This window comes from Aulonocara sp. 'chitande type north' Nkhata Bay, linkage group LG20 (genome assembly GCF_057382095.1).
Source record: "Aulonocara sp. 'chitande type north' Nkhata Bay isolate Kocher_YH1m ecotype deep benthic linkage group LG20, A_spYH_male_GT1.1, whole genome shotgun sequence".
In the NCBI taxonomy this organism is placed as follows: domain Eukaryota; kingdom Metazoa; phylum Chordata; class Actinopteri; order Cichliformes; family Cichlidae; genus Aulonocara; species Aulonocara sp. 'chitande type north' Nkhata Bay.
The window spans coordinates 36,920,589-36,990,266 of record NC_141363.1 but is presented as its reverse complement, the minus strand read 5'-3'; the positions used below and the strand labels follow the sequence as shown (position 1 = coordinate 36,990,266).

Here is a 69,678-nt window from a genome sequence, read left to right as displayed (position 1 = left end):
GCTTTTGGCCCACTTTGCACCAGAAAGAGGAAACCAGCGGCTGAACAACAGCAGCACGTTTAAGCTTGATCAGCTGTTGTTAGAATGTATTTAATATTACTTTCTACTCCAGGATCTTTTTCTACGTAGCTGACGCTGGTAACTGTGCAGGGGCGGATCTAGCAAAGTTTAGCCAGGGGGGCCGATAGGGCATTAACAGGGAAAAGGGGGCACAAAGACATACTTTTCTTTCTTATTCTCATTTAAAATGTCTAGCTTTTAATAAATAATTATCTGACACCCAAAGTTTTAATTTGATGCAAAATGAATAGAAGTCCATTACTGTATATAGTAACTATTAAGTCTAATATATATACCCTAGTAAGCTATAGTACTTTTTCCTTTGGGAAGGTACCATCTGTGCAGTCTGCAATTTTGTTGAAGAAAGATGTTGAATCTATTTAATATTTCTTGAAAAATAATTGATTTCTGTGCATTTTTTTCACACTGCATCAAATTAAGGTTGATTACGTCGATTAAGCATCATGAGGTGGAGCGTGAGGGGTGGTTCCCTATTTTTTATTTATTTATTTTTGTTGTTGCTGGGAGTTGGAACCCTATTAGTTAGGTTGCTTAATATTTATGCTAAGTACTCTTTAAAATACCAGAATAGGGAGGATGGTGTAGGTTTAAGTTTATTAGATTGATTAGTATTGCTGAACTATGAAACATTTTTTTTGCATACAGGTATAACAGAATAGCTTTAGTGTAGTTGTTGTTTTAAACTTGAGTATGAACTTATACAAAATGCAGCAAGATATTTAAAAAACAGTTTTGTTGATTAAAAAACACTATATCGGATTCATATCGGTATCGGCAGATACCCAAATTTATGATATCGGTATCGGTATCGGACATAAAAAAGTGGTATCGTGCCATCTCTACTTTACAGTAAAGCCATCTTGTGTCTGCTGTACTCAACGACACACACTGGAGGAGTGTCAACAGTTTCAGCGGAAGAAGCACAGAGACAAAATGCTTTTTCTAAAGGAGAAAGGGCTGTGTTTTGGTTGCTTAGGTGCTGGGCACATAAGCAAGGACTGTGCTAAGCGTTTGATATGTAGAACGTGTGGTAAAGGTCATCCCACTGTCCTCCATATTGATAACGATGGTGTAAGCCCTGAATGCTATGGAGAGCCCTCCTCTTCAAAGAATGTAAAAACTTGTGGTCATACAGGGGCCGGAAGAGAAAGCGGTTTGCTTTCCATTCTGCCAGTTCAAATAAAGTCTGTTAAAGGTAGTCATGTCATACAGACATATGCTTTTTTAGATCCTGGCAGTTCAGCTAGCTTCTGTTCAGAGCACCTCATGCAAAAGCTAAATCTTGTGGGCAAAAGAACTCACTTCCTGTTACAAACGATGGGTCAAGAAAAGGTCGTCTCTGCCCACTCACTTACTGGTCTTGAAGTTTCTGGTTTAGGCAGCAATGCCTTCTATGAACTTCCAGAAATCCTAACACAGGAAAGGATGCCTGTCACCACGGATAACTTTGTAAAGGAAGAAGATCTGATCAGGTGGCCATATCTGTCAAAGGTTCAAATTCCCCACATAATGGCTAATGTGGACCTGCTGATTGGATGCAACGCTCCCAAGTTATTGGAACCATGGGAGGTCATTCATAGCCAGGGGAATGGCCCATATGCTATAAGAACAGCATTGGGCTGGGTCATAAATGGGCCCATGGAAGATGGTAAAAGCAACTTGGACAGCGAGCACCCACCAACAGTTGTAAATAGGATATCTGTTTGTAAGCTGGAGGAGATGCTGAAAAGTCAATATAACTATGACTTTAATGAAAGGGTTACAGAGGAAAAGGGTTTGTCAAGGGAGGACCTTAAGTTCATGAAGATCATGGAAAAATCTGCAACAATGGAAGACGGACACTACTGTTTGAAGTTACCTTTTAAAAAGGATAACATAAAGATGCCAAACAATTTCTCCATAGTTAAACAAAGATTGCAAAGTCTACAACGAAAACTTCTCAACAATGAACAGTTGCATAAAGAATATAAAAACTTTATGGACGAGATGATAAGTAATGGATATGCAGAGCAAATACCTTCACAGCAGCTGTCTTGCGAAAATGGAAAGAAGTGGTACATTCCTCATCACGCAGTTTACCATCCCAGAAAACGATCCATAAGAATTGTATTTGACTGTGGGGCATCATTCCAGGGGACATCATTAAACAAGCAGCTCTTACAAGGTCCTAATCTCACAAGCACATTGCTTGGGGTTTTGCTTAGATTTCGACAGGATCCAGTCGCATTTATGGGTGACATAAAGGCAATGTTTTATCAAGTTAAAGTTGCCAAAGAAGACAGAGACTTTCTGCGTTTTTTATGGTGGCCAGATGGAGATCTGACCAAGGACATAATTGAGTTTCGCATGACTGTTCATCTGTTCGGTGCAGTATCTTCCCCTAGCTGCGCCAGTTTCGCTTTGAGAAAAACAGCTGAGGACAATAAGACTGAATTCCTAGACAAGGTATGTGAAATGCTGAAAGAGAACTTCTATGTGGACGACTGTTTAAAGAGTGTGGCCTCCACCTCAGATGCTGTCGATTTGGTCAAAGATCTTTCAGCACAGTCAAAGGGGAGGATTTACACTGACCAAGTGGGTCAGTAACAATCGCACCCTGTTGCAAAGTATCTCTGAGGAGCAAAGGGCTAAAGACTTGAAAGAATAAAATCTTGACAGAGACAAACTTCCGGTAGAAAGAGCTCTGGGCTTGCAGTGGTGCGTGGAAACTGATACATTCAACTTCACAATGGATATCCCTCAAAAATCCTGTACTAGGCGTGGAATGTTATCAATATCAAGTTCCATTTACGATCCATTGGGATTTCTTGCACCAGTCCTGCTGCCTGCCAAAGGAATGCAGCAGGAGCTTTGCAAAAGGAAACTGGGATGGGATGAACCAATACCCCAAACCATGTTGCAAAAGTGGAAAGGTTGGCTCAGTGATTTGCAAATGCTTTCCCATTTCAAGGTTAAAAGGTGTATACAACCAAGAGAGTTTGGACCTCTCTCACATGCACAGCTACACCATTTTTCAGATGCTGGTGAATCTTGATATGGAACCGTGTCATATCTGCGCATGCAAGATAATAGGAAATCCATCCACGTCGCGTTCTTGATGGGCAAGGCAAGAGTAACACCTCTAAAACCTGTCACTATTCCACGTCTGGAACTAACAGCTGCTGTAGTTGCCGTCCGAGTGGATCTCATGTTAAGGGCTCAGTTGAGAATGAAACTCGAGCAATCTATATTTTGGACAGATAGTACATCTGTATTAAAATATATAATGAATGAGGATAAATGATTCCTTACCTTTGTGGCAAACAGAGTCTCATTCATTACAACTGCAACTAAACAATCACAATGGAGATATGTAAGCTCGAAGAAAAACCCAGCAGATGATGCTACAAGAGGGCTCAAGGCTGGGAACGTTGTTCATAGCAGCCGCTGGATCGAAGGACCAAGCTTTCTGCAGAAGCCGGAAAGTGATTGGCCAACCAATTTAATGGAATGCTCCTTAGAACCAGAGGACCCTGAAGTCAAAGGTGAGGCCACAGTAAATGTTACTCAGGTAAAAGACTTGCTAGATGCTACATGTCAATTGATGGTGTACTTCTCAGACTGGAGAAGGCTCAAGGTTGCTGTTGCTTGGTTCCTTAGACTGAAGGAAATCCTTCGTTCAATGAGAAATAAGAAAAAAAGACCGCAACCTTACTCAGATAACCCAATTTGTAAAGGTACTACAAAGGAGAAAGTAAAGAAAACGCAACTGTACAGACTATCTTCAAAGGATCTTCTGGAAGCTGAGCTTGCCATTATTAGATTTTGCCAGCAACAACGATTTGGAGAGGAGGTTGCTACGTTGTCAAGTGGGAAAGGTTCTGTGAGCAGGCACAGCTCAATTTATAGATTAGATCCTTATCTTGACGATAAAGGCCTCTTAAGAGTTGGGGGACGACTGACAAAGGGCTCCTTACCAGAAGAAATAAAGCATCCCTTTGTTCTTGCAAAGGATCAACATGTAGCAAGTCTCATCCTAAAGCACATTCATCAACAGCTTGGTCATAGCGGTCGTAACCACACCTTATCCACACTAAGGAGAAGATACTGGATCACAAAGGCCAACTCAGCTGTAAGGAAGGTTATCGCAGAATGTAATTTTTGCAGGAAATATCATGGAAAAGCCTTGGAGCAAAAGATGGCAGATTTACTCAAGGAAAGAATCTTGCCAGATAACCCACCATTCACCAATGTCGGGGTTGATTACTTCGGACCTATTGAAGTGAAAAGAGGACGAGGTACAGCTAAACGCTATGGAGTCATTTTCACCTGTTTAGCCAGCCGAGCAGTGCACTTGGAAGTGGCTAGCTCTCTAAACACAGATGCCTGCATTAATGCTTTGCGTCGTTTTGTGAGTCGAAGAGGTCAAGTCGCTCACATCCAATCGGACAATGGAACCAACTTTGTCGGAGCAGACAGAGAGTTAAGGGAGGCTCTTGAATCGCTGAAACATACCCAAATAGCGGATGCTTTGCGACACATTGGAATAAGATGGAGTTTTAATCCGCCTGGAGCATCACATCATGGTGGAATTTGGGAACGGATAATTCGTATGATCAGAAAGATTCTGAGATCCGTTCTTCAGCAACAACAGTTGGACGACGATGGCTTAAATACGGTTCTATGTGAAATTGAAGCAATTTTAAATGACAGACCCATCACAAAGCTTTCTGATGATCCAAAAGACCTAGAGCCACTTACACCAAATCACATCCTCCTGATGAAAGGAAAACCATCTTTACCACCCGGACTATTTGACCCTCAGGATATGTATCTGAAGAGAAGATGGAAACAGGCTCAGTACATCTCAGACCTTTTTTGGAAACGATGGATACGCGAATACCTGCCTTTGTTACAGGAGAGACAAAAATGGAACCAAAAGAAGAAGAATCTAAAACCTGGAGATATAGTCATTATAATGGATTCTTCTGCACCGCGTGGTTCCTGGCCACTTGGAAGAGTTCTGGAAGCCATTTGTGACAAAAAAGGACTTGTGCGATCTGCACGTTTAAAAACAAAGACTAATATTCTGGAAAGACCTGTAACCAAACTTTGCTTGTTACATGAGACTGTAATCTAAAAGTGTGTTACTTATGTTTATTTATGTGAATGTATAGGTCTAAAGTAGACTGTATTAGTGGCTCCTTATTTTCTTTGTGATTAGAATTGCCATGTCTGATAGCCATTTCAATTAGGGGCCAGGGTGTAGGAGCCATTCTTGGGTTAATACCTTATGTGGTCACTAGAGGTTACCTTTTTCTGTTTTGATTATGTAATGTAAAGGTATTTAAGGTAGACGCACGTAATCGGCGTCAGGTGTGTCATTGAGAAGGCAAACAGTTTGTGACCGTTGCGCTGTTATGCTATGTCGATACGGAATAAAGACCAAAAATGACAAGATACATACTGCTGGATTTATTGGACTGTGAACATTCATGCATACCAGTGACATCGCGTCACCCCCGTTAACGACCACCTCAGTGGCTTCAAGCGTAGGCTTAGCCTCTACACCAAGGAAACTTAAAAACTCCTGAAGACGCCTGGAGACGGAAGAAGCCCCCCCACTCGGAGAAGGAACACCGCTGCGCCTTTTTCTTTTATCAAATCAAATCAAATCACTTTTATTGTCACATCACATGTGCAGGTACATTGGTACAGTACATGTGAGTGAAATTCTTGTGTGCGAGCTTCACAAGCAACAGAGTTGTGCAAATACAATAACGTAAACAAAGCAAAATACAAGGATGGCTAATCTGAAACTAATAAATATATGTACAATATATAATAGTATATGCATTTCTGGATGTGTATACTAAATGTTTTTCTGTGTGTGTGTGTGTGTGTGTATACACATTTTTACAAATTAAATAGAGTAAAAATAAAATAAAATATATAAAAATATACAGAGTTGAGACATGTGCAAAACAGTGGCATTACTGTACAGTGTGTAGTGCATAATGTTGAAGTTCCAGTAGTGAAGCTGAGGTGTCTATGACGTGTTTTAACTTCCCGTTCAGTGTTCTCGTTTCTAAACACTACTTTACCCAGAGTTTGTACAAGGCTTCATTCTCACCCCCGAACAGTTAATAAGGTGATAACGAGCAAAAGAAGTTGATAGAAAAGTTAACATCATTTTATCCGTGAGTAAAAATCAGTGTGTTTGGACTCGCTGGCTGATATTTTAGGGAATCGAGCTCATTCGTTCCCTTGGAGAGAGCTCAGTGTGGTATCATTCATCAGTTCGAGCAGCCAGTTTGGTTCTAAAGAACATGCAGCTGACTGAATGAGGCGTTTCATGATATTTAACCCACCGACAGCATAAAACAGAGTCGTTAGCTGATGAGCAGACTCTGGATTTTCTGTTGTTTGAGACTCGGTCATAGCAGCGTTTCATGTTAAAGTAAAACATGTTAGACTGGACTGACCTTGACCTTTGAGAGGTCAAACTGAAGGAAGCCTTTGTGTTTTACCTTCATTTTTCTGTTTATGAACAAAGACACGAGTCTGCAGAACATATCGTCGATCAGGCCTCTGTTCCCTAGATTTAGACACATTTCACACCCCTTCAGTGAGTCTTGATCATTTCAGCTGTGTTCTGAAATGAGAAACTGAACCCTTGAACACATCAGGGAACTGTTCACAGAGGTCCCAGAGACCTCTATAGGGCCAGAAGTCTTTTACAGACGCAGGGGTCGCCCCCTGGTGGCCTGTAAATGGAGTACAGTTTTTTTGTTTTGTTGCTTCACTTTTCCAACCTGGCAGCTGTGTCAATGTTCTGATGTCTGTGGTCCTTTTTGGCAGTGACGTCATTCCCGAGTTTGTGCATTCCAGCAGGAAAGTCAGAAAAGCAAAGTAAGATGGGATTTATTTTAGCTGCAGCACGTTCATTGATAGAATGTGGTAAGTGCTTAGCATGTGGCTTATATCATGAGTCACAAATACAGGTGAGTGACAGAGCAGATTATGTTTATGTTCTCTGTCACCATCTTGGATTGTTGAGGCTGCCTGCTCTGACTTTCCAAGAAGGAAATACTAGTTGAGGGGGAGTTCCAGATGAAAATTACTACTGGGAGCTCAGGAATTCTGACTTCCAACTCAATCTGGAATGCACCGTAAGCCAAGGGCCAACAAGACAACAGCAGATATTTTGACGTCGCCCCCTGGTGACAGGACAAGGTTACAGCACCATTGTACAACCACACCGCTGCCTTCAGTGACCTTGCTTTTTAGGTGTAACCACTTTTCTGTATCTCTGTTGACACTTAATCGCAAAAAAAAAATGTTGTTTGAAGTCAAAATACAAAGAAATTGTGAGCAGTAATCGGCAAAAATAGTCTGATAATTATGGGGCGCCGTTTGTAAACTGAAACATGCTGAAATTAACGGCAACATTTTTCCACATTTAGCTCAAAACCTTACAAAAACATGTTTTTTCAAGTAATTTTTTACAACATTTAGTAAAATATTTGTAACTTTTCATCAAATGTTAAATATTAAATCTAAATGTTAAATATTAAATCTAAATATTATATTTAAATCTAAATGTTAAATGTTAAACCTAAATGTTTAGGCTAATATGCAAATTTATTGTACGAATCAACGGAAATACCAAAATAAAAGCTTCCCGAAAACCTCCGGTGCAAAATTGTGTCTGTTCTCACCCCTCATTTCTCCCCGCCATGTGCTGCTTCACTTCTTGCCTACGAGCATGTCCAGCGATTTTGCTGGACATGCTTGAGGATTTTGTTTAAGTGTGGTAATGAGATGATGATTCTTTTTTCTGTATAGCTGAACAGGCTCTTGAGATCCTACATGTGCTGCCATCACTGTTCCCATCCACCTCTGCTCCTCCAAAGAGGGCACGGGATGCGAGTGAGGCTCTGGTGCATGTCCTTGAGGTGAGTTGTGTAAAATGTAGTAGTTGTTTTTTGTTTTTGTTCTTTTTGGGACAACAGTATTAAAAAATGCTTCTGATGAGTGCCAAAGTATTTTATATTCACATATTATATGTTCTAAGCCTTCAAAAGGCACCTAAAACACATTTTTGGAATGAGGGTTCTCACAGGTTAGATCTCTGTGACCAGTAAATACAAACATGGATGCATTACGTGGTAGCACATTTTTATCACCTCAATGATACCTAATTAAATGTAGCCTTGGTTTTCTGTTTTTCAGGAAGGCTAGACAGATGTGAACAGTAATTCCATCGAGAATAATTAAAAGTAGCAATTTCAGATGTGTTTTCTCAGAACCTCAACTTTTGTTGTAATTTAGCTTTAGTTATGTGTTTGAAACAAAAGTGCATCATCCTTACAAAAGTATGTCTGTGTTATGTGTTAAAGGACCAAGAAGACCCTAATACCTATCTGATGAAACGTCCTCTCTCCTGCCCAGTCCTGATTGTGAGTCCATCCAACTGCATCCTAGCGGTAGGAGATGTGCCAATAACCACATTTCCAAAAGACTTGGTTACCGAGGGTGCTTTATACCTTATGGCCTACTATTACACCCTTCACCTTACATACCCAAAGTGTGTAGCCACTCTGCTTTCCGTCATACAGACGGAGGTTCTCTTGGACAAAATCCATGAGAGAGATCTCACATCATCTTACAAGAAGAGCATGGCTGAGTGGACTGCTTTTATTGGCCAGTAAAGCCAATATGGTCAGATGGACTATAGGAAAGGACTTCCTCTCTCCTTCCACGGCTACTACAGTCCATGTTGGTTGTGATTGATTTTTGTTTGTAATTTGGCCAGGTTAGCCCAGTGTTATAATTAAGGGTGCACAATAATATTGGCTAACATGCCGACATTTTGTGTTTGGTTTGTGCAGTGCAGAGACAGCCTCGCTTTTAGTTAATTTTAAGATTTTTTTTTTTTTTAATCTTGAGTTTAGACAGAAGACTATTCAGAAAATAGGCTCTACTGTGAAAGAGTAAATTGACTAAGCTGAGACTGACTAGTTTGGTATAAAAGTAAGAATTGCTTTATTGGGTATTGGCTAGTACAACTGTAAAATATTGGATACATCCTTACTCAAACCTATAGACTGTTACCAGACAGAACCGCAGCTGAAATAACAAGGGAGAGTGAAAACTTCCCTTTATTCTTATGGTGTTTACCTAGCAAGAGTTGAAAAGTCCGACATGCGGCTTATTGTGATCTGGTCACCCTGTGTGCATGTCTGGTATGGCTGCTCAGCAGCCATACATTACAGGGAATGAAAAAATCTTTTCAATTTGTTATTGTTGCAATTGCATTCTCTTAATAAAACCCAGTATCTACAGTGCAGGCTCTCCTACTGAAAGTTTTTGAGATACATACATAAAATGTCCAGTTCACCAGCAGTTTAATGCTCTAAAGATTTATTTCAGTCCTTCATGTTCGAGACTCAGATGTTGACACATGGCAGTACTGCACTTTAAAGATTTTACGTGGACTCTGCTGACTCCATTGCTAATTTCAGAACATCTTCAAGTGGCAGGAAGTCACGAGGAAAGGTGTACTCAGTCAGGTTGGAAAGTCCGGACATCACACAGCAGCTCAAGTCTGTGCGGAAAATATCCATGTCGCACGCCTCATACCACTCATTGGTTAAAGCGGTGTAGTACTCGACGTCCGAAGTGGTGGTGAAGCCATTGAAACCCCCGACGACAAAGAGGCGATCATCAATTACCTCAATGCCAAAGTTGCTGCGGGGGGTCAGCATAGAGAACACGAGGTTCCACGTGTTGGTATGCGGGTTGTAAGCCTCAGCGGTGCGCAGATAGTTGTTTCCATCGAAGCCACCAACCTAAAAGTAAATACGTGGCTCAAATGATTGAATGTAAGTGTAACCAGCTTCACCGTACCCCTGTAAGAAAATGCACCTGCTATATGTCTTTAGCTGCTTTTGCACAGATACTCCAGAAAGTGACGGAAGAATTAAGTTGCAATATTGTCCAAAGTTGCCCTTAATATGTAGCAGATACAAGGAAATTGTTTACCTTAGGTGTGATCTGACTACTGGAAATACTCTGATTGGTTTAGGGTTTTACCTGGATAAAGCGAACAGCTACCTGACATATTCTCATGCTGTTATATGGAGTTTACACATAAAAGTTGTTTAAAAAAGGCCCATTAACGTCCCAGTATTTGCATTTTCACAGGCCCGCATTTGTTGGGAATGTCTAGAAAAGATCAGGGTGCAGTGGTGTGTGAAAATGACTTCTGAATTAAAAGGAGAAAGTAAAATAAAGTAGAAGCCAGCTGTTGTGGAAGTCTGTATGAGACCTTTTTTCACTCAAGCCTCAACTACAGCTATTAAAGTGCTGTTGTCTATTACACCACGCTATTATCAACAAAGATGAATAGCCCTCGACAAAAAGTATTTGTGTTTTCAGTATAAATGTCTTCACAGCTCTTTTGCCTTTAGTCCAAAAAGGAACATTGAGTTCCAGTCCTTTCTTCCTATAACAGATTAAAGTAGCCCTGACAGGCTATAAGTGCCTATAAGCCTGATCAAAGACCCTGAGGTCAGCACCAGGGTAAGGTCACTGCATTCTGCTGATGATAACTTTTCCTTTTTTTGAATAGAGACTTAGTCTGAATAGAAAATAAATACTAAACGGTAGCTAGCTAAATAAAGAAGTGTGTCTCAGAAGGTGAGACTAAAATCTTTGCTTTTTACCAAAGGGTGCAGCTGCAAAACAACTAAATAAGTGGTTTTAAGGCAAATAGCAAGATAAATTTACAGCTAAAAGGCCTACCGTCCCCAGAGGATGAGTTCTAATCACTTGGCTTATTCCCTCATTTTTCTAAAGGTATTGCAGGATAAGTTTGAAATTGTCTCTAACATATGTCCTCTATGGAACGATGAGGATGACAATGTTGGTTTTGAATAAGTATTTCTGTTGTACTGAGTGAAATGTGAAATCATCAAAGACACAACATTTTGGGAATGAGGCACATGGAAAAAAAAAAAGAGAGGCAGAAACATCACTAATCAGTTAAATTAATACATAGAATGAGTAAGAATGCCTTCTCTGAACCTGTGGTCAGGATAGGAATCTGATCATTGATAAATACAAAACAAAGTTAGCCAAATTCTGTGTCAGCCAAATCTGTGTTAAGCCTTGCTGATCAAAGCACATTACAGATTTGATTTGTATGTTACGTGAGTGTCAGCACTACTTTGTGGTCTTACTGCAAAGACATGATCCGCATATGCAATGACACCTATCCCGCTGCGGCGGCTGTTCATGGGACTGATCATCGTCCACTGGTTGCTCTCTGGGTTGTAATATTCAGCTGTCTGCAGACACTCGTTGCCATTGAGTCCACCACAAATGTAAATCTGAAAACAAAAAAGGGACATTAAAAATTTTTACATTTCTTAGATTTCAGTTGGAAACAATGTTACCTGTAAGTGAAATGTTTCCACATCATTTGTGAAGTAAGACCGATACTCAGTACCCAAGTGTCCAACTGAAAAATATGACAATTAACAAATGTGTGTGTTTTACAATTTTTTTAATATCTGTTATATTTTAGTTGACAAGTCAACTCAAATAAAGTACTGTACATAAATGCAAAGATGCACTTGTGATCAGTTAGAAACAAAATAGATATATATTAGTATATTTTTCAACTTTTTAAACTATACTTTTAAATTTGAAAACATGAACATAGAAACCAGTTTGTGACCTATCTTGCACCTCGCTTCACTGTAAAAATGTGTATTCCCTGACTGGTTGGCAAGTGGTTGCTGGAGGTTGATGGCTGTCACTACTGTGAAATTGTAACCAGGAAGGTTTTGCACCACAAGCCTCCTTGTGTTTCCTTTGGTCGTAAGCAGACTGTTGAGGTTTGCATGGAGTACTCTGACTTACTGCAAATACTCAAACTATTTGCTGTAGAAATCTGTAGAGTCTTTCATACAACCACTGCCTAACCAGCTGAGGAGTACACATTTTCCCCTAGCAACTGGTTGTTACCAAAGGTTGCTGACAGGTCTCTAGGCCTGTGTGCCTTAGACCCTACTCTATTTCTCTGCTACTGTTTTACTTCACCCACCCGGTTGTTAAGTGTTGTGCAGCTGGCGTGGCTCCTCTGTTCGTGCATCGGTGCAATAAGACTCCACTGGTTGATTTCAGGTTGATAGCGCTCTGCACTGCTGAGTCGTACATGCCCGTCGTGGCCTCCCAGGGCATAGATGAACCCGTTCAACACAGTCACGCTCACATAGCAGCGGCGGGAGTGCATGGGCGCCACCTCATTCCAGGCGTGAGTGGTCAGGTCAAACCTACGGACGCTGTTGAAATGCTCCACCCCGTCGAAGCCACCAACGGAGTACACATACCCGTTGAGGAAGGCGGCTCCATGATAAGCACGAGGACACTCGAGGTTGTTCGTTACGTTGACCCAGCGGTTAGCCCGGCAATCGTAGGCCTCGATGCCGTTAGTTGGCTCACCACCACTCCACCCCCCAATGGCCAGCAGGATGGAATGAGGCAGGCGGGGACGAGCAAGAGGGTGATACAAGGCAGACATGAAGGGTCTGCTTCCTAGATCATGTATGTCTAAGATGGCATTACTTATCATGGACAGGCACTCAGAATTGGCCTCCACCAGCTCACTAGACAGCACATTGTCCTTTAGGTAGTCTGACGTCATCAATCCCAGTCGGACCTATAGAGAGATGACAGAAGAGAATGTGACTATGAATTTCAACTACATCAGTTTTAGTAAACTCAAGCTTCTTTAGGATAATGCTCCTAATGTTGTTTAATTTTCTTATTGCTAGCAAGAGAGCGACCAAAGTCAGACACCATTAGCCTTTTCGTCAACAGGGACAGTTTTTAGTCATAGCCCTAGCAACTATACTTAATAAATATAATTTATTCTATAGTATGTGTGTAGATATCTGATACGGTTTTAATGCTCTTGAAGAGAATTTCTTAAATGTGGTTTGGCTACACCTGAAAAGAGCAACATCTCAAGATATTAAAGCATCCTTATACCCAGATGGATCGACTCAATCTATGACTTAAATGCTGAAGATTTAAGTCCAAACTAAATGTAGTAATGAAAGTTTATAGACCTTGGACAACAGAGCGGTGAGGTGTTGTTTCCGTTGTACAGGTACATGGCTAATCCACTTTGTAAGCGCTTCATACACAGTGGTCTCCCACACATTGAGGTCCTCTCTATCAAGGATGTCAGCAAGTTCCTCCACAGTTAGGTGCAGGAACTCCTCCTCAAGAACAACCTGCTCAAAGTTACTGATGATGTAGTGGTAGGCCTTGGTGCGTAGTTCGGGTGATAAGCATACTTTTGTGAACTGCCAAATGCCAACGCAGTTCTCTGGGCACAGTTGCTCCCCGAGGAAGTCAGAGCAGAGTTTCACAATGTCCATTGCATGGAATTGATCAGCTGCCATGAGAAGTTCCACTACATTTTCCCCCGTTATGGAAACTGAGCCGGTGTATGCAAAGTTAATGATGAGTGCCATCATCTCAGAAGACAAGCCAGGTATGTTGAAGACCTGTTTGTCTGGGTCGCTGCAGTGGGTGAAAAGAGCCCTGAGGGTAGAGATGGAGACAGAGTAGAGAATATTAAAAGGTGTGGAGGCAACAAGATAATAAACTATGTCATGCACAAGTACTCCAAGTAACTCCAAAACAGAGTTTGTACATGTTTAGTGCACTTGATTGTTGAGTTTTCAATGTCTTTATTACATTGGCAGCATGTTTATGAAGCTATTGCCAAACACAATGCAGTCCCACACCATGACAGAGCCTCCACCGTGCTTTAAAGTTAACTCTAAACACTCACTGTTGTACCTCTATGACAAATATTGAAATCAACTCCATAGGGCCAGTTTACCCTGATATTTAGTCTAGTTATTGCATAATTTGGCATACCTCAGTCTGTTTCCTTTCCTTATGGAAGTTCCAGTGCATGTTGCTTAATTACAGTCTCTGTTTCCCTTCCACAACCATTTCTTTTCTTTTTTTTTCTTAACATTTATTTATTGGTTTTAACAGGTTTTACATGAACCATGAAACCATTTCTGATGAGGATGAGGAAACCATTCCTCTGAAAATGATCGGGTACAAGCACTGGACTAAAAAGGGTGAAAAATGTCCAAACCAAACCTTTATAAGTCTTCAAAAAAACACAGAACTATTGCTCAAGTGGACTTTTAAAAAATCATCTGTTTCAAAGCAAAATATAAAAAAATGAGAGGCAACTCAAAACTTTTGCTCAGCGTATAACTGTATAACACAGTTCAACCTTTTTAGTATCAGGAAGTCTGGTGTGTCTTACTGTCTCAATAACAGTGGGGAAGATATTAATGTAACTTAATAAAACACTTCAATTAGACTTCACACAATCACCAAGTGATTCACAGTGCTTTTTAAATGGCACATTTACTGAAGTGGAATCTGGAGCTCTGTGAAGGTAATGATGAAATCTGCAAATGTTTGCATTATGTTTTGGGTGTATCTGTCAGTTGACCGTGACAAAGTCTTTCTATCAGAAAAGTTTTATGATTCAACCTGTTCCTTTTGGTTGGCACTGTTTCACCAACTAAGACCATGAATTACATTTTTCACAGGTATAAATCAGTCAACTGTCCTTCACATTATCAGGTAAGCAACTCACCTGAAGTACGGCGTACAGTTACATAGGATGATCCTGTGGACCGGAAATTCAACATCCTCCACTTTGATGATTGCATCACAAAATTGTCCCTCCAAACAGAGTTCATTATTTACTGAGCTCGACTTGTATGGCAGCTGGCCTTCTTCACTCATCTTGAGTTTTGTGACTGCTTTTCTTAGTTTTTTTGTCTGCAGTTTGTCTTGAAGTGTTCAAAATCAAACCTAACTGTGGAATTTGGGGAATGGAGCCCATGACATCATCATGACTTGGCAACTGTTGCCATGAATTGTTTTGAAATGTATATTTACATTGTTTTAATGAACCTTTCATTACATAAAAAAAAAGCTTTGTTTTGATTTGATTTGGATTTAAGAAATTGCATATGAGCCTCACAGATAGCATACAGCATTTTGTATGTTTGCCTCACAGAGGTCACCTAGTAAAATAAGCACTTCAAAACACTCTTACGAATGGACTACAATATCATATTTAGCTCATATTTAACCTTAATAGGCCATTTTGTTTAATAAAATCACTTTGTAATATCCAAACACAGATATTACAAAGTGTGATTCATGGCTAAGCTGTTTTCTTGGGTTGTATTAGACTTTTATCTAGTTGGAAAAATGGGCTCCTGCACTTTACTGATGTACAATAGTAGTAAGAAAGAAAGAAACAAAACACATATATACACTGTATGTATAGTACAAGACTGTTATAATGACGGTGCTTGACAGTATTACCTCAGACAGGTGCAAGCAGTCACCTGTCTGAGCACAGACTGCAGATCTGTTGTTGAGCAATTTCTTTCCATTCATAGATAAATGCAGCATCCAGCTGCAATGGGTTCTGGTTGCCTCTAATGAACATGCCAGCCCAAAATTACCCAGGCATATTCAGTGGGAGAGACATCAACACTAAATGCTGGCCAAGGAAGTGTCTGGATATGCTAGTGATCTCTGGCAATGTGGAGGCGACACGCAAACTGCCACAGGCCAGGTTGTTGTACAGGTTAGAGAACTTCATCTCGATAGCTCTGTCAAGTCACTTCCACCAAGAAAAGTCAGATGGTCATGCAAGGGATCACGCGGGATCATGCGTCATGCATGCTCAGCCTGGCATCAGGATGCTTCAGTCAGTTGCAGCAGGGTGGCAGTGATGACAGTATAAGGCATAGGTGTCAAACTCTGGCCCGCGGGCCAAATTTGGCCCGCAGCCTAATTACATTTGGCCCGCGAAGCCATACCAAATTATTATTAGAGCTGGCCTACTGGTATTATACAACTAATATACATATTGTTTAGTATTAAACTTTGCTTGTTCCATATTCAGTTTTTCAGCAAAACTTGTTTGAGTCCATAAGAAGAGATTCATTCTTAAATCTGGAGGAAGATTTTTTTTTTCAATAAATATTAATGTTAGCCCGCGACCTTGTTCCAGTTTTGAATTTTGGCCCACTGTGTATTTGAGTTTGACACCCCTGGTATAAGGCATACACCAGAGAAGTCATTCCTTTGTCACTATCAGTGGCTTCATCCACCTGCAGAGGAAAGCAGCTACCATGCACCTTATCATTAAGCACTCGATAGGCAACTTTACAGGGGTAGAGCACAGACGCAGTTTTAGCAGAGACACTGTTGAGCACGACGGTTTAGAAGTGTGTGTCTGAAAAAGCCCTCTGACTTGTCTTTGTGCTCTGGATGTTTGGCGTCTTAGCTTGTTAAGCTTTAAACTGTCACAAACTTGCACTTTAAGACAGACACGCTGCGGCCTCTCCTCATCACCCACCGCTGCGCAGGTATGCTTCATCTTATCTTCTTTGGTTTGGAAACTGTAAGAAACTCCATTCCGGGTTTCTCTGAGGCGTGGGCTTTCATCATCAGAGTTCATCCTCCTATAACAATTAAAATATTCTCAAGCATGATCAACGGTTAATTACGGCACCGGCCGGAGTACCGGGAGCAGTTTGGAAGAACAAAAAGACGCGGAGACTGTTCTAAATTGTCATCCCAAACTAACTCAAAGTTTATTCTTTGTGCAGCAGTTTTTACAGGCAGAAGGGTTTGTGTGTCAACAAGTTTCAAGTTACAACCATATAAGGAAGTTCCCCCTAGCTCTGAAAGGGGCCTTCTATAATCTCAACATACCTTTGAAAGGTCCGTTAAACACTAGACAGTTAGAATCCTTTAGTGATATAAGTTTGCACATGGTAGAATACTGCATGTAGTTATTTGCATTAGGAAATGTTTAACCATGTATACCCAGAGGCACATAATCAATTGTGTGTGATCCTTAGCAGGCTGCAAGCCTGGTGTGCACTCCAGGAATGCACCCCCACGTCCTGGGAGCATGAGAGCTTGCACCCCGTCCTATTGTTCCACGGCAGGATCAAGCAGCTATGCCTGTTCCAGTTTAAGTGCCTTCTTTACATATAGATGAACTGTTGGATTTTCCAGACCAGCAGGCCAAGGGAAGTCGCCCATGGGGTCACAGCAAGAGGAGATGAGGTTCAAACAAAGGGCATTGCAGAAACAGGGTCCTTTGTATAACATCATCAAAAACAATATCCTGTAAATGCTACCATGGTATCAAAATATCACAACAGAAACATATTTGGTGATGCTTCATCATCTGCTTTGTGTTTGTGTGCGAGCCCCGTCAAAAGCCTGTGCATTATGCTGGCAGCGTCCAAGATGCAGCTTCTGGTTTTTTTTCTGCATTAACATCTCGGGTTGCATTTCATTTTCTTAGTACTTATTTTAATATCTTTAGTTTTTTGTATTTCGGTCTTACTGTAATTTACCTGCTGTGGGCTCAGAGTTATTTTCCCTGATTTTATTTCATATAAACGTGTTTTTCAATCAAACGGTGAGGACTTACCTTCTTCCTTCAACTTCAGAATAGTTGCATGAAGTATACAGGGCAGGAGGTGACGGGCCAGGTCTGCAGGTTTCTGCATCGCCATGTAGTGCAGAACCTAAAGACAAACCCCCAAAAAGTTTAGTCTTCCTGGCTTCTGTTTTCTTTTTGCTCTTTCAGATCAACAGAATATTTTTGCACAGCCAACAGGCTGCCTCTGAAGAAGACTCCAGATAAACGGTGACCTTTCTCTATGATGGTTATTCACAGAGGGACCGGTCATACCCAGATCTTTAAATCTGTCATAAGACTATCAGTGAGCATTATTTTTAACTTTCTCTTTTTGGATAAACAATGTCTTTAAAAGACAGGCAACATTTTCAGTGATGGTGCAAACTGGAGCTCCGAGCTCTGCTTTCATATGTGCAGGAAGAACATGCAAACGCTTGGCAGGGACCTGCCCGGGTCCAAATCCAGGACCCTCTTTGGGTGAGGAAACAACTAACCCCAGTTACTGTTTGTCCCTTTCCCATAAAGCCGACCGGATCATTAATAGAAGCTGGTTTAAAGTTGTTCTTCATTTAACACCATCACACCACAGAGAGCTGCTGTGTGTCAGTTAAACATCGTGTGTGACAGCATCAGATCCTTTTTCATCAACATGTGAAAATGCTTCAACATGTCTGTGAGCACAGATCTGTGTTAAACTGACTTCTCCAACATACATGAGCCAAAACGGTCCCATGGCAGAAGCTGATCCTGAAAATCAGCAGAAACATTCATGAAAACACTTTGTGATCCACTTAGTAAACACGTTTGGCTTAAAAACACGCATGCGGCAAAACGAACGACCTGCTTCAGACCTTCTCGGCCTCCTTGGTGTCATCAAAAAGTATTTTTTTGCGTCGTGCAGGTGTGACCCTGGCAGTCTCCCAAGCCTCCACCCACATGTTGCCTGGGATCTTCATCCTGGGACTGAGTGTCCCCGTCACCATCGTGTTGCCCTTCTCATCGACCACTTCCTCTTCTACGTAATCCCGAGGTGAATACCAGCGCACAAAATCCTCCAGGACACAGCCGGGGTTGACTGCCTGTGGACAGAGACACAAACTCGTACTTTAAATGAAGTAATGTGTAAATATATTCACTGACACCTCATGCTGGCACTGACGACTGTAACAGGGCCCACTCACGACACCACTGCATTCATGGACCCAAGCACACCAGGTTGTCACTGAACATAAAATGTAATTTAGGCATCAAAACGATTTCCTTCTGTTCAGGACTGGAAGTAAATACGTGTGATCTGGCAACAAAAATGTTTTACTTTTTTGTGTAAGAGTAAATCTGAAAATCTATGAATAACAAATCAATTGTATTTTAGTTTTAAAACCAGTTCAGACTGAATAAAGAGCTCGTCCACACTGGATCAGAAACATAGAGACATGGTGGGAATAACCAACACTGTAGATTCAGGGCAGCTGCAGCATGACTTACACTGTGTGCTGGTCATTATCACTGCATTACTGCCTCAGGTCTGCAGGTCTCTGCAAAGACAAGGTTCAAATAACCTCTGAAGATGATTTATAAAACTGCAATGAGCTGTTTGAAAACTGATGACCACGTGATCGTCTGGTGATCAGAGGTTTCTGCACTCACGTAGCTTCTCCCAGCATGACTGCATCCATCATGCCACACGTGTCAGTGACAGAGTCACAGCTTTCCACAGCGTAGGCTGATCAACAGTCCTCTTATTTCACACTAGTTTACTTGTAATAGCCTACATGACATTTTTTATTAATTCATTAATATCCCATTCATTAACTGCACAGAGAAGACGTCGTTTTCTTTTAGCTAACAGTATTATTAAAGTTCTTCATGACTGGGCCCTGTTACGAGTTCAAAATTGGGGATGGAGACAAGAGAAAAAACCACAATAACAACACTGGTCCGGCCGAGTTAAGTCAAACGATGATTTTAATAGTCACACGCGTGGGAGATGGACACTGTATGCAGACAGCCTCAGATCTCAAAATGGTGGAGCATTGATCAAACTCTTATAGCCTCTGGTGCCCCCACCTTATCATAAAAGCCTAAACATTCACATGCTTTTCTCTCACATGGCGCCTAAGCTACGACCTTGGCTCCCCGTTTATCTGCTCCTGCTCCAGCATGTTCCGTTCTCTTCTAATCAGACAAATAAGGCGATGACTTTCTGCAAACAGTATTTCTTATAACATCATAAAACAATATCATTCATCCAGAATAAATCAGCAGTCTAATGTAATACAAATCAGTTTAACTAATGCAATAGTTATCAGCTTCTTCTAATTCAGGAGAATAATGCCAACTAAGACTACATAATAATTCACAATCTTTAATTAGGGGTATAACATGGCATAAAATAATATTATAATCTAACACTCCCCCTGATGAGCTCGTTAGAATAATGAGCTCACCAACACCCTGTAATCCAGTGTGTCCGGGTTCATCTCTTCTCACTCCCGAGGTCCTTTGTCCCCCTGATGGGCGAACCATATGTGAGAGGACCTCTGTATTTGCGCAGTTCAGATGTAAGAAAAACTATTATTCCAACAGTAGCAGGTACAGATGACACTCCCCAGTCCTCCCACAGCTTTATTTGGTGCTACCTTATACCCTTCAGACGTATTCAGACTAGAACCTCTGTCCAAGGAGCTTTTAGCCTTTATTTTATTGCTGCAGCTACCAGTGTCTTCCAGTTGGGTGATCCTCTGCTCTTCTTTCTTCAACCTCAGGGGTTAGACAACCCTTCAGTCGTGGCACAGATCAGGGGATTATTCTGCCCCGATTTCAAACAACGATCTGTGTATCCTCGGGTCCTGTGTCTCCTGTATATCCTCCAGAAAAAGGAACAGGAACGCGTCCCCCTTTTTCCCCAAGAGCCTCTCGAACCTCGTTGGTCTGGTGTTCCTGGATTTCCGCCAACCCCTTCATGGTTATTGCTGTGTTTATGGGATCCATCCTTTTGAGGTGACTAGCTGGAGCCCAAACGCCATGACACTTGGACCCAGTTGGTGTCTCGGCAGTCACTGTGTCTGTCTCTGCTGCGAAGGATCCTCGCATCTCTGTGACCTCGTCTGGTGTCTGTTCCTTTCTCTGTAAGAGACAGAAAACCAAAACACCTCTCTTCCTAACCCTAATAATCTAATGTTGTTATCTACTGACCTTCTAGTGATTCAGATTTGGTTTAGAATATTCAGAATGTCCCAGGGACTTATTCTAATCATATCCTATGTGTGTGTAAGCGTGTTTGCATTTAGCCCTCTGCACTCAAGGCATTTCCTACACTTTATCAGTCCGGACCATCACGCCGAACGAAGCTTATGACCTTCAAAAGGCCGAGTGCCAACTCATTATAAGCACATTTGCAAGGTGTGTCTGAAAATTATTAAAACCACTCATATTGAGAAAAGACATCAAAAAAGAAATTAGCCATTTTTAACTCTCACATTTGCCCCCCAAAAATCATGTGTTTGCTTCCACCTACTGTCCCTTATGGAGACACAATATTGCAGCTACAAGGTCTCCCAGGTTGTTAAGTTGATCTGCGTGTAACGCTCTGACTCAAGTATATAATCTTAAAAGAATGTCGTTTAATTAACTACCACTACTTAAAACTTAACTTAAAGATATAATTGAATAAAAGATCACAAAGAATAACATGATATCAGTGTTATGTAAGCGCGTGCGGCCTTCTATGCTCGAAGTCACTCCACGCCATAGATCAGCCAAACATCGCGTTGACTGTAGCTTTTAACCCTTATTAACTTGAGCACAACTCTATAATGAGCAACAAACTGCAATATGTCTGAAAATGATCATGGTTACACCTGCAATAGAAGATCATATGATTATCCTGACACCTGTGAATATACGATTAAGAATAGAAGATTAACCTGCGGTTATAACAATCACTGGAACACAAATGTTAGTACAATGTCAAAAGCTTCAATAAATGTTTAATGCAATGCTTGTTATATGATTCTGATGCAATAATAATGCTGATGCTAAAATAACAGTAGAACACCCCCTTTATCCCGTTTAACTTGACACATAAACGTTTATAAATGCCTCTTTTAAATTTTATTTCCCCTGTTTTCCCCTCACTGACCACAGCAGGGGAAACTTAGTTTTGAATCAACCATGAATCCAGCTCATCGGATTCATCCCTGAGCCCCACCGTCACTGGGGTCTGACAGGGTGGCGCTGCATACTCTTCCTTTAATGTCACTATTTTCAACCTGTTAATTAGAGTGCTTAACCATGAAGTAAACTACGTCCACAACAAGTCAATACAGCTGTAAAGGTGGCCAATTATCAATCTATTACCAATCAATAACAACAGATAGCTTATGTTTTATGCATGCTTTCAGTCAACCACTCACCCAGAGGATCTCCAATCCCAGAAAATTCCTTCTCCTCATTTAATGAGTCTGTCCTCCTTCCATGCCCTGGTAACTGGTCCACCCAGAGCCATATGATCTCGAAATATACGTACAACAAGCCAAACCACACCTTGGTCACACCAACCCTTTTCCGCCCTGAAGATGTTCAACGCCATCTTAGTCTGGACTGTCAAAGGTAACTTTAACGCTGACTGTTCCGACAATCCATTTTATAACGTTTCCTGGTCAGATTTGCCAATCTCTGCACCAGGGTTTTAATTGTTTTGCAATGTTCATTAGTTTTTATTTTTATTTAGTTTCGACTCCAGATTTTCAATTTTATACCAGTTGTAATTAGTTTTTACCAATTCTTTGCTAGTTTAGTCTAGTTTTTTTTTCTGAAAATCCTTAGTTTTCAGCTTAGTTCTGATTAGCGCCAGTTATAGTTTTAGTAGTGTCTTGCAAAAATTAAGTGTAACCAAATCCCAGTTCCATCATATCAGTCATGCTCTTCTGCTTATCCTTGGGTATTGAGACTATTAACTCTTGCAGCACCGGGTGCGCCTAATTTTGGTTCAAGTGAATTGATAAACTTTTTGAAGGCGATTGACTCACACAGTTATTTAGATGTCCCAGTCCTGTTGTCTTGGGATGCATCACGCTGCCTTACCTGGTGTTAGCTGTTTTCTGGGGATGCGGGTTGAGTGGGGGAGCTCTTCAAGGAGGGGGAGTGTGCTCCCCCTGATGAGCTCTTCAAGATAAGCTAAGTTAACCTTCTTGTGTGAGCTTTTCAAGTGCACTTCAAGGTGCACTTCAACCCCCTGATGACCCAGTACTTCATTTTTGCGCACTGTAGTACACATTTAGTTTTTGCTTGTAGCTCTCATACTCTACTTGCCACTCATCTAAGTCCTGATGTTTCTTAAACAGGACAACAGTACCTTTAAAATTATATCACATGTGTGGGGGTGTGGCCTTGCCAATTGTTTTTCAAAATGGCTGGCATGCCCACAAGCACATTTTCTGGAAGAAAGAAAGGTAAGCTTGATATTTACATTTAAAATGTTTTGTTAAACTCAGATTTTTATTAATTTTCAAAAATAAACATCTAGTAAATAATTTGAGGGGTCTTTAAGAATTAAGCTTATTTAGTTTCACAGAGGAAATGACTAATTTATTACTGTGTACTCTAGTGCACGTCAGGACTTTGTACTTATATTTATTTCACTTTTTCCTAGTAAACAACTCTTTAACAAAGGCGGAGAGAATTCTTAACAGAATAATTGAGCGAGATTCAGACATAGATTCTTCAGAAGATGAGAGTCATGTGAGCCAGATAGGAGAGGGTGAGAACCCAGGAGGAGCCACACAAAGATTATCGAGATGCAGTGGCAGATGTAATAGAGAAAAACACAGGGCCACCTGAAATCTGTCGTCCTATCTGGTCCAAAACCAACATGTAGGAGAATCTGGAATTTTTGATTTTGAGTTAAAAATAAAATATGGGTAAAATGCAGAAATGTTTTCCAGTAAAGTAAAAAATAAGAGTTGCATTTATAGCTGAATCCATGACACCTAATTGTTTCTACAAGATCACGTCGTTGCTAAAAGTTATCAGTGATCTCAATGTGCGAAAATAACTCACAGTATCTGGAGTTCAAGCTCCTCTTGGCTGAGAAACCTGGGACAAACATGTGAACAAGACCTGAATAATACCAGTAATGAAGAGTTCTCTCCAAAAATCAAGAAAAGGAAGCCCCAATCAGATGAGAGTGTAGCAAAATATGGTTCACTCCACTTGCCTGAAATGGTTAACAGTCCAAGGCATTTCAGTTGTAGAATGGTTGGGTGCAACAGTAAAACATATGTGAGATGTGGGAAGTGCCAAATGTTCCTTTGTGTCTCCAAATAAAAAATCACAGTACTTCCTCAGATATCATAAATGAATTGACTTTTGTGAAATAGAAAGCCCAGTGCAATAACTTGTTCCTGAACCAATGGCTTACAGCTAGTGAAGTGTCAGTGACTACTAAGTTGATCCCTGATCTACATTTTTATGATATTGTTATATAAATACGTTTTAATATCCTGCTTACAAAAATTTCAGTGGAGCTTTTAATTTTCTTAAATAGCTCTTGAATGTTATTAGTTTCACATTCATGATCAATGAACTCCCCTTGTGCACTGTAGTGCACATGTTGTAAAATTTAAATAAAATTAGTTAAAAACAATTTTGTTTTTGTAATGTGTTTTTTTTACCGTCCCAACACTTGATTTATCTTAAAGAAAAAAGAAAAAGAAAAAATGAAAATACTTTTCCCTTTTTTTTTCTTCTTTCCCTGGGCCTCAGGAGGACATTGTGTCTCTTTCCACTACAAGCCACTTGCTATATCTAAAAAACAGTCATATTCAAAGTAATCCCAAATTGGACTCTGGAGCTTTCTCCTGACTTTTCCTGACATGATTCTGCGCGTGGACGGAGCAGCAACACAGACGACTCGACTAACGTACTGCCTTGACTTCTATTGCAGGGCACGCGCACATCAATGAAACTAAACACATTTTGCTATAAATCCAGTCAATTTTAGTTAGTTTTGTGAACATTCATTACAGTTTTAGTTAGTTTTCCTTTTTTGTTTTGATTTTATTTCCGTTAACGCAAATGTTTTTTCACTTGTAGTTTTCGTTATTTCATTTTTTTTCTTTAATAATAATAACCTTGCTCTGCACACTGGAATAAACATAATCAACATGATCCACATTTTACTGCGTGTCAATGCACCATCTTATCGATTCAAGTGCTCCATCCTTATGTGGTGTGTGACATTATGTTTATCTAAACCTCCACTCTGTCTCTAAATGTTTGAAGAATTTTTCAAGTTCGGGGACACATTTTAAGAATTTGACCATAAGTGAAAGTTATGGCGTTATCACCCCCTTTGGGGCTTACCTTTCCCAGTTTTGATGATATTCCTCCCCATTCTCTATTCTTTGCAAGTACTCCTTTTAGGTGGTGAGAAACTGTTGGTGTGGTCAAGTGGGTGCTGTAAAAACAAAAGCTCAGGACAGAACAGTCACCAGTCATGTACTTCATACGAAATTAGCATATATCGAACTTTATATTGATCCCCTGAGTGTAATGGTACATTTGAATTTGAATTTCTCAAAGTTAAACAGAATATTTTTCTTTATCTTGCTCTTGTTCTTGTGCAGCACCACCCCTCAGCACATGCCCCTGTCGGTTCTATCTTACTTTTAAATTGCTGACTATTTCAAGAAAGCACCCAAAAGGCGGGGACCAGTGTTTATCATTACATATCTCCATTTTGAGTGTGGCAAGTCTATCATTCCCCTGTTATTCATAGACCTCAATGGAGGTTTTTTTTTTTTTGTTTTTTTTTACCTCTATAAAAGTTGATTGACTCTTTACAGTGGCCCGCCATGGTTAATAATAACATGCTCAGTCATGAGTGGAATCAAACCTTTTCTTCACTTTAGCAACCAAAGGGTTAAGTCTGCAGTTCACACTCCTGTGAAGCTACAGCATTAGCCCCCTTAGTCTCTGTCAACCCTCTGTCCTTGCAAAAACAAAACAAAGCAAGACAAAACATCCACCCTTCTTTTACAGGCTGGGTGAATTGTCTGTGGACATCTACTAATCCTAAAGTCAGTACCGTTTTTGTCTCAGTACCAAGTCAGTTAAAACTTTTAGTCGTCAGTCCGTCACAGTCCAGTCACATGCATACATCCACACACATTCATACCAGATATTGCTGATAATGGAGTCTCACGCGCAACCTATTCGAGGCTCCATCACCAGCAAGATGACGTCATCATTTAAAGGAAACAGTTCCTTGTTTGTTTTTTCCTTCTTTGGACTGGATTGACTCGCTGCAATCCTTTTAAGCTCAGGACTTCTCATTCGATCAGTGTCCCATATAAGTGAATTTCTCCCAAGCCCATTATAATCATGGAGAAAAATACTTTGCGACTGTTTTCAGTAAGAATATTTTATAGCGCTTTAAAGTTCAATCTCTCAGGCCTGGATTAAAGAGCTGATTTGTTAAATCAGGAACTCACAAAATACCAAAATATCACCACCGGTGGATCACACCTCTCTGATGTTCTTATCTCAGTGCACTGTAACAAAAGCAAAAACAAACGTAAACAATAAAATACTCATATAGTAACAAATACTGGGGCCCATTGCAAACATGTCCAAGCATAAAACCATCCTTCTCTCTCTTAGAGAAAGAGAACAATCCAAACCTCACTGATAGAATCAACCTAGTGTCAAACAAAACCCAAAGATCAACCAAAACTTCACCAGAAAGTTTTTCTCCCTCCCGGGACAATATTGTGTAAGCATACAGGTACCGTAACTCCTTTTTGCACTGACAAAAACATGTTGGATTGACTTAATTCAATAGTGGACACTGGTTGCACACAAATGCTTTGCTTTGGCAGAAACGTAAACAACTGAGTCAAATCAACACAACCTTTTCATATTCTCTCCAAAATAAAACTCACCCCGTTAATTCATCATTTTCACTCTGTACCACTGCTCCTTATCAGGCTGTGTGAAGCACAGTAAACAATTCAGTGGAGGCCTTAAGCCATAAACAGACATCACGCACAGACATTGTTTTCACAACCCAACTGCTTTAGACCTTGTCCCCTAAATCTACACAAATGCCCTCTGGGTGGCATGAAATGCATTTAACCAATAAACAATCAATGGGTTCTTGTTGTTGTAACCGACTCCGTATTTGGATGTTTGTGTGCAGCTTTTGTTAGGAAAGCATTCTTCAAATTCAAATTCAAATTCAAATTCAAATTTTATTTGTCACGTACACAGTCATACACAGTACGATATGTAGTGAAATGCTTGGACAACTGCTCGTGACCTAAAGAGAACAAAAAAGGAAAAGGCTATGAATAAGATAGGAAATAAATATGAAAAATTAAAAAGGGTAAATTTAACTAGGAAGGAATAAAATATAAATTAAGGTTAAAAATGAAATAACTGTACAACACAAATTAGAATGAAGGGTAAATTTAACTGGGAAGAATAAGATAAAGATAAATATATAAATTAAAGTTGAAAATAAAATAACTGTACAACAAAATACACAATACACAATATAGAACTATATAAGAATGTATGAAGAAATCTAAATATAAATAAATATATACACAATAACAGCAGCTGTACAAGTATTAACCGGAAATGAAGAATATAGTGACCAGTGTTGTGCAAAACCAAAGTCCAGTTCATTGCATCAGCGTGTGTGTGTGTATCACTCTTCATTGCACAAGCTTGTGAATGTGTGTGTCATTTCTCAGTGAATTGAATCAGCATTTCGATTTGTGCACGTGTGTGTGTGTCATTTCTCACTCAATCAACGAGTGCATATGTGTGTTTCACTTCATTCTGAGTCAGTGCATGTGGATGTGTGTGTTTGTGTGGGTGTTTGTGTTCATCACTTTCCTGTTCTGGTGTTCTGGGTAAACCACGGCCTGAAGCGTGCCCTGGGGTCCTGCCCTCCTCCTTTTCAGTCCGTTTGCATCCGTTTGTGCTGCTGCTCAAAGTTCTGTCCATACTGGTTCTGGCCCCAATTGAGGCAGTGCTTTTCTCCAGTGTCCTGCATCTTCTCCTTGTTCCGCTCCTCCTTAACTTGACCCTTTTGCTTCTGTAGCTCCTTCAGGGCTTGCTCCTGCTGTTGGAGCTTTTTCGTCAGGTTTTTGCGACCTCCTGCTCCAGCAAGCTCCGGCCTGATTTCAAGTCCTGTGTCTGGGACTCCAAGCCTGATGGGTTCGATTATCAGCCAGCTCCTTCTGAGCCATGCTCAGTTCCTGCTCTGATGCCTTGAGCTCTTACTGAGGGCAGAAACCTCAGAGTCTTTTCCGTACAAGTCAGATTGAAGTCCATTGATGTTTCCCTTGCTTTGCTCCACGGCCTTCTACAGCTCTGCTGTTCGGCTCTTCTCAGAGGTCAGCTCCTGGCCAAGCCCCGACACCTGTGCCTTCAGCTTATTTTCTCCTGGTGCTTTTGTTCATTCCGAGGTGCCTCCTGACCTCAGTTACTCCTCCTGTCTCTGGCACGCCCTTTTTGCTGCCCGATCATCCGTGTTGGTCCGTCACTGTCCTGCACAGTTTTAATGCAGAGTTGTTAAGGTCAGCATTGTCTTGCTCGGCCTCACTTTTCCTCCGGGCTTAATGGGCGTCTCGTCACAGCTCTGTCAGCTGAAGCTGTCTGGAAATCTCCCCCGTGTAGTGAAACGGGCCTTGGATTTAACGCTCTCCGTCTCCGCTGCATGAGATCGTTTTCCTGCAGCACTGTTGACATTTTCAGGTTGTTGTTGTGGGTCCAGCTGCTGTAGCATTTGGTCAGGGTCACATTAAGGAAGAAGACATTAGAGGTTACTTTGGGCAGTCACAACAAAATGAGATTTCAAAGTAAGAGCCTTGCAATCCCCAACAGATTGAAAACAAAGAAAGAAAGAAACTTACCTGACATGGATCTCCTTGTGACAAATCCAACATGTGGAAGAGGAAGCCGAGTTCACAAGCCAAACAAAACTCCTTGTGGCACAAATGATTCTGAACAAGGCAGCGAACTGGCTCCAGGAAGTATAACACCTAAGATGCAAACATAAAAGACCCATGGAACATTTGACAAATTGTCTCATATTAAAAATTAAATGTACACATTGTGAATCTTCAGCTTCTTACCTGGATCATGCAGTTACAGTAGGCGTTGGGAATCTGCGGCTCCAGGCCAGCAAACAACGTCCTGTTGTAATGTTTGAAGTCAAAATCTTCCCGTCCACGTTTAGAGTATTTAATTGTCACCTGAAGCACAACAAACACATCTTCGTCACATGTTTGGGAAATCAAAGCTTGTAGCAACACTCTAGAAATTGTTACATATCATATTTAACTGTATCTCTATGAACACCAGGGTGAAACATAACAAGTCCAACCTTTCTGTACTTTTCCACACCATGTGTGAGAACTCTGCTGCAGGCAGATACTTTTCTTCAGGATCTCAGCAAAGTCGTGCTCCTTTATTCTTTCTCCTGAAGTGTCAAAGTACAATGAATATCAGTGTATACATCAAATCAAGCAGATATTTCCCTCTGCTCATTCAAAAACTAAATTAATTCAAACCATTATGTAATCATTAATAGTTCAAGTTTCAAAGACAGAGTAATTCACAGTCACAGATATCCATGCTCTCAGTGCTCTCAGACTCACCTTGAGAGTCAGGGTAATGCATGTTGAACAGCAACATGAGGGAGGAGTAGACTGTTTCTATGCCACAGAGACACGGGCTGCGGTTCTCAACTTCAGAACAAAACAGCTCTCTAATGACAGAGTCGCCAGAGGAGCCCAGAGAACTGCAACACAAACACAAATCACAGTTTCAGAAACCAGAAGGAAAACTCTGCATTTATAAACAAACATAATGATAAGACTGGGACAGTGTCCAGTAAGAATGCAGGTCAACAACGATGTGTTTTACCTGCTCCTGGTCGTCCTGTAGGCCCGTGGATCCTCCTGCTCCTGTGTCTCCTGGAAGAGCTGGTAGAGGATGAAGTGATTCCATCTCTGGATTAAGCGACCTAGCTCGACTGTTCCTGTCGTCTCCTCACAGTTTGAGAGGATCAGGCCCATCTCTTTGGCTTCAGGGACGTTTCGAAGTGCTCTGAGGAAGTTGCTGGCCTTAAGGAAGAAGACATTAGAGGTTACTTTGGGCAGTCACAACAAAATGAGATTTCAAAGTAAGAGCCTTGCAATCCCCAACAGATTGAAAACAAAGAAAGAAAGAAACTTACCTGACATGGATCTCCTTGTGACAAATCCAACATGTGGAAGAGGAAGCCGAGTTCACAAGCCAAACAAAACTCCTTGTGGCACAAATGATTCTGAACAAGGCAGCGAACTGGCTCCAGGAAGTATAACACCTAAGATGCAAACATAAAAGACCCATGGAACATTTGACAAATTGTCTCATATTAAAAATTAAATGTACACATTGTGAATCTTCAGCTTCTTACCTGGATCATGCAGTTACAGTAGGCGTTGGGAATCTGCGGCTCCAGGCCAGCAAACAACGTCCTGTTGCAATGTTTGAAGTCAAAATCTTCCCGTCCACGTTTAGAGTATTTAATTGTCACCTGAAGCACAACAAACACATCTTCGTCACATGTTTGGGAAATCAAAGCTTGTAGCAACACTCTAGAAATTGTTACATATCATATTTAACTGTATCTCTATGAACACCAGGGTGAAACATAACAAGTCCAACCTTTCTGTACTTTTTGGGAACAGTGTGAAGGAGCGGCTCTTCATCACTCTCTGTTAGAGATTCAGGGATGTGGTTGTAATAACCAGGTGACTCTTCTTTATTTGCAGGGACCTGCAAACAACAAACAGGAAAAAAAAACTTAAAATACACCACGTGGAGATGGGTTTAACTTTTTTTGTAAATTTATTACAATATTGTAAAAATTACAGTTTAAAAGAGCAACAAGTTTTTTTACATACCTGGTTACAGGGGCAGGCGGAAGGATTCTCCACAAAACTGTTGAAGCCAACAGTTTCAATAGTTTGTGGGATTTCTGGGTCCATCCCAGAAGCCCACCTGTTGAAAAGAAACATGTTTTAGATCGGTGGACAAGGAAGAGAAAGACGAGAGAAGTTGGGAAGAGGCTCCACAAAGGAGATGGAAAGAAAATAGATGGAACAGAGAGAAAAGACACTAAAATTAACTGGATCACCTGCCAGGGGAAAAACATGCAAGAAGAGAACAACAAAGCAGGGAAACTACAGCAACAACCAACATAACCGTACATTACAGTGAATGCAAGACCGACAAGTTCAGCTCAGTTTTGCTGTTCCATAACTGATCAGAATTATTCCTGAAGAGCAGAAACAGAGAGACAGAGAGGGAGCGCAACCTTTCGATCATTATTATTTCGATACCTCTCTCATATTCAAAACATCAATGAAAGAATATCTGATTGGGACCTGATTGAAAAGCTGAGTAAAATGAGAAATGTATAAACAATTTGTTTCATTGTGCATATGGATGAAATATAATGTAGATAAATGGGACAAAGGTTGAACTGAATGTTAACATTCATCAGATCACAGCTCAGGTTGTGTCAAACCAGTAAGTAAAAACATTTTTGAGACACTAGAGGATGTTACCCTTCAGAGGTCCTAAATGTACTAAATGTAATTGATAAATATAAGTTATTAGCCAGTAAATGACTTGGCAATGTTCATGTAATACAAATTTATGTATTATATTTTTCCTGGAGGGCAACAAGATGGCAGCTGCAGTGTAAGTCAGACTGTGAAATAAAAGATCAAAGAAGACTTAAACAGTATTTAAATATTCAGGCTTTTTCAACATTTAGACAAATTGTGTTTGAAACTCAAACTAATCTGCTGCACACTTTCTCTAACTCTGCTGTCACAAGGACAGATACAGGAAGTCGCTCAAACCACATGAAACTAATCTTTATAGTATTTGTTTTATTTTACTCCAGAAGCAAAAGATGTTTTCCAAAAATGGGACAAACTGTTGTTTAATTTTATGGTTGGTGTGGTCCTGAGAGTCGTTGAGCTTGTCTTTGTTTTTTAGGGTCACAGGTTTCAAGCTGGTATCAAGGTGTGAATCATAAATGAGCCCCGCCTGGTCTCCAACAACCCTGCCCCATAAAAGACTTTTCTTTTGTTTCGGCCCAAATCATGTCTGTGGATCTTTTCTTTGTTAGTAACACTAAACATGTTAAAAGCTGAATTAAGGCTACACAGGGTTTATTTCCTCGCCCGATGAGTTAAATTCTTTACTAAAAAAGTTAAAAAGCTTAAATTTTCATGTTCTATTGCTGTGACACAGGTGAGTGGGTCAAACATGAAACAGGAAGTTGACCCAGAAAAGCACAGGCTGAGGAAAATGACTTAAGTGTCTTTATTGTAAGATCATAAACTTGTTATAACTAGTTTGTTGAATAAACTGATGGAAACAGGAACATGATGAAATCAATAAAAGTGCTCATTTTTGTGTTTTTGAATGTTGGTTGTCATTTATTTTATTCACACAAATGCAGTTTGGATAAGTGCTGATGGTCCTTTGTTAATTAAAACCAAACAATCACCATTCCAAGGTTAATCAATACCACTGAAACAGATAACAGACAATAGCTGAAACTATCTTTAATCAACAGTCAACTATTTGCTTCAATTAAACTGACTCAACCAATGAGAGCATCAAATTTGGATTATATGGTTTCAGCTAGGACTAAACCAAAAGTTGTATTTTTCATTAAGTGGATGAGAAAATAAAGCCTGTAAAGTTTAAAACTTTAATTTCATTTAATCAATGTTGAACTCTGAGATTAATCCAGTCAATTTTTATTTTAATATCTATATGGATCCATTTCCACAACTTTTTGATCACCACTTCAGAACAACAACTACCTGGATACACAGGATCAAGACTGAACTCTGACATTAATCCAGTGAATTTTAACAACAGTCACGCTAAAGGACCATTTAATTGATTAAATCATGGTTAGTTTGTTACAATATGTGTAACATAACTGTTGTCCAACATGCAGCAAATTTGTTGGAGAAGCTCAGAAGAATCAAACTCAACATCTGGTGCATCTCGGACACCAAGGAATTTGGTGCTTTTGACGACCTGTTGACGACGGCTGTTAATCAAGGTGTGGATTAAGCGTGCTAAACGAGGTCCTCCCAGTCTGATCAAACTCATTATCTTGGTGCAATTCAGAAACAATACGCTCAGGCAAAAACTGGGTCAACCCCCCTCTGACACCTTAATGTGGGCTTAATGATGATATGATGCCCACGTCTCCTAAAGAATTCACACCTGTATTCATGTAAACTCAGCCGCACTCACCTTGATTCAGACCCTGAAACCTGTGAGCCTAACGTTTAATGCAGGAACAGTCAACGACTCTTAGGACCGCCTTGAATCCCAGTGGAGGTTAAATACGTGGCTCTATCCATCAGACTTTAGATCTGGACTCCAGTTTTCTGCATTTCAAGAGATTGGGATTAAACCTGCAAGTACTACTATTTACAGAAGTTCCAGTTCCTCTGCAGGCTGATTTAGCTGAAGAAGATTTTTGAAGCTCTCAGCACAAGATTAGGTGAATACTGGGCCAACCATCACAGGACTATGAACTCTCTTCACTGGACTCCTCACTGGTCTCCTCAGTGGACTCCTGGGGGACTGGAGCCCTCCATGAACTCATATCTGAATCCAAACCTCCACCAAGACGTGGGAGTGTACACACAGGAGCTGGCTGTGACCGTTCCTGAGCCTGTGCACGTAAGGAAGGGGATTTTTTCTGAGCTGCACAGTAAAGTTTCAGAAGCTGGCATCCCCGTCACTGCAACATATTTTGACCTGCAGCGGGAAATGCTCTGGATGGGAAACTACACGGTAAGAGCCAAAATGATGCTTCAGCAGAGTTTGTTTCTTCTACATTCACCTTAAATGTTGCACTCTGTAATAATATTTGTGCCCTTCTCTTAGGGTCATGTAAAATCCTTCCTTGGACCTACGATGGCACACTACTCTTCTTTCCAAGTGCACGCAACTGATGCCATCAGACACATACAGAGTTTGGAAACAGGCGTGCTGTTCCTTTCTGAGTGCAACCTCAGATGTTACACTCGTGGAGGCCTCGTCATGTTTGATTATCGGTAAGTGTTACATTGACTGTTGATGATCTGAAGCTGTGAAATTATTCCTTATGTTATTGAATTAATGGCCATTTTTGGTGCTTTGCAGGATGGAAGAAGGAGCTGATATGCACAGTCTCCTCATGACTGATAACATGCTGCTCATGGGGGGATTACAAAACTATGTGGTTGAAATTGACATGAACACACTTCAAGAAACTCAAAAAGTAAGACACCAGGCTTATGTTTATCAAAATCCACAACTATCTATGCTTACACCACTGGCACATCATACAACTGACTTCACAGCGAGTGTCTGACTGTCTGCTGTCTTGATTGTCCTTTCAGTTCACAGTGGAGGCACCTGGAGTGACAATAATGCGTCAGACCAATCGTTTCTTCGTCTTTGGGCATCCTTCTGGCAAAGTAAGTATCCCCTGATTGGATCAGTTTGATGAGGTTTGGTTTATATCTCTCTAACACTGACCCTCTGCTGATAACAGGTGACCCTTCGAGACTTGCGCACATTTAGGACACAAAAGTTTGACGCATTTCCTGGCGGCCTGTCAGACTTTGATGTTCATGGAAACCTTTTGGCTGTGAGTGGGTTCTCCAGCCGAGGGCTGAATGAACGTTTCCTGATGGTGTATGACCTCCGCATGATGCGAGCTGCAACCCCCCTTTGGGTGCATGTGGATCCATTCTTTGTGCGCTTCCTTCCTACCTACACGTCACGGCTCGCAATCATCTCACAGACAGGTATGAAGCTGGCTTCAGGATTCTTTAGTCCAGTTTTCTGTAGCATAGTCTTACTATGTTTGGCCAATAAATGTGACATACAAAATCTTTGTGTGATTTGTGGCTTTGCTATAACTGCCTGCATTCTGTGTCTTTTTCCAGGTGAGTGTCAGTTCTGTGAGCCCACTGGCCTCGCCAACATGGCGGATATTTTCCACGTCAACACAAACGGCCACTTTCTCACAAGTTTTGAGGTCTCATCCAGCAAACAAGCCTTAGCCTTTGGAGATTCGGGGGGTTGTGTGCATCTCTGGTCCGATACTCGGGACGTTATGTTTAACGTCTACTCCAGAGAGCCCTGCGTTGTGGATGCACAGCCTCAGCTGGCCTGGAATCATAACCTGCAGCCCTGCTCTCCCATCCCCACTGCCCAGGCTACACCCAGCTCAAGGTAACACAATCACTAACGAGACTGAAGAGTTTGCATTAGAGCGTTCATACATATTGTTTTCAGATTCAATAAAAGTTTGTAAGATAATGTCGAGTCTTCCCCAGTTGATATAAATGGTTAGAGTCTCACGTAGTTCCCATTAAAGGTTTCCATCTAAAACATGTTTCTTTTTAACAGGTGGGTTCCTGGGATGGACCCAGAAATCCCACAAACTATTGAAACTGTTGGCTTCAACAGTTATGTGGAAAATCCTTCTGCCTGCCCCTGTAACCAGGTATGTAAAAAAAAACTTGTTTCTCTTTTAAACTGTCATTTTTACAATATTGTAATAAATTTACAAAAAAAGTTAAACCCATCTCCACGTGGTGTATTTTAAGTTTTTTTTTCCTGTTTGTTGTTTGCAGGTCCCTGCAAATAAAGAAGAGTCACCTGGTTATTACAACCACATCCCTGAATCTCCAACAGAGAGTGATGAAGAGCCGCTCCTTCACATTGTTCCCGAAAAGTACAGAAAGGTTGGACTTGCTACGTTTCACCCTGGTGTTCATAGAGATACAGTTAATTTTAAGATGTAACAATTTCTAGAGTGTTGCTACAAGCTTTGATTTCCCAAACATGTGACGAAGATGTGTTTGTTGTGCTTCAGGTGACAATTAAATACTCTAAACGTGGACGGGAAGATTTTGACTTCAAACATTACAACAGGACGTTGTTTGCTGGCCTGGAGCCGCAGATTCCCAACGCCTACTGTAACTGCATGATCCAGGTAAGAAGCTGAAGATTCACAATGTGTACATTTAATTTTTAATATGAGACAATTTGTCAAATGTTCCATGGGTCTTTTATGTTTGCATCTTAGGTGTTATACTTCCTGGAGCCAGTTCGCTGCCTTGTTCAGAATCATTTGTGCCACAAGGAGTTTTGTTTGGCTTGTGAACTCGGCTTCCTCTTCCACATGTTGGATTTGTCACAAGGAGATCCATGTCAGGTAAGTTTCTTTCTTTCTTTGTTTTCAATCTGTTGGGGATTGCAAGGCTCTTACTTTGAAATCTCATTTTGTTGTGACTGCCCAAAGTAACCTCTAATGTCTTCTTCCTTAAGGCCAGCAACTTCCTCAGAGCACTTCGAAACGTCCCTGAAGCCAAAGAGATGGGCCTGATCCTCTCAAACTGTGAGGAGACGACAGGAACAGTCGAGCTAGGTCGCTTAATCCAGAGATGGAATCACTTCATCCTCTACCAGCTCTTCCAGGAGACACAGGAGCAGGAGGATCCACGGGCCTACAGGACGACCAGGAGCAGGTAAAACACATCGTTGTTGACCTGCATTCTTACTGGACACTGTCCCAGTCTTATCATTATGTTTGTTTATAAATGCAGAGTTTTCCTTCTGGTTTCTGAAACTGTGATTTGTGTTTGTGTTGCAGTTCTCTGGGCTCCTCTGGCGACTCTGTCATTAGAGAGCTGTTTTGTTCTGAAGTTGAGAACCGCAGCCCGTGTCTCTGTGGCATAGAAACAGTCTACTCCTCCCTCGTGTTGCTGTTCAACATGCATTACCCTGACTCTCAAGGTGAGTCTGAGAGCACTGAGAGCATGGATATCTGTGACTGTGAATTACTCTGTCTTTGAAACTTGAACTATTAATGATTACATAATGGTTTGAATTAATTTAGTTTTTGAATGAGCAGAGGGAAATATCTGCTTGATTTGATGTATACACTGATATTCATTGTACTTTGACACTTCAGGAGAAAGAATAAAGGAGCACGACTTTGCTGAGATCCTGAAGAAAAGCATCTGCCTGCAGCAGAGATCTCACACATGGTGTGGAAACTGTGACAAGTATCAGCCCACAGTGAGTTACAGCTTTCATTCACTCATAATGACAATTCATTTATGGTTGATTGTTACCTGTTGTGCAGGGTAATCATTTCTTTGTGTTACACTGTAGGTGCAGACACGCAACATTCGACGTCTCCCAGATGTTTTGGTGATAAACTGTGAGGTGAACAGCAGCAAAGAGGCCGAATTCTGGAAGGTTCAGGCCGAGGTAAGCCACTGATTCACCGTGTTTAAATACAGTTAAAAGAAACAAAGAAACTGATTTATCTGTTCATTATTTACATGATTGCCCATGTTTCTGTTTTTATAGTACACCTTCAACAAATCCATGCAGAAGACAGATCAGGATCAGCGTCACGTGTGGATCCCCGCCACTCTCAAGATGTCCCTCAGCAAAAGTCAGAGACTGGAGATCAGCAGCTGGCCTGAGGGCGAGGAGGTGAGGACTTTAGATTTTCAGCTGATCTTTGCACTTGAAGAAATAATTGAGTAACTTTTCATCACCAAGTTAAAATTTCACTTCAAGATTAAAACCATATTTCCAGGAGCAATATTTTTAAAACATTATTACACTAATCTGTAGATATTGAACTATAGGTTGGTTTTAGTGTTTTTGTTTCTGTAACACATGAATTTTGTGAAATGAAAAAGTTTATCTTACAATTATTTGCACTTTCTGTTACTAGTTAAGTGCTGCTGAACAGGCGGAGGGAGCTTCTCTGTATGACTTGGTGGCCACGGTGCCGCACATCCTGGACGCTGGCGCGGGTGGTAATCTGGTCGCACACATCAAAGTGGGTGAGACCTACCATCAAAGAAAAGAGGTGAGCGACGCTTAGATAAGAAAAGTTTGACATCTGCTGACTACAAAAAGTTTCATTTTTAACATTCAAAATGATTTTATTATTTCAGGGAGTCTCTCGCCAGCAGTGGTACCTCTTCAATGACTTCCTCATTGAGCCGATTGAGCAGGTAAGGATCCTAGATAAGATTCCTGCTTGTTTATTCATGCTAACTTTAATGTGTGCAGTCATTTAAAAATGTTTCTCCTTTTGTTTTCAGACTGAGGCTGCACAGTTTGATGTGAGCTGGAAAGTGCCAGCCATCCTGTGTTACGCCAAGAGAAACTACCACACCAAATACGACCTCTGCAGTGAGTGTCAGCACAATCAGTCTGAAGTCAAATCCGACTTATATCGGACTGAGAAGCAGAGCAAGACAGACGCCACTTTCATCCCACTCACAGTCAGTGAGATGCCGCAGGCTGGTGACCTGGTGGGGCTGGACGCTGAGTTTGTAAAGCTCAGTGAGGTAAGTCTGGCTATGATACCATCATTAATTATAATATAGGATCAAAAACAATTTTAAATATTCCTAGTACATATTTTCAGTAGTTCAGCTAATCTGACTCAAGTATTTAAAACAAATTTGACCCCTGAATGTGTGCGTTTGCAGGAGGAAGCAGTGCTGCATAGCGACGGCACCAAATCGACCATCACGCCCAGTCAGATGTCTGTGGCCAGGATCACCTGTGTGAGGGGTCAGGGGCCCAACGAGGGGGTCCCCTTCATCGATGACTACATCTCCACTCAGGAGCAGGTGAGAAGCTGCAGAGAGAAAAGACCACGATGACCTAAAAGAATGAATATATAATGTTTCAAGGATCCACCCGCTAACTTGTCAATTTGTTCTTCCAGGTGGTCGACTATTTGACAAAATACTCTGGAATCGAACCTGGAGACCTGGATGCCACAGTATCCTCTAAGCACGTGACCACGCTGAAGTCGACCTACCTGAAGCTACGCTTCCTCATCAATGCAGGAGTTCGCTTCGTCGGCCACGGCCTGCAGAATGACTTTCGTGTCATTAATTTAGTGGTACGTTATTTCATCAGTTTTAAATTTCAAATTAGTTCATATCGTTTAAAGATGTGATTTCTTTTTTATAGATGTGCTTTGATTTTAATGTTTTTTATTTTCTGTTTCTTAAGGTTCCCAAAGATCAAGTTATCGACACCGTGCACCTCTTCCGATTGCCCTACAAGAGGATGATTTCTCTGAAATTCCTTGCTTGGTATTTTCTTGGTAAGTTAGTAGAAACAAAAAAACCAAAATCAAATCCAAATAATCCAAATATGAGTCTGTAATCGAATTAAATCACATTATTACAGCGAGAGGGATTAGGATCCAAATATGTAAACTGGATAATCCGCTCATGTTACCGAAGTCAGTATAGTTCATGATGTTTTAGTTGTCATCAAACTCATCTTGGAATTAAATCTGAACAACAAAGTATTTAGAGGCTTTTTTGAGTTCATGCACTAAAGCGTACGTGTCAATTCCTCATATCCACACTGTAATCTGAAGCTGAACACTTTCATTTTAATCATTCCTGACCTTTTTTTCATGTCCACAGGCCTCAACATCCAGGGAGAAACCCACGACAGCACGGAGGACTCATGCACGGCCCTGAAGCTTTACAGGAAGTACCTGGAGCTGTATCAGGAAGGAGGGAATCATTACGTGACGAAAGTGCTCTACGAAGTCTACGACAAAGGCTTCCAGCTGAACTGGAAAGTCCCGGATTCGGACATGAGATAGTCCGTCTGAGTGGACTGAATGCACTCTCCTTCCATCCACGGGTGCTGCTGTGCTTCCCTCTGTGATGGGACTGTGAGCAACACCATGACCTGAGGATGCTCGGGCTGCTTATTTTGTATCATATTTTATAGTTATTTGCTTTGAGTCAGTGACTCAGTTGTTTTTATCATATCTAAATATAAGCTTTTTATTTCAGAGAGGTTTACAGGGGGGAAAGTGATCATTCAAAATATGAATTTGAAGCATTTTGTTTTTGTTTTAAAGGAAAAAGTCAAACTTGTTGCATGTAAATGAAGTCATCCTGAGCACTGTAAAATGTTTGTTGTTTGATACCAGGAAGTGGAGAATGTGCACGAATCCATGAAAATCTTGATTAAAACAGATTCCAACCACAATGAATTTAGTTTGTTTTTTTTCACCAGATTCTGTGAAATCTGTTGCACTGTTCATTTTCCAGCTAACTTTTTGCAGCTTTCTCAGAATTCAGATCAACGTTCAATTTTTCAAAAGCTGTTATTTCTCTTCTATAAATGACACATTTAGCAAGTTTGAAAAAATTGTCCTCAATATTTCACCTCGACATCTTTAAAATGCTCTAACTGGTAAGGACTGTGCTTCAAGTGCAGCATTTACAGCCACCACCAAAAGTAGTAACTATACTTTAATAGATGTGCTTCATTTAATAAAGCTTTAAGTCACATTTGAACGATTTTTTGATATAATGGTGCCCTCTGCTGGATAATATGCACACTCTTACCGTTCACTCTTACAGTTGTTTTTAAAGGTTTATGTCATTATTTTCATTGTTTTTCGGCTTGTTTTGTTTTGGGAACCATAAAATGAAATTGTTTGAACTCCTTGTCTGGTCTTACCAACAACTCTACAAGTAAAACTAAACATACAGTTAGTAATGATCCAGTAGATATGTTAAAAAACTACACAACACAGTTATTTCAATGTTCCACGAAAGAATGTGTAAATCTACACAGAGTATAGTAATCCTGTTCAGCTGGATATGTGGAGGTCAGGGATGAATGTGTTGTGTAGTCTCAATAATATTAAAGCAATAGTGTGATCACAATACTGATAACTGGGAGGCTTAAAAACGAGCTATTACAATCTCAGAAATATTGTAATATCGATAATAATACTAAAATAAATCAGTACGAATATTGTTGTCAATATGTGGCGAGTAAGACAGTCAAGGCCTTTGAACCAGTTCAAGGCTCCGAAATCAACAGATTCTGTGAGAGAGAGGAAGCATTTTTTCAGGGGTATAAAAGTCCAAAGAAAGTTGTAACCTTTTCCGTGCCAGAGTATTGTTTAAACTTAAAAGTCAGTCAGAAGTCACCAAACACTCAGGACTCTTCAGAAGATCGTGAAGTAGACTTATAACACTACGAATGGCTGGTGTGAAGCTGATATCCAGGTCCAGATTTAGTAAGTAGAAATTTCCTTGGGGTGATGCACAGTGCGCTAATTCATGTGATTCATATACGAAGATGTAAATATTTAATTTCAACAATTCCCAGCCAAATGCAGCGCAAAGCAGCGGCTTACACATGAGCACATCCGCATCCACAGCAACAACCAACATAACCACAAGTAACAGTAAATAATAAATATTGAATGTTACTGAGCAGCACACAAGTCCGACAACACACACCTGTGTGCGTGTAGATCCATATATTCACAAGGGTTCTCCGTGTAACTGTCTAATAGTAGGTGTGGGGAGCCCTGCCCCCCAGGACATGAAGCAGGAATGGAGGAGATCAAGGCCCCAGACATCTACAAGCCCCCCAGAGCACGAGAGCAGTGTAGCAAAGTAACTGCGCGAATTGCTCGTTATTTTCTGCAGGCTGTGTGAGGCTGTGTCTTACTGGAGTCTGACACCGACAAGGTCACACTAACAGCTGCATTTTGATATTTGAATATCGTGGTTATGTTTTGACTGAGAGAAGAAAAAAAAACGAAGTAGACGAAAATCGCTCCAATTTCAATTATGGGTCGATCTGTGTGAGGATATTAAAAAAGAAAAGTTCATCTCAGTTTTGCTGTTCCATAAAAGATCAGTATTATTTCTGAAGAGCAGAAATGGAGAGACAGAGAGGGAGCACAACATTTTGATCCCAACCCTCATATTTACCTATTAACAATTAAAGAATGCCTAATTGGGACCTGACTGAAAAGATGATTAAAATGAGAAATGGACCCTTTCATTCAAAGCAGGACACAAATGTGTTCAGTTAGTCACAGCTAAACATAAAAGTACAATAACAAAAATATGAGCAAAGATTGATGCTTGACTTTAATGGCAACTTTGACAATTAATTCTCATGGATTTCTGTCAATTTGCAAATTATATGTACTATGTATAAAATTTGTCTGTTTAATAAAAACAATTTGTTTTATTGTGCATATCTATGAAATATAATGTGGATAAATGGGACAAAGGTTGAACTGAATCTTAACATTTATCAGATCACAGGTGAGGCTGTGTTAAAGCAGCAAGGAAAACATTTTCTGAGACACTAGAGGATGTTGAATTTCAGAGGTCCTAAATATGCATTATTTAAAGGTCTTAAAGGTCTTCTGAGTTTTTGCTTTTTGGTTGTGCAAACAAACTAAATACAGGTATGTCTGTGAAGGTTCTCAGTCATCCAGGTCATCGTAGTCAAAGGAGCTTGCAAAGAAAAGCGTCTGGACTTCTTTAAGTTACTTGAAGACTGTGATGGCTGCACTTACAGCCACACAGTGGTAATACCCACCATGTTAGTGTAGAGGCTTATAAGTAACATTGCATTCACATTTCTTTCTTTAAATATAGGAATTTATTTACAGGACAATAAATAACTGGTTTTGGTTTAGTTAATTAATATATCCACATAACGCTGCATTCTAAAATAAGTGCACACATTTTAGTTTACACTGTTATGTATGATTAATCTTTTGTTTTCTGAGTTACCTTAGTTGCAGCTGTTCCAGTCCCTTGATTAAGGAGCCAAGAGGTGGAAAAGGGGCAGAGCGAGCTTTAAAGGAAGGCTACAAATTGGTTCACGCCATAACTCAGGACCATGGGGGGGAATTGGAGTTCATTATGTTTGGTTTAGTTAGGTTTTGTGTGTTTTACCCCTTTTCCTGTTTTTGTGGGCTGATCAGCCACTATTTAAGTTTCCCCTTTGTCTCATTAAGTTAGGTCAGTTTGTTTGAGTTATCAGTTGTGTTGTTAACTTTGAGTAGAGTTTTGTTAGTTTGACCTCTTTTTATGGGCCCAAGATTTTGATTCTTTTTGCATGAGTTAACCAAATATGTTTTTTGGGTTAAATAAAAAATCATTTTTTGGACTTTAACCTGTGCCTAAGTTTCCTTCACTGCTCGGTCCATCACAAAGACGTTGTAGCCGGTGTATCAGAAAAACTCAGGAGAGTTTTCTCCAAGCATGACATCCTGGTGCATTTCAGACCCAGCAACACGCTCAGACAAAAACTGGTTCACCCGAAAGACAAAACGCCAAAACATATGTGGTGTATGCTGTACAGTGCAACGAGGAATGCCGAGACCTCTTCATTGGAGAGACCAAACAGCCACTTCACAAGCGCATGGCACAACATAGAAGAGCCACCTCCACAGGACAAGACTCAGCAGTCCATCTGCATCTTAAGGATAAAGGACACTCTTTCGAGGATGCCAATGTTCACAGTTTGGACAGAGAGGACAGATGGTTTGAAAGAGGAGTGAAAGAAGCCATCTATGTCCACTGTGAGCGACCATCTTTGAACAGAGGCGGGGGTTTACGACACCAACTCTCTGCCATCTATAATCCAGTTTTGAGATCCCTTCCCAGATGCGTTAACGCCCACTCACATCCTTTTTTATTTATTTATTTATTTTTTGTCCCGTTTGGATCTATAGCCATCAGAATTGTTGTCTTAAGGCCAAGAAAGATGCCAAGCAGATTTATTTTACCAAGTGGATCATCATGGCCTTGCCATATTGGTCCATTTGATTGACCTTTATTATAATTATGAATTTATTTTATTTTCAGTTGCTACAAAAGGGACAGACATGACTGGGGGATAGGACAGGGAGAAAGAATGAAAGAAAGAGAGGGAGAGAAAGAAAACCAAAGGGGAGAAGAGACGGGGGGAAGAAAGAAAAAAAAAACCAAACAAACAAAAAAAAAACACCTGGGTCACCTGTATGGAGAAAAAAAACAGAAGAGAAAGCAAACAACAAAGAGCAACATAATAAAAAAAAAAAGCACCATCACAATAAACTAGCTAGCAGTAGATATCAGTACTTACTAAATAATAAACGATAATGTGCAGCACGCAAGATAGAAAGCGCACAATGTGCTTTGAGGCAGCAGCCAAGAAAGCTGTAGTCCACGTCTGTGAATATCCAACACCCACTCACATCCTGGGCCATCTGATCTCAGGAATTCGCATGATAAGGTGGGGCCAGGTTTCACAATGAACTCACCCGAAACTCTGGCTGATTGGGACCCACACCCAGTTTCACACCTTGGCTCAGGCATTTAGAGGATCATCAGGGGGTCCTTTTGTCCCTCTGTGGGGGGTTAGTCCCACTAGGTTTATATCTGGGACTCTCCACCATTTGACCTTAGAACTGAAGAAGCTTCTCGGATGAGAGGTGAAACGTCTTCAAGCAACTTAAAGAAGTCCAGACGCTTTTCTTTGCAAGCTCCTTTGACTAAATACAGGTATGTTACTTTTCCTGGAGGGCAGCCATTTTTAAAAACAAGATGGCAGCTGAAGTGTAAGTCAGACTGTGTCAGACCTTCGTCCCGTAATGATTCTCTCCTTCCTGAAACAGTTCCAGGAACTTCCTGTAAAGCTTCAGGGCCGTGCATGAGTCCTCCGTGCTGTCATGGGTTTCTCCCTGGATGTTGAGGCCTGTGGACATGAAAAACAATGATCAGAAATTATTCTCCTTTCTTTCTCTCTCAGTCTATCTTCCACAAGCTCTTCTGGAAGCTTTGCTGATTATTAATAGACCTCTCTGCATTGAATCATATCTGTTATTAACCTCTGTCTCTCTTCCACAGCATGTCTTTATCCTGTCTTCCTTCTCTCACCCCAACCGGTCGCAGCAGATGGCCGCCCCTCCCTGAGCCTGGTTCTGCCGGAGGTTTCTTCCTGTTAAAAGGGAGTTTTTCCTTCCCACTGTCGCCAAAGTGCTTGCTCATAGGGGGTCATATGATTGTTGGGTTTTTCTCTGTATCTATGAAGCGCCTTGAGGCGACTTTTGTTGTGATTTGGCGCTATATAAATAAAATTGAATTGAATTGAATTGAATTGAATTTCAAATAACCCTTATCTTCACCTTACACTCTCTTGTTCGTGAGCATGGAAGAGCCTTTGCCTGCCCTGGATCAATTGTTTGGTCTTTTTCACTTATTTTCCTAACTTAGTAGAGTTGAAATGCCTGCTCAACGAGAGAAAGGTAAGATGACATTTTTCTTGCAGACATGCTTGTGGCTCAAGAAAAAATGAGTATCTGTGTTGCATCATTTAGACATATAATGCTTATGAAACTACACATTGTGAATTCAAGAGGGAAATTTGTGTCACACGCTGAAGAGTATTTCATGGTTCTCATGGAGTGGTCACTTTTATCATGAAAGGCAAATGAAACTATGCGGAGAGCAGCATCTGATGAAGGCAGTAGATTCCATGTTGGTTGGTGGAGAAAGATCCTGAAAGACGTCCACTGTTAAAAATAAGCATAAGTGGAGAGACCTGAGTATGGTTTTCATCTAAAGCTAGTCCACCTTCCAGAGGTCGTCTAACTTCCAGGATTATTAATGGTAAACCAAATCAACAGTCAAGTATCTTTTGTCATTAAGTGTATTTTAAATGAAATTCAGCTTTCTGTTGGCTAAACAGCATATAGTACAATTCAGCACCTGGAAACACAACACTTACCAAAGAATCAGTACAGTGGTAGCTTAAGTCAAAGTGAGCCTGCTCAGCACATCTGTGAAACATCCAGCAAAAATCAGCAGCACAATCACATTCAGCCAAAGAAATATGTCTAGTATCTCGTGAACATGGTGGCAGAGTCTTTTTGGTGGCTGCCACTAATCTTTAGGATAACCTCTCCGATTAACATAACAGGTGTCTGATCATTTTAAGACTCTGTTAGAAATCAGTTTACTCTGACTGGCTTTCAGCTTTAGCTGTTTCAGCTGTTTTATTGAGTGTTATGTTTTTATTGTGTATTTCTGTGCACGTTTGTTGATATAGTGATCATAAATGTACATTTTTTTATAGCCTGTACAGCAGGTATTTTAAATGAGCTTAAAAAATAACCCTAGTCTTGACTTCTCACTGAGTAACAAAGGCTTCCCCTTAGAGTTGTTTTTCCTGAGCAGTAAAACCTGGGCTGTAAAGAAAACATGGCAGGGAAAAAGAAAAGTGTCTGACTGCTGTCAAGTGCTTTGCAAAAAGTTTTATTATGACAAGTTTTATTCAGTTTAATCAGCAGCTGGATTGAAAACGTTATATTTGCTTGTAGGAGCTGCACTGAGATCAGAATAAACGCTGAATTTGTCTGTGTTGATGTGGTTTGGTCTTAGATTTTTCTTTCTAAGTTTTAAGAGGCGCTGATCTTGACTATTAAAATAATGCAAGAAGCTCTTTTTAGATACTGTTTTATTATATAATTTAATTTATGGTTGATTTTCACATTTGCTTCATTTAAAATGTAAGTGATTCTCTTGCTTCAGACGTTATATCGGTAACAATAATAGATCGTATTAAAGATGGATGTGTTTTAGGTTTTTAATAGTGAAGCTGACACAGAAGTGTCTTAAAGCTGCATTCTTTCTTATGCTACCAAGGGGCAATACCTGGCTGAAAGATTTGTTGTCCTGTCTGAAGTTGTTTGTTTGATGTTGTTTGAAGTTTCCAGATCCAGATGCTCCTTCAGTCCCCACAGTCAAAGCAACTGAGGCACCTCTGAGAGTTAAAAACGGTCTTTCAATGTGCAGCTGTTTTCAGAGGTGTTACAATAAGGACTTCACCAAGTTCAGTGGAGTTAGAAGTTCACATGAATTTAGCAAGTTAGTTTCAACCTAAATATGATAAACCATGTTCTAACTAAAATGTACAGCTCTACCCTCATCATACGACAGGGAGAAGACACCAAAAACCAATATCACTCACTCATGAAAGGGAACAGCCATGGAATTTATCCATCAGGGTCAACTTTATTTAGCATCAGTAGGAATTTGAATAATGGAGGAACCTTCATTTGATTTTAATGTTATTGAAACACAAAAACTCCCAGGGCTTATGTGGCTGGTAAATTAGCCAACTAAATTAGCTAACTATAAAATTATAGCTTGCAAAAATGATTGCTAGCTAAACCATATCCTTTTATTCTCTTAACTTGTGTTTTATGCAGTCACCAACACATTGAAAAAACACAAAAGTCTCCTTTCTGCAACGTTACAAGCTGTCAGGAGAGATATGTTGAATTTTAACATCCTCCTGGATGTCCAGCAGTTGGTTGTCCTGTCAACCGCAGCATAAACAATGTGGCCGAGAGAGGAAGCAGGAAAGAAAAAAAAAAAAAAGAAAAAAAAAGGAAAGAAAAAACCCCACGTTGCATGTGACAACTTAGTTCAAGCTATGCTGCTTCTTCACAATACGGTTATCTTCAGAGAAGGGGAGATAGGAGAATTCACCTGTGTGAATTCTCATGTGTGTTTTGAATGTTGATGAGGTAGCAAATCTTTTCTCACAGGTGCTACAAGAATACGGCTTTTCACCTGTGTGAATTCTCATGTGTCTTTTGAATGTTGATGAGGAAGCAAATCTTTTCTCACAGGTGCTACAAGAATGCGGCTTTTCACCTGTGTGAATTCTCATGTGTCTTTTGAATGTTGATGAGGTAGCAAATCTTTTCTCACAGGTGCTACAAGAATATGGCTTCTCACCTGTGTGAATTCTCGTGTGTGTTTTGAATGTTGATAAGTCAGCAAAACTTTTCCCACAGGTTGCGATCGTGGCTCAAGAGTTGGGCGTTCGCCTTGTAATCGGAAGGTTGCCGGTTCGAGCCCCGGCTTGGACAGTCTCGGTCGTTGTGTCCTTGGGCAAGACACTTCACCCGTTGCCTACTGGTGGTGGTCAGAGGGCCCGGTGGCGCCAGTGTCCGGCAGCCTCGCCTCTGTCAGTGCGCCCCAGGGTGGCTGTGGCTACAATGTAGCTTGCCATCACCAGTGTGTGAATGTGTGTGTGAATGGGTGGATGACTGGATATGTAAAGCGCTTTGGGGTCCTTAGGGACTAGTAAAGCGCTATATAAATACAGGCCATTTACCATTTACAAGAATACGGTTTCTCACCTGTGTGAATTCTCTTGTGTTTTTTCAATGTTGATAAGTCAGCAAATCTTTTCCCACAGGTGCTACAGGAATACGGCTTCTCACCTGTGTGAATTCTCGTGTGTGTTTTGACCTTTGATAAGGTAGCAAATCTTTTCCCACAGGTACTACAAGGGTACGGCTTCTCACCTGTGTGAACTCTCATGTGTGTTTTGAATGTTGATGAGGTAGCAAATCTTTTCCCACAGGTGCTACAGGAATACGGCTTCTCACCTGTGTGAATTCTCGTGTGTGTTTTGACCTTTGATAAGGTAGCAAATCTTTTCCCACAGGTACTACAAGGGTACGGCTTCTCACCTGTGTGACTTTTCGTGTGTTTTTTGACTTCTAATGAAGTAGCAAATGTTTTCCCACAGGTGCCACAAGAATACGGCTTCTCACCTTTGTGAATTCTCTTGTGTTTTTTCAATGTTGATAAGTCAGCAAATCTTTTCCCACAGGTGCTACAGGAATACGGCTTTTCACCTGTGTGAACTCTTAGATGTGTAATCATATTGTATTCATCCTGTAAAGTTTTTCCACACACTTCACATTGTACAGACTTGTTCTTTGTGTCCGTTCTACTTTTACTCGATGACACAGGAAGGTTGTCTACTCTTTGACTGTGACGTCTCTCATTCAGCTCTGTATTTCTAGTAGTTCCTGAGACCACATGCTGACTTTTTTCATTATCTCGGGTCTCTGCTTCAGGAGAGCTGTGAGAAAGGAGCTGCTCACTGTTTGGTTCTGGTTTACTGTAGGCACTTTCCTCATAAGCGGGTGTCACCATGAAGGTATCAGCCTCCTGCTTCAGCCCAAGCTGCTCTCCCTTCTGACTGCTGCCAAGTTCCTCCTTTTCCTCTTTAATCTGTGGATTCTCTGGTTTCTCCTGGTTCAGACTGGAGTTCCTCTCCTGGTTACAGACCTGCTGGTCTGTAAGAACCTCCTCTTCCTCAAAAGCATGCTGCTGTAGGGCATCTGAATGCACAAAGGGGAAAAGATGATAGTAAAACAAACATTTGAGAAAATATTTACTGGTCTGAACCATTAGCAGGTCTCTACATAGTGAGCCTGTTGCTCACATATACCACTAAAATTAAAGTCTACAAACGTGACAAATTATTTGGGCACTGATGCAAATGTTTAGTTCTGACACTCTTATTAGCAAATTTCAAAGTTCAGCTTCTTATGTCTTTGATATATAAAATAAATAGATGTTGTTTTTTGTTAAATGAATGTGGATGTCTGAATTGGCCGCAGTTACAAGAAGGCATGCTGGGGAAGAGCTCTCTTACACAGTAGTAACCGTTTTGGCTGTGCTTGAAATGCCATGAAAACACTCTTCTTGTCTAACAAATTTAACTTTAGAAACTCTGAATTCCATATTTTCCAAAACAGAATAGAAATATTTATTCATATTACCCAGACCTGTAAACTGTTCAAATTTACCATTTCCATGCTGCAGAGGAAACATAATTCTTTAACTTAAACTGATAACAGAACAAAATGAAACTTGTGTTGTTGACTTTGTGTCTCTGTGTAGATTTTGTCTGACCAGTGAGTGGAAATTTGAAACCCAGATGTTTCACGTCTTTCATTCTGGTGAATTTTTACGTACTAATTTTCACCGTTTTGCACAGGTTAATGGTGGAAATGTGTTTAAATAAAGAACAGAAAATCAGGCTGAAGAGATTCATTCATGTTGCTTATTACTTTTTGACCTTCAATTCTCTGACAGTTCATCAGTCTGTCGGAGGGTCAACACAGAAACACAGACAACTATTCACACTCATATTCACACCTATGAGCAATTTAAAATCACCAACTAACCTAACCCGGCTGTTCGTATGTCTCTGGATAGTGAACAAGGGGAGAACATGCAAACTCCACACAGAAAGGCTTGGCTACTTGGTAGAGTCAAACTCAGGACCTTGTTGCTGTGAGGCAACAGTGCTAACCACTGGTCCACTGAGCTGTCTGTGAGTTATATTCACTTTTATTAAATCAACATAGTTTTACATACCTATTCTGTGTAACTTTATCACAGGTTTCCAGATGGTCTCCAGCAGTCTGAGCTGCTTTTTATCAGTCCAGACAATAATGCCTTCAGCCTCCTGCTTCAGCCCAAGCTGCTCTCCCTTCTGACTGCTGCCAAGTTTGTCCTTTTCCTCTTTAATCTGCGGAGTCTCTGGGTCCTCTTGGTCCAGACTGGAGTTCCTCTCCTGGTTACAGACCTGCTGCTCATCCAGATCCTCCTCTTCCTTACAGTCATGTTGTTTTGGGAGGTCTTGAGGAATAAAGAAACACAAGAACAATAATCACTATTGTGTGATACAAAAACTATATATTTTTTATATTTAGTGATTGTTACGGCCCTAGCAGGGCCTCCTCCTGAAGGTGCCTGTGTGGGAGTGTCCTTCAATCGCTTCTGCTTGAGGTGCCACCTTTCCCTTTTACACAGCTGACTCTCATCAGTAATTAAAGGTATTTAACCCCAGGGAAAGGTGAGCTCTGGGCCAGAGTGCCATGTGAGTGGTTACAGCTAGTGAGCTGAGAGTTTGTGGTGTTTGCCGCTAGTGAGCTGTGTTATTGTGGTTTGCAGCTAGTGAGCTGCGTGTCTGTGTTTGCAGCTAGTGAGCTGCTCTTTCTTTTTGGCTTATGTTTTACTTTATTGACCAACGCCTGAGTTTTGTTTGTTTTCTTAAATGGTGATAGCGGCTCTTTTAGTTGAGCTACTTTAATAAAACTGTTTAATTTAACCCGTTTGCCTCCTTAACTCTTTTTCCTCACCCGGACACTTTTTGTTACTTCCCCCTCACCACCTAGACCCCTCAGGGGAACATAACAGTGATATAAAAACTAATATTTTTAAAAGCATGAATCAAAAACCAAGAAATGGTGATCAGCCTATCATATGACCCATTACGAGCCCCACGCACACGCACGCTCAGGGAAATAGTTGTGCACACTCACAGCAAGGATCCTCACTGTGAGCAAAGACACAAAGTTCACCAAACTAAAATGCAATGTGACCACCATGAAAACATCAGTGTGTGTAAGGAAGAGGACTCCCTTACTGTATTTATTTATATTGTATTGTCTGTATAGCACTTTAGAGCACACCTTTCACTTTATTAAAAGCACCTTATCAAGCAATTTATGAGCATTGCACTTTAAGCATGGATTTGCACACAAGAAGTTTAAATATTTGTTGACTATTTATTGGGAATTTTAGGGTCAGTTGGTGGCCTTGTTTCAGATCCTGCACAGCTGTTCCTCGTCAAGGAATGTGGTGGTTGTCTGTCAGGTAGTGATGGCCCGCTTGAAGCTGACGCTCCGGAGCGTGTGTCGAAAAAAACAACACACTGGTTCAGAAGCACTGTGTCGAGGCTTGCTTCGTTTGGCAAAAGTCACGTGACCAGTGACGTCCGAAGCTTCATTACGCACGTAACTGCTTCGGTACCTGATTCAAACAGATATAAGGAAGTGAATCATCCACGGGATTCGTGGAGTGTTGATGGTGACAGATAGCGACGAGGTGATCATTCCACTGACAGATATGGAGCCAGCGAGGAAGAGAGGACGTTCTGGCGTGTGGGAATATTTTGAGTTGATTTTGCTCAATTCATTTTATCTGCCGAAGTGAAAAACTTGAAATGTCCAAAATCATGTTTTCATAATGTAAATATCATTACAGCATATGACTTTAGGAACACTTCCATGTGAATTAAAGCTGATGAAGACTACAAAAATGTATTTGACACTATACGTACATGACATTGCTACAGTTTGGAAAATAATTTTGTTTATTGTTTTTAGGTGATAGTCTGCAGGACCCAGGAATACCTGCATATCTACCAACTTGTAGTGTAGTTCCTGCACTCCACAGCCTCTTCTGTTCCATGCAAGTGGATTTTCTCCAGGGCAGGAGAAACTATTTCTAAGAAAAGAAACAGACTCAGCCAGCGCACAGTAACACTAATCCTCTTGTTAACTGTAAATAACAAAAGGGCTACCTTACATTGATCATGTTTTTACTTTGCAAGTTCTTGATTAGGGATGGGTTTTGATTATCGCCTTTCTGATTACAATCCATGCTAAATTGAATAAAGTGATATTGATTCATTAAAATCCCGTGTCGATTTGTAAATTAACGTTATTATGCCTGAAACGCCAGCATCTCAGGTTAAACCTCACAACATGTCGTCAAACACCATGCAGCTAAAACAGTAACTGGGAGCAGGTTTACGGATTCTGCATACAAACGTGAACACAGAACGCGGACCCGACGCGTCAGAGTCAGATTTTGATGTGTCGGCGGGTCCGCGCTGTGTTTGCCTCTTTTTTTTTCGCTGGCTTCTGCAGCTGCAGGTTTCATAACTCTGTTTACATCTCTAATTGAGTCTCACATGTGTCAGCTTTCTTTTAATAGATACGAAATTATGGATATATACTGTTAAATGATCAGACTTGTAATATTTCTGACTGAGGCAAAACTTTCCAGATTCCAATCAAATTGAATCGGATCCTGTATCGAATCAAAATGATTCTACAAATCAGTGACGATGCAGCCCTACTCAGCTTCCTAAGCATTTTCCCTTTCCAGTTCACAATCAATCCCACCCCTAGGTCAAAAATATGTATAGGACAATTGGCCTAATCTAATATTTTGTATGAACCTGTCCAGCTGTCCAGTGATTAAACGACAAGTAGATGGAGGCAGGACTTCACAGCAGGGGCATACTCCATAATGTGCTGTGCATTCTCATATGTATATTATATATATTGCTCACTTATTGTATTTACCAACATCAAGGAGTTATGAGCAAAGAAAGGCCACCATAGTGCATGTTTAAATAGGGAAAGTTTATTGATCAAAATGTATTACGCAAATACGCATTACATTTTTTTCAGCCCCCCAATCGAGAAAACAAAACCAATTACATGTTCAAAGCAACGGAACGGTGGCCCAATATCAGAGAGAACTCCACTCTTGAGTGAGCAGTAGTGATGGGACGTTCTGTATCGAGGCTTCGGAGCGTGTGTCGAGTAATGGAGGGGGCGTTTCCGCGAAGCGCGTATCGAGGCTTGCTTCATTTATGGGAGGAGCTGAAAATGATGACGTCCGAAGCCTCGCTGCCCGGCTGTACCACGTGACTGGTTCATGAAGTGGTTCGAACTTTGCCGCGAGATATGACAGCGATATAAACCCCTCAGACTTCATTCAAAAATGTGGGTGTTTGATGGAGAGTTGCGGTTAGTGAGAGTTTGGAGACCGTTTGGAGGTTTATGAGAGTGAGGAAAGTCAGGAGAGAATGGAGCCAGCTAAGAAGAGGAGGATGTCCTCCCCTGTGTGGGAACATTTTGATCTTATTCCTCCCAACAAGGTATGTAAATTTCTACAGAAGATGTATTTTCATGATACTGATGGTGCAATACAATTTATGTTGAGCTGTCTTGACTTTTGTACAAGGTGAAGTGTTTGCTATGTGCCAGGGAGCTGGGATATGACAACAACAACACCTCATCCATGCTTAGGCACTACAGAGCTTTGCATGAGAATAAGGGGGACACCGATTGTGGAGCAAGACCAGGTGAGCCATCAAATGCAATGATAATATAGGATGCAGTAATGTTACTAAATGATATAACAATATTATACAACTGTTATAAGTTACGTGTGTGATATTTATATTTGTGCTTTATCTTTATTGTCTTTCCTCAGGAGAACAATCTCAAATAGATGAAGACCTGGTCAGCATGGTGATTGAGGACTCCCAGCTATTTAGCATTGTGGAGGACAAAGGATTCAAAAGATTTGTTAAATCATTAAATCCTAGCTATGTTCTCCCCACTAAAAAGGTCATAAAAGCAGTGAAAATTTAGTTTTTACAGAATAAAATGTGAACAGGCAGGACTGAGGCTCAAAGCCTCAGTGTGTAGCTGTCCATACCTCAACGTTACAAAAGCACAACTACTGTCCACACCCCAACCACACCTCACCTCACAGTAAATGATCATTTCCATTTCAAGCATTTCCAAATAATCATTTCCCATACTGCCACTATAAATATACACAGTATACTGCCATCACTACAATATACATGTTTTACACACTCCTTTTGTTGTTGACATTTACAGGCTGTGTGCAAAATGCCACACTCTTCAAATTCATGCCAGCTATTATTTTTACGTCCAGTAGGTGTCCTGCTAGAGCAAATGAAGCTTCATGAAGCTTCGCGTTGGGGTGAACCAATTGGATGAAAAGCTTCAGTGCTTCATGGGGCTTCATCTGCCCATCACTAGTGAGCAGTGATAATTGAGCAGTCCGTTTTATTTTGCAGATTCAAGCTGCTCTTCAAAATTTTCACCACCAGATGTCACCGGAGAGGACTGTGTTGAAAAGCTTCGAGTAATGAACCGTTTTTCAATACAAGCTTCAGTGCTTCGGAAAGCTTCATTTGGCCATCACTACTGTCAGGAGAGAAGAATGGTGATTGAGATTGTGATTAAGGTTTACCAATAAGGAAAACTAAGGCAAATGTGTGTGTGAAATCTAGGGATAAAAGTGGTGCAAATAAGTGTTTGTAAGTTAATGATTACTCACCTTTCTTGCCTGTGTCCTCTTCAAGGTGTTTGGGCAAATGTTTCCCCTGGGGTCCAGACACCATTTAAAGGTTCCGGGAGAGACCATTGGTAAAGAGAGTGTGGTGAATCTTTTTGTGCTTGGGTTTCTGGGTTTTTATAATATTGGGTTTGGGGTAACATTAAAGTGTGAAATATTTATTAATATGTAAATGTGAAAATGTATTTATGTATTTATTTATTCTTATTGATATATTGTGTACTGTGGTGGAAGGTTGGGATTTAAGAATTGACCTGAGAGTGGAATAATGGTTAAGTCTGTGACAGCTGAACATATTTAAGGCTGCCAGTTGTCATTAGAGGGTGGATTTTTTTTTGTGCTGTGCAGAAGCTCGACAAGTTAATTGTTGTAAGGAGAGCCATATAGCAAATAAATACTTTGTTCCACTACGCTTGCCTTGGTCTGTCTCACTGTGTTTCCAGCTGCTAAGGGCTGCCCTGTTACAGTGTATAAAATCCTTTTTTAAATGAAACTTCACTTCAACTTCAGAGAAGGCTGTTAACAACTTGTTAAATGTGTATTCCGCTGACATCTAACTATATTTTACTGCACAATCTCAGTGTTTACAGATGATCTAAAACACTAATGCCTGATGTACTCAACATTGGAATCTGTTAGAGAAAAAATTTAAATAAATAAATGAATTAAAATGTATTAAAACCTAACCTATCAGTGACCATCGACCTGCACCAGTTCAACATAGTCCATCACTGAACATTGAACTACAGCACTGATAAATTCAATTTATTTATTTATATAGCGCCAAATCACAACAACAGTCGCCTCAAGGCACTTTATATTGTACAGTGGATTCTACAATAACAAATACAGAGAAAAACCCAACAATCATATGACCCCCTTTGAGTGAGCACTTTGGCGACAGTAGGAAGGAAAAACTCCCTTTTAACAGGAAGAAACCGCCGGCAGAACCAGGCTCAGGGAGGGGCCGGGCCATCTGCTGCGACCGATTGGGATGAGCAAAGGATACCCAGTTTAACATATTCTAGTAAAGCTAATCATACTGAAGAATCTCAGCTTCAACAGCACATTGTTAAAAACATGTCCATACCTATGATGTGTGAGTTTCTGTCAGGTTTCCGGTTGATATCCTGTCTGCGTAGACGGTTGATCTCCTCCTCATACTGGATGATGGTTATTTGAACCTCTGAGAAGATTTCTTCATAAACAGCAGTTAGTCTCTCCTTGATGAACTCTCTCAGATACTGTACTGAACTCATTGCTGCTTCAACTGAGACTGGGCGGATCAATACAAGCATCAATAGAAGTGACACAGATGTTAATATTGGTATCAGATCCACACTAACTTGACGGGATCAATACTTTAGCTTCTGTCTCTTCTCTAGGTTCAGTCCGCTTCTTCAGCAGCAGCTATGTCTGCAAACGCACTGCTCCACTACCACAGTAGTGCTGTCCTCCTCCCTTCTTCTTTGGGGGTTGATGGCGTTTGACATATCAGCTTACAGATGCATTTATCCCACCTTCTGGACTGGAGTGTGAACAGGAGAATAGCAGGGAAGACAATTATATTCTTTCATCAGTCTTATAATTCAATACTACAATTTTCCATTTACGCCTAGATTTCTGGGTTTAATGTTTTCCATAACACGTTGTATGCCTGTATTAAAGAAGACAGCTATCATCATTTCCTTATTTGTTTGAGCTTTCCTGATTTCTGATTCCAAACATAATAAACTATCCATCATCCCTTTCTTTATGAAACCCATTCTGATCCCCAGAGAAGAGACTGTTAGTATCTAAAAATCAGGTTAATCTGTTTTCTTTTAGAAGTTGAGAAAGAAATTAATAGATTACCCACAAACTGAACATGGACAGGATTTACTACAGTAGTTGAAAAATCCACTGGAAAAGGCACACATGAGATTATAGGTTTCACCTCTCGTTCGCTCTTTCCCTCCGTGCTCTGTTTGTGCGCAGGCTCACACTGCACTCACCCTCCCCCGAGCTAAACATCCAATCACTGTTAGTATGCAAATGACCCTGCGTCAGGTTTCTCATTAGGCAGGGCTTTAGGGGTTATTTATTTGAATTAGACTAGCCAATCAAGATAAATTTTATGTTGTTGGTTGTAAAGATCTTGATGGACATTTGATTTTATTTTTTATTCTAGTTTTCAGTTTTATTTTTCAAGCTTTGCTGAATTTCCTTTTTTTTTTTTTTTTTTTTTTAAACTTGGTGTTAAGGCCCCTGGTCTCGGAGGAAGTGGCCGGCCATCCTGTAAAGAAATCCAAGCGTGCCAGGACTCACAGACGATTGGCTGGCTGGGGACCCGTGCCTGCCCACTTGCATGTAGATTTTAATGTGCCAGTCCTCAAGACCATTGACTGCCTGGGGATTTGTGGTGCTCCAGGGACCAATGAAGCGACTAACTGTGTTCATTGTGGCAACAAAAGCCTGAGGATCCTTCACTCAGGGGAAGACTATGTTTTTGGACTGAGCAGGCAAGTTGTCCCTCTTGCCTCTGTCCTTGACCCCGCTTGCCTAACTCAGGTTAAGCGTGGGAGTTCTGCATGAGTAGCCTTGAGATGTGTTTCTGCCTGAGTGGCTAGTTTTCATTTGTATTTGAATGTGTGAGAGTTCTTTTGTGTTGTTTAATTAGTGATTCACTGTAAGCTACACTAACAGTTTTCAGTTCTGTGTTTGTAATAAACCCTTTTCTTATATTGACCTCCCTTGTGATGGGCTCGTTTATGTTACCTTCCATGGCCCCAAGCCGGGTCGTAACACTTGGCCTAACCTTGTTAGTTTTGTTAATATTGGCATTGTGTTTGTGACACCGGAGCGGAAAGGCTGATTATGTTTCCAAGATGGTTTGTGTTTTTTAAAAGGAAGGAAACCTTCCTCAAAGCGGGCAGAGCAGTGGAGCCGCCGAGGGAAAAGCACACGATACAAAAACTGTAGAATTAAAAATATAATTTATTATGTTTAAATAGTTAAAAATATAAAATGAATTAAAACAACCTTGGCCAAGGGAAGACACAATAAAAATCAATAACACACAACATTAAAAGTCCAGTGGAATCCACCACGGCCTAAAAGTCACAGAAAACTAAGAGGTCCAGCGTAGTATTAAAAGAGGGAAACCCAGCGGAGTCCTCGCCTTCCTCCCCGCATTCCACGTCCTGGTGCACTGAAGAAAGGGAGGGAGCGGCAGTCACTATTCCTTTGGCAGTTTACTTTATAAAAAGGATAAGTCAAAGACTTACCCGGGTGGGCAGAGCTCTCAACTCCGCCCGCCACTTCCTCAAACTGCAATCGGCACCGCGGTCTCACTGCTTCTGTTCTCCCGCAGTGCACGAGCTGGCTCTTGTCGTTATTGCCACAAGACTGCCGCTACGCGTCCCTAGTCGCTGGTCATCTGCCTTTTTTTCCTCTGATCGTTTCCCCTTTCCAGTCGCTGGTAATCTCTCTTCCCAGTCGCTGGTCGTCTGCTCCATCTGATCATCTCTACTCTCTGATCGTCTCTCGCTCTCCCCTCTGATCGTCTGTGTCTTTCCTCTGTCTGTCTCGCATTCTCCGTGTTACATTTTTGTTGAACACCGGCTCCAAACCTCTTATGTGTCCTTGAGCACTCTGTAAATTACCTTTTCTTTTCTCTCAGGTGTGTCCAATTAGTAAAAACGGGGGAAAAGGCGGAGTCTCTCCAGGACAATTTGCCGGCAACTAAAAACATGCAAACTAAATAAAACACTGCACAAAATACATGCAATATAAAAAATAAATATATACACTTCACATAAAAATACAGCACAGCAAAACAACGTCCGTCTTCCCTGGATGACATCCTAATCTCCCAACATGCTTATTTATTGGTGTTGTTGCTAAATCTGGTTCCACTCACCAAACGACGGCCATTCTGGATTTTATGATCACTTGAAATCCCTCCTCCCGTTATCTTATTTCACCTCTACATCATCTCTCCCGCCATCTACTTCTGCTCTCCTTTCACTTCCGTCACATCACTTTCCCGCCTGCTGTCCAGTCACAGCCTAACCGGCCAACCGCGCCCCTCCCCCTCCACTCCTGCTCTGCTGTGAGTTGTTGTGTGGCCAAGAGACTAAACAGACGCCTTTGTTTGTTTGTTTTTGGTTTACAAAACTTATAGAGACAGTGTAAACAGGTCCGTACAACAAACCTGCGACATTACCCACAAACTGAAAGGTTAAGAAATACACTTTATTAACCTTGTTATTGATACAGTATTTATTACAGGTGCTCCATGCATTCTCCTGCTGTATATCATTAAGCAGGGCTGCCCGTTTGTCACCTATTCTGTTCGTAATTATTTTTATGGACAGAATTTCTGGGCGTAGCCAAGTGGCGGAAGACTTTCACTTGGGTGGTCTCAAAATCTCATCTCTGCTTTTCGTAGTTGATGTGGTTCTTTGGCTTCGTCGAGTGATGGCCTCTGGCTCGCACTGGAACGGTTCGCAGCCGAGTGTGAAGCGGTGGGAATGAGAATCAGCACCAAATCTGAGGCCATGATCCTCAACAGGTGGTGTGCCAAAAAGTGATTGTCTGCCAGAAAGTTGCTTATAAAGCTGCAGCGCCCAGATTACGCACGTTGAGAGCTACTTCCGTGCGACTGATTATGAAAAAACAACAACATTTATGCATTTGTTATTAGACACAGGTATGCAGTTATGAAACTTTAACGTTTCTTGTAACCGAATTATGACGCTTGTCAGAAGTTTGCTTTCAGTGTGTAGCGCAGTCACGAATAACTACACGCATGAAATAATTAATGCCTACAGGTTTAGTATATATACTCTCGTTTATTATATTTGTTTTAGTATTTTATATTTCATATGCATTCATTTTGTTTTCTTTGTTCTTTTTAAACATACTGTAAGAAGTTTGTAAGAATAAATCATTCCCATTGCCATACACGGGAGGTAACTCTAAAGGTGGTGGAAATTACGGCGGCTGGCTCGAGTACATAATGTCAGTGGCACAGGAAGGGCGACAGTATTGAGTGACCTCAAAGTGATGCGCCGAAAAGGATGCCAGTTGCCGTTAAGCACCGAAGAAGAAGGGGGGAAAAACACTCGAGTTGGTATGAAGGAGCAAAAATGTCGCGATTAAGAAATATTTTTTCTTATTCTAAATTGAAAGAAAACATGTCCAAAAGAACTCAAAGACAGAGAAAACTTTCCGGAAGCTATATAGAAGGGTAAAATGGCCTGGGTGTAGGACCAAGTTCGTCTAGAGCCTCTAAACAAGAGTAATTCACTTTTTTTAAATAAAAAAATGGCAACTTTGCTAAAGCTAAGTTTCGTCTTTGTGTTAATTATTTTTTTAATTATATTATAATTTAAAATTATTGTTTTTGATTGTCAAAAAGACTTCTGAATTATCAGTTGGTTTCTTTTTACTCAGTTCAACAAACTTCACTATTATTCATTAAAGTTCTGCATTCTACATTTATAAAATAACTTTTATCCTCAAAGTATGCAAGGTTTTATTGTTATTAATTATTATTTGGGGGGCGGGCGGGGGCTGAAAAACGCAACACTTTTGTACAAACACAAACACTGCAAGAAATCTACAGTGAGGGGAAAAAGTTTGACTTGAAGAACCTAACGCTAGAGTTGTAGAAATATCTTGGACTTCTACTATACATGGCTGTCATACGGCTACAGATATTTTGCTATGTATAACGTTAGTGTTTCTGAAAATCCTAAAAAAATCTATTTATTAACAAAATAAACTAAAAATAGACTTTATTATATTTTATAGTTTTAAAATTGGATAACAACTGACTTGAACATAATATGAAAAAATGTGTTTTCACCATGGGAACACTGGGAACATTGATTGCTTTAATAAAGTTATCTATATTTTTATTTTCGTACTTTCCATTTGTATTTAGATGGGGCGATGCATGGCAGATTCTCTGATGTTTCTCTGTTTCTACCTGTACTGATGCTAGCACGACTAAAACTAGCCAAGCAGCATTAAATATGTGAAGCAAGGCAGAAGGATATACTCATAAAATGAACAGAATCATGAGAATATAACACCACAACACTGCAAATGTAACAAAAATATGTCAGTATCAACTGGTATGTTATTTAAAATCTATATGAACACTCAACAGCTTATGCTCCGCGGCTGTTGAGTGACCCCTCATCTGGGACTCTCCTCAGCTCTTTCTGGGATAGTGGTGCTGCAGCCCCTCTTTTAGTCTTCCTTGGTCTCTTGTGTTCTGAGGGCCTCTGGATGTCTGGAGTTTTGATCTCCTCCATACCTGCTTCATGCCCTGGTGGACGGGGCTGTGGCCCCCCCACACCTTCTAACAGATCATTACATGGAACCTTTTAAATACAAGCGCGCTCATGCTCACAGGTGTACACACGGGTGCTCATACACACAAACTACACCCTTTTTGGCTCCTACCTTAAAGCACACTGTGCGCTGTCGATCTTACGTGCTGCACAGTAATGTTTAACATTTAGTATTTACTGTTATATTCCCATAGATCATCGTGATGTTGTTTATTCTATTGCTCTAGTCTTCGTCTGCTTCTTTTCTTTTTTCTTTCTCAACAGGTGATCCAGGAAAAGAAAAAGAGAAAAAAAAGGACACAAAGACAAAGGTGATGAAGCAGATTTTCATTGTCTTTTCTCTCTATCTCTTTTCTCCTTTTTCTTTCCCTCTCCTTCTGTTAACTTTCTTCTGAACTTTTCTTTTCGTTTTTCTTTCCCGTCCACGAGTCTGGCCTGATTACAATAACTTAGAATAAAAATAAGTAATGAAGATCAAATAAACTATGACAATCAAGTGGACCAGTATAGCAAAAGGCCCACTTGGGAAAGTAAATCTGTTGGGCATTTTTCTTGGCCTTCAGACAATAATTCTGATTGCTACAGTGCCAGACAGGACACACACACACACACACACACACACACACACACACACACACACACACACACACACACACACACACACACACACACACAAAAAGACTATGACATTAGAGGTTTTGTGCTTTGAAGTGATTGGTTACATGTCAATGGAACAGCCTTTGAGCTTTAAGTTATCTCATGTGATGCCATCACAAGCTTTTCTTTTGATGTGTGTTGATTGGAAGTATTGCAAAATAGTTGATTATATAATTATATAATTATAAAATAATAATTGTCCAGAAATAGGCTTTTAAAGGCTTTTATTTTTTTTTAGTATATGCTGAATTAACAGTATAAGAGCCTCTCTACCAGAGTATCACTAAAATATAAAGCAAAATAAAATGTTTAAAGGAAAACATGAGGTTTAATAAATGCTTAGGGTTTCCCCCCCCCAATTGAATGCTTTCTTTTAATGACATCGTTAACATTTCTCAACAAAAACACATGAAAGTATCACTGATAATTCAACAATAAAATCGCTTCATGTTGTGGCCATCACACAGTGTTTTCCAAAGTGATTCACGAGCTGAAAGTGCGCAGATTTAACGTATATAATCCTTTGTTAGGTTTATTATTTTCATTTCACACGTAAAACACATTTATAGATTCATCCACCACTCCACCACTGTTAGTTTTGGATGCGCTCGGCTCCAACCAATCAGACCAATTTATGCAGACGGCGCACTAATCCCGTAACTGCACACTACCCATAATCCTCAAACGCCGTTGCTATGGAAATGAAGATAACAACAGCTTGGTGCTACCCGTTATTCCTTTATTTACTCTAAAATAATAACCAGCGATAATACGAAAATAAACTGGCCCAGTGTTTAATTATGTAATTACAAATTGCAAATTTTATTTTTTTATTTTATTTTTTACAAATTGCAATATTTATCTACAGCGCGCCTTTAGTGACATGTCAACAGATCTTAAGCAAGGCGATTGGATGGTTTTTACTGCAATGCATCTTGGGAGTCGTAGTAAATGTATCTTTCAACTCACGGTCCTGCAGCGAATCTTTCGACTCGACACGAGGCAGATCCTAGCTAAGTAAGTTGTAATAAACTGTGGGTAATTTGCATGTTAAACTGATATTAAACTTGAAATGTTTTCACAGAGCAGTCTGTGTACCAAGAGAACTACTTCTGCAAAAGTTTATTTAATTTTTTTTGGTGATGTATTCTCATGTGTAAGACACTTGCTTGGCCACCCAGCTAATGTTAGTGCTGCTCGATTTTAGCAATGTATCTTTTCTGTAATCAATTCAGTTTTTTTTAACCCTATTCACGTAATTAACTCAATATTAACGACTTTAATCTCGTAATTGATTTTTTTTCTAAATATGGTGTAATACTGCCTCGTAATATAAGTTATTTCTTTGGTCATAAATTATTTTTGTAATCATTTCACCAAAACAGACCTGAAATAATCCCTACATGTTCCATTTTCATTTGCAGAAATGACAAAGCCAAAAACCAAACCATGCCCTTCCTGTCAGGCTCCAAACACCTGCAACAGGAAGACATGCAGTGGATGTCTGGGCAGCCTGAACGTAAAGGAGGGATTGAAAAAAAACAAGAACAGTTTAAAAACAGTAACTGGGCTGCCTCTGTTAAAAAAAACAGAAATGCGAGCAGGGTGGTTAATTCAGCCCAGTTGTCAGTAAGTTTAAAAGTTCTGATCTAATAAGTGGTTGGTCTGCTAGACAATTCTTTATTAATCACAGTTGTCAATGTTTTCTTGTATATCATGAAGTAAGAAACTAACAAGGCATGTATATACGCATAAAATATTAATTTATAAAAGAGCATAAATAAAAAAGTTATTCACATCAGAATAACATCATCACACTAAAGACATCAAACTAGAAAAAACTTGTTAAAAACTATGAGGAGACGACAGGAACAGTCAAGCTAGGTCGCTTAATCCAGAGATGGAATCACTTCATCCTCTACCAGCTCTTCCAGGAGACACAGGAGCAGGAGGATCCACGGGCCTACAGGACGACCAGGAGTAGGTAAAACACATCGTTGTTGACCTGCATTCTTACTGGACACTGTCCCAGTCTTATCATTATGTTTGTTTATAAATGCAGAGTTTTCCTTCTGGTTTCTGAAACTGTGATTTGTGTTTGTGTTGCAGTTCTCTGGGCTCCCCTGGCGACTCTGTCATTAGAGAGCTGTTTTGTTCTGAAGTTGAGAACCGCAGCCCGTGTCTCTGTGGCATAGAAACAGTCTACTCCTCCCTCGTGTTGCTGTTCAACATGCATTACCCTGACTCTCAAGGTGAGTCTGAGAGCACTGAGAGCATGGATATCTGTGACTGTGAATTACTCTGTCTTTGAAACTTGAACTATTAATGATTACATAATGGTTTGAATTAATTTAGTTTTTGAATGAGCAGAGGGAAATATCTGCTTGATTTGATGTATACACTGATATTCATTGTACTTTGACACTTCAGGAGAAAGAATAAAGGAGCACGACTTTGCTGAGATCCTGAAGAAAAGCATCTGCCTGCAGCAGAGATCTCACACATGGTGTGGAAACTGTGACAAGTATCAGCCCACAGTGAGTTACAGCTTTCATTCACTCATAATGACAATTCATTTATGGTTGATTGTTACCTGTTGTGCAGGGTAATCATTTCTTTGTGTTACACTGTAGGTGCAGACACGCAACATTCGATGTCTCCCAGATGTTTTGGTGATAAACTGTGAGGTGAACAGCAGCAAAGAGGCCGAATTCTGGAAGGTTCAGGCCGAGGTAAGCCACTGATTCACCGTGTTTAAATACAGTTAAAAGAAACAAAGAAACTGATTTATCTGTTCATTATTTACATGATTGCCCATGTTTCTGTTTTTATAGTACACCTTCAACAAATCCATGCAGAAGACAGATCAGGATCAGCGTCACGTGTGGATCCCCGCCACTCTCAAGATGTCCCTCAGCAAAAGTCAGAGACTGGAGATCAGCAGCTGGCCTGAGGGCGAGGAGGTGAGGACTTTAGATTTTCAGCTGATCTTTGCACTTGAAGAAATAATTGAGTAACTTTTCATCACCAAGTTAAAATTTCACTTCAAGATTAAAACCATATTTCCAGGAGCAATATTTTTAAAACATTATTACACTAATCTGTAGATATTGAACTATAGGTTGGTTTTAGTGTTTTTGTTTCTGTAACACATGAATTTTGTGAAATGAAAAAGTTGATCTTACAATTATTTGCACTTTCTGTTACTAGTTAAGTGCTGCTGAACAGGCGGAGGGAGCTTCTCTGTATGACTTGGTGGCCACGGTGCCGCACATCCTGGACGCTGGCGCGGGTGGTAATATGGTCGCACACATCAAAGTGGGTGAGACCTACCATCAAAGAAAAGAGGTGAGCGACGCTTAGATAAGAAAATTTGACATCTGCTGACTACAAAAAGTTTCATTTTTAACATTCAAAATGATTTTATTATTTCAGGGAGTCTCTCGCCAGCAGTGGTACCTCTTCAATGACTTCCTCATTGAGCCGATTGAGCAGGTAAGGATCCTAGATAAGATTCCTGCTTGTTTATTCATGCTAACTTTAATGTGTGCAGTCATTTAAAAATGTTTCTCCTTTTGTTTTCAGACTGAGGCTGCACAGTTTGATGTGAGCTGGAAAGTGCCAGCCATCCTGTGTTACGCCAAGAGAAACTACCACACCAAATACGACCTCCGCAGTGAGTGTCAGCACAATCAGTCTGAAGTCAAATCCGACTTATATCGGACTGAGAAGCAGAGCAAGACAGACGCCACTTTCATCCCACTCACAGTCAGTGAGATGCCGCAGGCTGGTGACCTGGTGGGGCTGGACGCTGAGTTTGTAAAGCTCAGTGAGGTAAGTCTGGCTATGATACCATCATTAATTATAATATAGGATCAAAAACAATTTTAAATATTCCTAATACATATTTTCAGTAGTTCAGCTAATCTGACTCAAGTATTTAAAACAAATTTGACCCCTGAATGTGTGCGTTTGCAGGAGGAAGCAGTGCTGCATAGCGACGGCACCAAATCGACCATCACGCCCAGTCAGATGTCTGTGGCCAGGATCACCTGTGTAAGGGGTCAGGGACCCAACGAGGGGGTCCCCTTCATCGATGACTACATCTCCACTCAGGAGCAGGTGAGAAGCTGCAGAGAGAAAAGACCACGATGACCTGAAAGAATGAATATATAATGTTTCAAGGATCCACCCGCTAACTTGTCAATTTGTTCTTCCAGGTGGTCGACTATTTGACAAAATACTCTGGAATCGAACCTGGAGACCTGGATGCCACAGTATCCTCTAAGCACGTGACCACGCTGAAGTCGACCTACCTGAAGCTACGCTTCCTCATCAATGCAGGAGTTCGCTTCGTCGGCCACGGCCTGCAGAATGACTTTCGTGTCATTAATTTAGTGGTACGTTATTTCATCTGTTATATATTTCAAATTAGTTCATATAGTTTAGAGATGTTTTTTTATAGATGTGCTTTGATTTTAATGTTTTTTATTTTCTGTTTCTTAAGGTTCCCAAAGATCAAGTTATCGACACGAAATTCCTTGCTTGGTATTTTCTTGGTAAGTTAGTAGAAATAAAAAAAACAAAAATCTAATCCAAATATGAGTCTGTAATCGAATTAAATCACATTATTACAGTGAGAGGGATTAGGATTTAAATATGTAAACTGGATAATCCGCTCATATTACTGTCAGTATTAAGTTAAGTATTCAGTATTAAGTCAGTATAGTTCATGATGTTTTAGTTGTCATCAAACTCATCTTGGAATTAAATCTGAACAACAAAGTATTTAGAGGCTTTTTTGAGTTCATGCACTAAAGCGTACGTGTTAATTCCTCATATCCACACTGTAATCTGAAGCTGAACACTTTCATTTTAATCATTCCTGACCTTTTTTTCATGTCCACAGGCCTCAACATCCAGGGAGAAACCCACGACAGCATGGAGGACTCATGCACGGCCCTGAAGCTTTACAGGAAGTACCTGGAGCTGTATCAGGAAGGAGGGAATCATTACGTGACGAAGGTGCTCTACGAAGTCTACGACAAAGGCTTCCAGTTGAACTGGAAAGTCCCTGATTCGGACATGAGATAGTCCGTCTGAGTGGACTGAATGCACTCTCCTTCCATCCACGGGTGCTGCTGTGCTTCCCTCTGTGATGGGACTGTGAGCAACACCATGACCTGAAGATGCTCGGGCTGCTTATTTTGTATCATATTTTATAGTTATTTGCTTTGAGTCAGTGACTCAGTTGTTTTTTTCCATATCTAAATGCTTTTTATATCAGAGAGGTTTACAGGGGGGAAAGTGATCATTCAGAATATGAATTTGAACCTTTTTTTTTTCTTTAAAAGAAAAAAACAAAATTGTTGCATGTAAATGAAGTCATCCTGAGCACTGTGTTACAATCCAATGTTGTCAGTGTTTTGTTTAGGCGTGACTGTTATGTGTTTCCTGCTTTACTTTGAAGGTCTGTCTTATCTCAGTGTGTTCAGTTTACGCTTCCTTGTCTCGTCAGTTCTGATTTGCCCCAGCTGTGTTTCCCTCCTGTTGTCCATTCCCTGATAGCTCCCTCTATGTATTTAAGCCCTATATTTCAGTTTGTCATTGTTGCTGTTGTGGGCAGCACGGTGGCACGGTGGTTAGCACTGTTGCCGCACAGCAAGAAGGTCCTGAGTTCAATTCCACCATCAGGCCGGGTCTTTCTGTGTGGAGTTTGCATGTTTTCCCTGTGTCTGCGTGGGTTCCCTCCGGGTACTCCGGTTTCCTCCCACCGTCCAAAGACTTGCAGTTTGTGGGGATAGGTTAATCGGATAATCCAAATTGCCACTAGGTGTGAATGTGAGTATGAATGGTTGTCTGTCCTTGTGTGTTAGCCCTGCAACAGACTGGCGACCTGTCCAGGGTGTACCCTGCCTCTCGCCCTATGACAGCTGGGATTGGCTCCAGCGACCCTGAAAAGGATAAGCGGTAGCGAATGGATGGATGGATTGTTGCGATCTCCCCCTGTGTTGTAAATAGTTTGTTGTAAATAGTTGTCGATACTTTGTCTTACTTGGTAGCTGTAGGGGTGAGAAGCCATTTTTCTTTGGGAACCTTTTCTCCTGTTTTTGGTTAGGGAGGCAGGTAAGACACCTGTAATTTTCGTTTGGGGTTTTCTGTGAAGGTAAGCCAGCTGCATTTCATTTCTAGAGTTTTTGTTTGTTGTTTTGGCCATGCTCACCCTGACGCCTGCTACCTTTTGGGACTTGATAAATTGACAGGCTGTTGTGAAATCCGTGGTAGCTGTTTTTTGTTGGTTCGTCTTCCTTGAGAGCAGGGAGTGTGGGGGCATTTCTCCTTATTTTTATTTTTCTTCTGTTGCACGCCAGTTTTCCCTGGGCTGGGGTGTAACAACTGTAAAATGTTTGTTGTTTGATACCAGGAAGTGGAGAATGTGCATGAATCCATGCAAATCTTGATTAAAACAGATTCCAACCACAATGAATTTAGTTTGTTTGTTTCACCAGCTTCTGTGAAATCTGTTGCACTGTTCATTTTACAGCTGGATTTTTATTTTTATTTTTTTAGGTTTCTCAGAATTCAGATCGATTTTTAATTTTTCAAAAGCTTTTATTTCTCTTCTATAAATGACACATGTAACATTTTTGGGGGAAAAAAATGTCCTCAATATTTCACCTCGAGCTCTTTAAAAAGCCCTAACTGGTAAGGACTGTGCTTCAAGTGCAGCATTTACAGCCACCACCTTTGAAAAGTAGTAACTATACTTTAATAGATGTGTTTAATTTAACCCTGTCAAGGCAGGCGTTGCAGATTTGCAACAAGTAAAAGCTAAACAACCTGATTACCCCACATACATATTTTATGAGTTGTTTTTTTTTCCCCTCAGAAGTACCACTGGAGGTATTCTTTTGTACATTAGCAACAAAAACTTAATTTGAGCCTGAGAGGGTTAATAAATCTTTAAGTCACACTTGAACGATTTTTTGATATAATGGTGCCCTCTGCTGGATGATCTGCATACTCTTACCGTTTCCACACAGTTGTTTTTAAAGGTTTATGTCATTATTTTCATTGGTTTTTTTTTTTTTTTGGCTTGTTTTGTTTTGGGAACCATAAAATTTTTCGAGCTCCTTGTCTGGTCTTACAACAACTCTACAAGTAAAACCAAACATACAGTTAGTAATGATCCAGGAGATATGTTAAAAATCTACACAACACAATGGATTTCGATGTTCCACGAAAGAATTTGTAAATCTACACAGTATAGTAATCCTGTTCAGCTGGATATGAGGAGGTCAGGGATGAATGTGTTGTGTAGTCTCAATAATGTTAAAGCAATAGTGTGATCACAAAACTGATAACTGGGAGGCTTAAAAACGAGCTCTCAGAAATATTGTAACATCGAGTAAGTAAATGCATGTATTTGGAAACATATACTTCTAAAAATACTTTTATTGCACCATGTTCATTCACTCATGAGCTGCTGTAACATGAATCAAATGGCTGAATTTCCAACTCAGCATGCAGTCAAGTTCTATAGTATTGCTAATGACCTACTAGGTGTGTTACGCGTCGGGAGTGAGAACGGGTTGTGCAACAGGGACACATGGAAAAGTTGCAGGACGGCGGCCCTCGAGGACTGGAGTTTGAGACCCCTGCCGTATGGTGTTCATGCAGTTATCTACCCCACAGTGACAGCATGTCTGACTGCCTGTTCAGCATATGTAAAAATATATGATGAGTTTAAGCATGTGATGACAAACATGGTGTTTGTCATCACATGTCACATACATCTGGATGATCATTTGGAATAAACAAGAAACTAAAAACTTGTTGCTTCATCTTTTACCGTTATTATCATTATTATTATTATTGATCTTATTTTACATTTTTCATTGTTAGGCATTAGGTTTATTTTTTTTTCCTTCCAACTTCTTTTCCTCTTCCATGTTACTGTGTCAGCTTGTCAGCATCTATTTGGGGTTGGGAGCGGAACAGAAAGTAAGGAAATCCAAAGTGCCATTTAAACCAGGAGAGGTTCTTTTTCAGAAGAAGGGATTAATTCAAAAGAAATGAATTTACACAGGTGTTGTCGAGTTTGGCGGGCCACTCAAGCGGCCCTACTACGCACAAAAGAGAACAACAAACGCATCGCAGATCGGCACCGGACCCGTTCCCTGTGCAACTGTGACTGAGCAAGAAGAGTGGTGGAGAAAAGAGGAGCTGTTTGTGTGTG

The 69,678-nt window shown here is 40.6% G+C and overlaps 5 protein-coding genes and 1 long non-coding RNA gene across 7 annotated transcripts; 3 read left to right on the top strand and 3 right to left on the bottom strand.

Annotated features, from left to right (window-relative positions):
* Positions 1 to 7,623: 7,623 nt before the first annotated feature.
* On the top strand, positions 7,624 to 9,061 carry LOC147306223 (uncharacterized). The gene is made up of 2 exons (XR_015126630.1): positions 7,624 to 8,018; positions 8,463 to 9,061. It is a non-coding gene; the product is annotated as an uncharacterized LOC147306223 (long non-coding RNA).
* Positions 9,062 to 9,456: 395 nt separating this feature from the next.
* LOC147306222 (kelch-like protein 10) lies at positions 9,457 to 15,026 on the bottom strand. 2 transcript variants are annotated; one of them, XM_086277657.1, is made up of 5 exons: positions 14,771 to 15,026; positions 13,203 to 13,683; positions 12,176 to 12,790; positions 11,307 to 11,456; positions 9,457 to 9,914 (listed from the first exon to the last, which is right to left on the bottom strand). In XM_086277657.1, the coding sequence occupies exons 1-5, from the start codon at positions 14,920 to 14,922 to the stop codon at positions 9,552 to 9,554; spliced, it is 1,761 nt and encodes a 586-aa protein (XP_086133783.1). In that variant the 5' UTR covers positions 14,923 to 15,026; the 3' UTR covers positions 9,457 to 9,551. The 2 variants fall into 2 exon arrangements, with proteins under 2 accessions (XP_086133783.1, XP_086133784.1); XM_086277658.1 differs by having other exon boundaries at positions 9,461 to 9,914; positions 13,434 to 13,683.
* A 6,496-nt stretch (positions 15,027 to 21,522) lies between these two features.
* LOC147306221 (PAN2-PAN3 deadenylation complex catalytic subunit PAN2-like) lies at positions 21,523 to 29,761 on the bottom strand. The gene is made up of 6 exons (XM_086278952.1): positions 29,589 to 29,761; positions 29,317 to 29,459; positions 29,053 to 29,138; positions 28,792 to 28,911; positions 28,570 to 28,698; positions 21,523 to 21,534 (listed from the first exon to the last, which is right to left on the bottom strand). The coding sequence occupies exons 1-6, from the start codon at positions 29,666 to 29,668 to the stop codon at positions 21,523 to 21,525; spliced, it is 570 nt and encodes a 189-aa protein (XP_086135078.1). The 5' UTR covers positions 29,669 to 29,761.
* A 3,519-nt stretch (positions 29,762 to 33,280) lies between these two features.
* On the top strand, positions 33,281 to 39,854 carry LOC147306220 (PAN2-PAN3 deadenylation complex catalytic subunit PAN2-like). Its single transcript, XM_086277007.1, has 22 exons — positions 33,281 to 33,547; positions 33,641 to 33,810; positions 33,899 to 34,016; positions 34,138 to 34,215; positions 34,293 to 34,548; positions 34,690 to 34,978; positions 35,156 to 35,252; positions 35,383 to 35,493; positions 35,625 to 35,744; positions 35,838 to 35,966; positions 36,080 to 36,279; positions 36,405 to 36,547; positions 36,726 to 36,832; positions 36,929 to 37,027; positions 37,130 to 37,258; positions 37,506 to 37,643; positions 37,732 to 37,791; positions 37,882 to 38,130; positions 38,275 to 38,418; positions 38,517 to 38,696; positions 38,810 to 38,903; positions 39,235 to 39,854. The coding sequence occupies exons 1-22, from the start codon at positions 33,281 to 33,283 to the stop codon at positions 39,417 to 39,419; spliced, it is 3,363 nt and encodes a 1,120-aa protein (XP_086133133.1). The 3' UTR covers positions 39,420 to 39,854.
* A 4,359-nt stretch (positions 39,855 to 44,213) lies between these two features.
* LOC147306219 (uncharacterized) lies at positions 44,214 to 55,847 on the bottom strand. The gene is made up of 4 exons (XM_086278951.1): positions 55,526 to 55,847; positions 49,834 to 50,097; positions 47,775 to 48,788; positions 44,214 to 44,335 (listed from the first exon to the last, which is right to left on the bottom strand). The coding sequence occupies exons 1-4, from the start codon at positions 55,731 to 55,733 to the stop codon at positions 44,214 to 44,216; spliced, it is 1,608 nt and encodes a 535-aa protein (XP_086135077.1). The 5' UTR covers positions 55,734 to 55,847.
* A 5,530-nt stretch (positions 55,848 to 61,377) lies between these two features.
* Positions 61,378 to 67,926, top strand: LOC147306218 (PAN2-PAN3 deadenylation complex catalytic subunit PAN2-like). The gene is made up of 13 exons (XM_086278357.1): positions 61,378 to 62,456; positions 62,864 to 63,419; positions 63,549 to 63,691; positions 63,870 to 63,976; positions 64,073 to 64,171; positions 64,274 to 64,402; positions 64,650 to 64,787; positions 64,875 to 64,934; positions 65,025 to 65,273; positions 65,418 to 65,561; positions 65,660 to 65,839; positions 65,947 to 65,998; positions 66,349 to 67,926. Exons 2-13 carry the CDS (start codon positions 63,340 to 63,342, stop codon positions 66,531 to 66,533), a joined length of 1,566 nt encoding a protein of 521 aa, XP_086134483.1. The 5' UTR covers positions 61,378 to 62,456; positions 62,864 to 63,339; the 3' UTR covers positions 66,534 to 67,926.
* The last annotated feature ends 1,752 nt before the right edge of the window (positions 67,927 to 69,678 follow it).

What these genes read in the sequence shown, in the direction of transcription:
- LOC147306222 (XM_086277657.1), bottom strand. Translation starts at nt 14,922, where the DNA reads ATGAGTGAAGAAGGCCAGCTGCCATACAAGTCGAGCTCAGTAAATAAT. An exon ending in AACTGTACGCCGTACTTCAG is followed by an intron (nt 13,684 to 14,770) that starts GTGAGTTGCTTA and finishes CTCTACCCTCAG; the next exon opens with GGCTCTTTTCACCCACTGCA. An exon ending in GCACAACACTTAACAACCGG is followed by an intron (nt 11,457 to 12,175) that starts GTGGGTGAAGTA and finishes TTTTGTTTTCAG; the next exon opens with ATTTACATTTGTGGTGGACT.
- LOC147306221 (XM_086278952.1), bottom strand. Translation starts at nt 29,668, where the DNA reads ATGGAATCACTTCATCCTCTACCAGCTCTTCCAGGAGACACAGGAGCA. An exon ending in GGCCTACAGGACGACCAGGA is followed by an intron (nt 29,460 to 29,588) that starts GCAGGTAAAACA and finishes TTTGTGTTGCAG; the next exon opens with TTCTCTGGGCTCCTCTGGCG. An exon ending in GCATTACCCTGACTCTCAAG is followed by an intron (nt 29,139 to 29,316) that starts GTGAGTCTGAGA and finishes TTGACACTTCAG; the next exon opens with GAGAAAGAATAAAGGAGCAC.
- LOC147306220 (XM_086277007.1), top strand. Translation starts at nt 33,281, where the DNA reads ATGAACTCTCTTCACTGGACTCCTCACTGGTCTCCTCAGTGGACTCCT. An exon ending in TACAGGACGACCAGGAGCAG is followed by an intron (nt 36,280 to 36,404) that starts GTAAAACACATC and finishes TTTGTGTTGCAG; the next exon opens with TTCTCTGGGCTCCTCTGGCG. An exon ending in ACATCTCCACTCAGGAGCAG is followed by an intron (nt 38,419 to 38,516) that starts GTGAGAAGCTGC and finishes TTGTTCTTCCAG; the next exon opens with GTGGTCGACTATTTGACAAA.
- LOC147306219 (XM_086278951.1), bottom strand. Translation starts at nt 55,733, where the DNA reads ATGCTTGTATTGATCCGCCCAGTCTCAGTTGAAGCAGCAATGAGTTCA. An exon ending in CAGAAACTCACACATCATAG is followed by an intron (nt 50,098 to 55,525) that starts GTATGGACATGT and finishes TTATTCCTCAAG; the next exon opens with ACCTCCCAAAACAACATGAC. An exon ending in AGGTGAGAAACCGTATTCTT is followed by an intron (nt 44,336 to 47,774) that starts GTAAATGGTAAA and finishes TCATGTCCACAG; the next exon opens with GCCTCAACATCCAGGGAGAA.
- LOC147306218 (XM_086278357.1), top strand. Translation starts at nt 63,340, where the DNA reads ATGGAATCACTTCATCCTCTACCAGCTCTTCCAGGAGACACAGGAGCA. An exon ending in TCTGGAAGGTTCAGGCCGAG is followed by an intron (nt 64,172 to 64,273) that starts GTAAGCCACTGA and finishes CTGTTTTTATAG; the next exon opens with TACACCTTCAACAAATCCAT. An exon ending in ACATCTCCACTCAGGAGCAG is followed by an intron (nt 65,562 to 65,659) that starts GTGAGAAGCTGC and finishes TTGTTCTTCCAG; the next exon opens with GTGGTCGACTATTTGACAAA.